Source organism: Meles meles, chromosome 9, assembly GCF_922984935.1.
Source record: "Meles meles chromosome 9, mMelMel3.1 paternal haplotype, whole genome shotgun sequence".
NCBI classification, from domain to species: Eukaryota; Metazoa; Chordata; class Mammalia; order Carnivora; family Mustelidae; genus Meles; species Meles meles.
The window spans coordinates 7,274,830-7,346,918 of NC_060074.1; the positions used below are offsets into that span (position 1 = coordinate 7,274,830).

Below are 72,089 nucleotides of genomic sequence, written 5' to 3' on the forward strand. Positions count from 1 at the left end.
AATCTCCACCCAAACTCTCAAAGGTGTGCATTAATGCTTCATTTTCACACGGGGAAACCCCTACAGATAAAGAGTGCCCGAAGATCTAGGGCAAAGTACAAAACTAGGTTTTTCTTTGTTTCCGTTGTTTACACACAGGGAACAGCAAAGCCCTAAACTAAAGCTAAGATTTCTTTTCAGTATCACTCCTAAAGCAGTGTTTCTCAAACTTGTAACACAAGCAAAGCAAGTGAAGCTACTGCCAAGTTGCTGTGAAAAACGTGTTGGATCACTTCTCTGCCGGCAACGCTGAGCTGGATCTGCTAAGCACTCAGTTTGCACGAAGGTAGCTCTAGAACCTGCCGAATCACGGATAGGTTCCGAGGCCCTTACGCCGGTCCCACACTACTGTGTTTGGACAATACACAAATCAGCCAAAAAGAGGCATAAACGGTAACAAAGAAAAGATAACTTGAAATACAGAATTACACAAATGAGTGGTATGTACTACCCATACCCACAAAACGAGAATGAATAATTGAAATTCAAGTTCATGCCACTGGTGGGTAGAATGTCCAAGTTTATATTACCTGTATGTTCATAAGTGCAAAGAAAGACAACGAATGGTTCCCGACTAAAGAAATAACTGGAACCAGTGTACAATAATTGAATGAGTGAATGGGAAAGTATTTTGGGAACATATATGAAACCATCTGTGTCATCAAGGAGAGATTGAGAGTGATAAATGTTTATACCTGAGTATACCATGTACCATACTTTAGTAATACTGTGTTTCACATAATCCTGAGATTGGTGTGACTCATGTAACATGACCTATAACACATATCCAGGCAAAACTACATGCTAGTCTATTCAAGATTTACATAAAAACAGTTGTACTCGTTTCAAAATGCCTGATATGACCCTCACTCTTTAATCACTTGGAATTGTGTTCCCACTACTGTGGCTTAAGGGCTAGAAATCTCTTCGTCTCATAGACAATGTTCATTCTCTCTGTATATCTTGACTATAGTGACCTATTTCTTCATCATTTGGGTGGTTAAACCTTGATTTATTCAAATACTGCCTATGTCTGCTCTATCTATCCATACGTTCATACGTTGACAGGTATCAAGAGAATCTGTGTTCAGATGTGTCATTCCTAAAGTGGTTAATATTCTTTTTTTTTTAGATTTTTTTAAATTTATTTGACAGACAGAGATCACAAGTAGGCAGAGAGGCAGGCAGAGAGAGAGGGGGAGGCAGACTCCCCGTGGAGCAGAGAGCCTGATGCCCGGCTTGATCCCAGGACCCTGGGATCATGACCTGAGCCGAACGAAGGCAGAGGCTTTAACCCACTGAGCCACCCAGGTGTCCCTAAAGTGGTTAATATTCTAATATCTCACATTAATCTACAAGGGAAAATCACTGCATACTTTATGCACAGATATATTAATACTTAATATGCACAGATATATACATATACATACATTTTACAGAAACAGTACAGATTTACTGTACAGATCCAGATACAAACACACAAATTTATTTTTCATTGAGTATCTTAAGGAGCTTCGGTCTTGGAGAATAAATGTATGTAATGTTGACTGAAGCTTTGAACTCCATTCAGCTCAGTTCCAATTACAATTAACTTTTTTTTTCAAAATGTTAAGACTTTATTTGCAAATCTTCTTTGTTGTACAGAAAGTGAACAGATGGTTCACTCACTAACCCCAGCTCTCCATGCTACTGCAAGAGTCTTACATGAAAACCTAACAATGCAGGGGTGCCAGGGTGGCTCAATGGGTTAAGCCTCCGCCTTCGGCTCAGGTCATGATCTCAGGGTCCTGAGATCAAGCCCTGTGTTGAGCTCTCTGCTCATCAGGGACCCTGTTCACCATCACCCCCCATCTGCCTCTCTGTCTACTTGTGATCTCTCTCTGCCAAATAAATAAAATCTTAAAAAAGAAGAAGAAGAAAAGAAAACCTAACAATGCTTACAATTTTGTTGGGGTGAAGTCCCCAAGTTTGGGTATGGTGGATTTCCAAGAAGGACTAAATGGAGGAAGGTGGAATGTCATAGGATTGATTCTTTGGCTCTTTGGGTGGGTAGGCATTCTGGGGTTTGTATCACAGCTATGTTTTTTTCAAAACAGCTACCAATCCATACAAGCAAGTCCAACCACAACTGAACAGTTCTTTTTTTGCAGATTATTCAGGGTCTTAATCATCTCCTCCTTCATCTTCTCCTTCATCATCTCTCTTCCTTTTTTTGTCCCTCCCACTTTATTCCATCATTTTATCTGCGTATTGGTCCTCACTGTCTTCACCTTCACCGACGTCCTCACATTCAAGTTCTACTTTCTCCGCTCTGACTTCATCTTCATCCTTTTCCCCTTCCACACCTTTGTCTTCGTCTTTATCCTTTTTATCATCAAATTCTTCCTCCTCACCATCCTCATCTTCATCTTCTCCTTCTTCCTCCTCTTTTTCATGCACACCATCCATCTAAGCAAGAGGCTTCCCAATCCTCCTGTCATAGCTGTCCAGGTAGGTCCGCTGGGGCAGGAGTTTGAAGACACTCTCTCAGCCGTCATTCAGCTTTGTAACCTCACAGTTAAACAGATCCAGGATTTTCAGATATTCCAGATTTTTCAAAGGCTCCAACATGATAATCTTTGAGATTATTTCCACTTAAGTTAAGCAGTGCGAGATTTGTAAGTTTTTCTGCTAGCATGTCCAGACCTCCAAAGATTCTACTGTCACTAAGCTCAAGCTTTTTCAATTTAGGTAGTTTGGGGAGATTTGAAACTGAAATCAAGTCTGTATTTATTAAACTAAGGAATTCCAAGTGCACACATTCATCTGTTAAGATCTCAATTTTCCAATCATATGGTTTGCAATTACCCAGGACAAGTTCTCAGACGTCCACCAGGGTCCAGTTCCTCGGCCCCAGCTGGACCTTCCTCTTCGTCTGTGTTTCCTTCTTCCCTTCTCCTCAAACTTACCTTTGCCAGGTCAGGGGCAGAACAGAGAGAGGCTTCCCGGCTTCACAGTAAGGGCCCTTGGAAGGGTCTGCCAGTGGCAGAGGCCAGATGCAGTCACAGGGGGTGTGCGGGCAGGTGAGTGAACCCCGGGAGCCCCAATTCACCTTTTTATGTGGGTTTTCTATTATATAATATTGTGGGAATTACATTGTGGTGATCTAAAAAAAAAGGCATATTTAATTTTTTTTCAAATGTTAACTTTTAATAGAATGGGATATATGTACCTTGTTTCTGAAATTTACCTCTTAAAAAAGGACACAGTAATCTCAATTTCCACTGGGTATTTCTGGTGATCTTTATTTAATGTTTTCTGTTAAATAAATGGATTTGCAACCATAAGGAGTTGAGCACTATCATTTCACAAAATTGGGGACTACTTTAATGATATTATAATGAGTAAATAGATATCATCTGTGCTGTAAAGCAGAAAAATTTCAGTTAACATGCAAAAGCTTGTAGAGTTTCAATCCTTGATACGGCAAATACCTAATCTATTTTCTAACATAATAAGTGTGGGGTTTTGGGGTTTTTTTTTTAAAGATTTTATTTATTTATTTGACAGACAGAGATCACAAGTAGGCAGAGAGGCAGGCAGAGAGAGAGGAAGGGAAACAGGCTCCCCGCTGAGCAGAGAACCCAATGCGGGGCTTGATCCCAGGACCCTGGGATCATGACCTGAGCTGAAGGCAGAGGCTTTAACCCACTGAGCCACCCAGGCACCCCATAATAAATGTTTTTAATATTTAGAAAGAAATGGTGGCAAATCTTTAAGCATTATGCATAAAAATAAAAAGGCAATTTAAGTATGAGAAGGCCATTATCAATAAAAGAAAAAAGTATGTTCAGCTTTATTGTTGGGTTTGATGAAATTCGATTGCGTTTTTGAATTAGACCAGATTCAGTACTATGCCAAATGGATCATTTCAATACAGTTGTAACGAACATTACCGTGTACTGAGTAGTACGGAAACAGAGCTTAGCTTGCCAAACTATCATTCTTAGAAGCTCTGCCAGTGCAAAAATAGCCTCCTTCCCTTGATATAATACTTAAGGGAATTTTAAGAGGTTCTAAAATTCTTCAGAGACTTATTAGAAGTTACTTGATAAAACAAGCAATCCGTTGTGAGTCTGAGACAGCATCACATAGCCAGTTCCCCGTCTAAAACTCCTTCCGCTTCTGGCTGCTGTTTGTAGCTTTGCTCGGCTATCCAGTATTATAAAGGAACTCTTCTGTGACCATCTGCCACTTATCTCTTTGGCCCCAATCTCCTCTTCTGTGATCACTATTGATTTTCCAAATGGACCCACCATAAACTAAATGTAGCAATTATTACATTTAGGTTAGAAACTCCCTTTGCCACTGTAGGTTGTATCTGGATTACTAAAGAATCAGTCAAAAACAACCCACAAAATGAAAGCATTTCCTGGGGCAAAGATTTTTTAAATTGCTACAATTAAGTTAAGTCTATATGATCATCATTAGTCTATATTTTCTATTTTTTAAAACAAATTAGCCACGCAAATTCCCACATTTAAGTCCTAAGCAAATGCGAACACAGCTGGTCCTCCCCAAAGCATTCATCATATAATTTTTTGAACTATGTGCCATTTCTATTCAAAATTGAAATATCCTTCAGGAAAAAGAACCATTTAACATAAAAAGGTATTTGAATTAAAATCTTTTCTTTGGAAAGGCAAACTATTGAGACAATAAAATCATTCGTGGTTTCCAGGGGCTGAGGGTCATAGAGAAGGGACGTACAGATGGAGTATGATGGATTTTTAAAGCAGTGAAATGAGTCTGTATGATAACACAGCGGTAGATACATCATTTTATACATTTGGCAAAATCTCACGATATATATAACACAAAGAGGGAACCCTAATTTAAACAATGAACTCGGTTGGTGGTAATATGCCAATAATAATTCACCAATTGTAACAAAAGTACACCGATGCAAGATGTTAACGACAGAGGAAAGTGGGTGGGGTGGCAGGGTGAGGAGAGGCAGTAAATGAAAACTCCCCCCATATGCCATTTTGTATAAACCTAAAAGTGTTCTAAGAAATAAAGTCTATTTATTTAAAAACAGAACAAAATAAAATCCTCCCTCTCACTTGCCTCTTTATACTTCACTATGATTTTGTGTATCTGTCCTCAAATTAACGTAGAGATATGTGGAGAAGAAAATGTTGAAAGTCTGCTATAAATGAAATAGCCCAAACTAAAATCTCATGAGAAACTCAAGTAGAATTTCTGTCAATGTATATTGTAACCTACATCATGTTGGCCAGTTTGTTTAATTCCACTGGGAGTGAGGCAGGGATGGTAGAGCAGAAATTCCCATTTATAACTCCCGAAGGAAATCAATCAAATGATGATCGGGCAGGTGTTTATAGACTTTATTTTTATTTATTTGACAGACAGAGATCACAAGTAGGCAGAGAGGCAGGCAGAGAGAGAGAGGAGGAAGCAGGCTCCCCGCTGAGCAGAGAGCCCGATGCAGGGCTTGATCCCAGGACCCTGAGATCATAACCTGAGCCGAAGGCAGAGGCTTTAAACCACTGAGCCACACAGGTACCCCCAGAGAGGTGTTTAAAAGCACCTTGCGCTGACTAAAACAGTCGATGTCTAAAGACTACTGGTCCTCCAACATAGTCACAGGATAGGTATGACCGTAGACCCATTATGGATTTGGGGCCTTTTTTTTTTTTTTTTTTTTTTTTTTCGGTAAGAAGAGCGGGTTGCTGTTTAGTTCTTTCATATGTTGAATCTATGTGTTTCAAATTTCAATATATATCATGGTTTGGGCCCTATCTCTTGGGGTTATTAGAATGAAAGGGTAAGTGTCTATCAATGGATGAATGAATAAAGAAGACACGGCGCGCACACACACACACACACACACACACACACACACACAGTGGAATACTATTCAGCCACACACACACAAAAAAAAGAAATGAGATCTTGCCACTGTGGTAACATAGATAGGCCTTGAGGATATTATGCTAAGCAAAGTATGTCAAACATAAAAAGATAAATACCATAGGATCTCACCTGAATGTGGAAGCTAAAACAAAGAAAACAAGCTCACAGATACAGAAAATAATTTACTGGTTGCCAGAGGCAGGGTGGGGGTGGGCACAATGACTAAAGGATGTCAAGAGGTACAAACTTCTAGTTATAAAATAAATAAACATGGAGAGGTAATGTACAGTTTGGGGATTACAGTTAATGTATTACATATTTGAAAGTTGCTAAAAGAGTAAATCTTAAAAGTCTTCACCACAAGATAAAGAAAAAGAAAGAAGGACAGGCGATACAAAAAACAGAGGACAGGAAGAAGTGAAGAGGAAAGGATAGGTGGTACTTCCTAACTCTGGTTAGGCTACTATATTGCTAGTGATAGTGTCTGCATGAGTCCTCATTTACTGTTCCTAAGTAAATGCGTTGATCCAAATATCACTTGTAGTATTTTTTACTGCACATTGAAATCTAAGTTAGTATAATTCAGTTGATGTCATATAATGGAAACAATACATATTTAATAAGATAATTGTAGGTTTACGAGGAACTTTCTTCCACTCTTAAGCACTTAGGTATTTGAAGGAATCTGCTAACAATTTAATTCACTGTGCTCTTATTGATGGGAGCAAGAGAAGGAGGTAAATTAGAAAAAACGTTTAAAAAAATCAAGCCACATCCACTGACACTTCTAGGTCAACATGTACTAAGCTGACATTTGAAAGAGACTCACTTAAAACACATTCATGAGCGATGCAGCTGAACACTGGGAAGGCCAGAAATGTGTCCTGTATGTGTTCTTAACTCAAACCTAAATTCCCCATATTTTGAAGAGCTACTTGAACTCAGGGGTCACACTATTATCTCACTTTCCAAATCTTAACCTTCTCTGATAAAGAATGTCTCAGTTAATTAAGTGGTAGAGAATAATTTAATGTTTCCTTAACCATTCAATTTTCTGAATGAAAGAAAAATACTTTTAGTTTAACCAGGGACATGATGTACAAGTGGGAATGAACAAATCCATTATCTCTAACCCAAGGACATGAAAAAAGATCCTGCTACAGAGTCTCCCACATATTCATTCTCAGGGTGAACTGTGAAACTTGTTAAAGAATAGATATGAAAAGCCTTGCCAATATGTCAGCCACCTTAATACCATCCAAATTTCCTGCAATCGCTGCATTTTCTTCTGTAAGAAATGTCAAGATTTCATCAAAAAGTCTTATAATTTGGAGAGTCTCCATACAGTTGTCTAGCTATTTTCATTCTCTGGTTTGCAATTTCTCTTATACCAGTTGTCATTTCTGTAACCTTTCCAACAGCAACTGTGCAGTCTTGGGACCACGATGCAGAATATCTCACTCAACAATCCTCCCACAAACCATCTGCTTCCAGAGACATCAACAACTGTTGGCATTGGGAGTCTCTATGCAAAATGGGGAAGAAATTGTTCAAAATGATAAAGTGAAACTTTCTCAGAGATCTCAAACCCCTAGCATCATAGGCAAGTAAGTGACATAATAAAAGAACAGTATTATTCAAGTAAAAGGTTTCAGGTCTGGAAAAATAATACACAGAAAGCCAGAGACACTGCAAGTCCCTCACTTACTGTTCCATCACATTTACATAAAGCTGCTCATCAAAACTTTTGATTATAATAATGAATCTCTATAAAATTATGTAATATCCAAATAAGATACCTACCCAAAAAAGTAAAAGCATTCACAAGACATTCACTCACCCAACATGGCCACACACATATATATGCTGTTGTCTCACACACACACTCACACACACACACATTCTTTTGTTATAAAATGACTGATGTCAATCCTTGTGCAAAATCACAAATGGAACTCTATTTTTCTGCATTTGGATTTGAAATCCTACTGTCCCTGAGATATGAATGATCACCAATAATCATTTTTAATTCACTTTTATGGGGAAACGGAACCATTTTGGATAGATTCTTTCTTTTGGGGGATTTATTTATTGATTTTTGAGAGAGAGAGAGGGAGAGCCCACAAGTGGGGGAAGAGGCAGAGGGAGAGGAGGAGAAACAGACTCCCTGCTGAGCGTAGAGCCTCATAGGGTGGAGCCAGGAACCAGAGATCATGATCTGAGCCAAAACCAAGAGCCAGACGCTCTAACAACTGAGCCATCCAAGTGCCCCAGACAGATTCTGTAAGAAACAAATGCCCTGAAAGACGAATTAGTTTCACAGTTGCCAGTGTGATTTCTTATACATTTAATATGATTTCCAAAATAACTTTGTGAAATGTGTAGGACAAATATTATCACCAATTTACAGAAAAGTATTTGGTGAGTCATTTAAAATCATATAACTTAGAAGTAACAGAGATGGAACTTAGAAGGCATTTTCAAAATTCAAAAACTGTTCAAATTCTACTCAACCACTATTGTTTGGAATGAGTTTTTTAAAAATATATATACTTTTGCTCCTCAATTTTCTTATATTCCTTACCATCATATCATCTGGATACATAGACGATAACTGGTTTGAATACAACATATAATTTTAGAAAAGATTTTTAAATATCTAATACAAATACCAAGATCTTAAAAACTGCAGGGTCTTACAGGTTAGGGACACATCTTGTTAGTATTACCTGGAATTTAATAGCAAAATTATATGATAAAATTTAAGTCTTATTTTAAAGACTCTTCCTAGAGATCCAAATTGCCATACAAAATAAATTAATTCTGAAAAATAACTCGTAGCCAAAATACCTTTCAAAATGGACTTCCTTCTTTTTTAATGGATTCTTTTGTTACTTTTTGTTAGCTCCCAGCCTGTTAAATTTCAAGTCATTAATGCCTAATAGTTAATGTTTTGGTCTATTTAAGGCCTAAAGCTTAAATCATTGGAGTTTGATGATTAGCGAGTCTGTAATAGCGTTGTGCCTCTCTTTGGATCTCAGGTCTGTGAACCAGAATCAGAGCATGTTTTATCTTGTATGTATTATTCATCACTCTCATACTCAGAGGGAATTTTCACAGACATGAAAGCACTTTAATTTTTCTTTTTCTGAGGACACATTCATGTCCAATTGGACCAATTACCACAGCCAGTTAACTCTCAATTATGTGGGCAAAACAAATTGTATCATTTAAAAGGTGTGATTGTCACTACAAGTGATCTTTCTGTAAATGGGTGACTGTGTCAGAATTATAGAGTTTCTTTCAAAGGCCTGAGTAATTATAAATCTCCCAGATGTTAGCAAACTTCACCAAAGTGATGTCAAACACAGGCATTCCATTGCAGTTAGATCATTCGTTCTCAGAGGCAATGTTGCCTCTCCTTGTAATACTCAGCAGTGTCCGAAGACGTGTGGATGTCACATTGGGGAACGATAGTTATTTGTGTCAAAATGCCAATAGTGTCGAGGTTGAGAAAACCTAACTAGATGGGATCATACATGCGATGGCTATTAAAAATAAAATCTGACTAATCATAAGCCTGCTCAGTTTGTTTTAAATTGTAAGAACTGAATGAATTAGCTCAAGTTAATATCTCTCTTCCTATAATATCTGATTCTCATTTTAAAATTCTATTTTCCGGGCGCCTGGGTGGCTCAGTGGATTAAGCCGCTGCCTTCGGCTCAGGTCATGATCTCAGGGTCCTGGGATCGAGCCCCGCATCGGGCTCTCTGCTCTGCAGGGAGCCTGCTTCCTCCTCTCTCTCTGCCTGCCTCTCTGCCTACTTGTGATCTCTCTCTCTGTCAAATAAATAAATAAAAATCTTTAAAAAAAAAAAATAAAATAAATAAAATAAAATTCTATTTTCCTATTTATCTCCATATTACCTAAGGTTCTAAACTTTAGCTTGAGTTTCTCTTCTGTGGTTGTCTGTGCATAATGAATTTTAGAAATGACAATTTTTTTTTTTCCACACTGGGAGAGATCCAGAAAGGCCTAGTTTTAGATTTGGGTCATGAGAAATTCAGCAAACTGCTCTACCACTGTTCTCCACTTAAGTTGGTTTACATAACAGAGAGAAAGAGAGAGGTAGAGACAAAGATACATGACAGATATAAGGATGGATGGGTGGGTAGGTAGATAGGTAGACAGACTAGGTAAGAACTTGAACCCTAGAGCCCCTCTCTCTAGGTATGTATCTTGACTTCACTACTTACCAGTTGTGTGTCCTTTGACAAATAATATATTTGGAGTCTAAGATTTTTAGTTCTATAAAATTGGAAGAATATAGTATTACCTACTTTATTAGGCTTATCCATAGGATGATACACACAAAGTCCTTAAATAGTTCCTTGTATATAATAATATCAGTCCTCCATATATTCACTTAGATATTTTTACCACCAATAACAGTGCCTTGGGGCGTCTGGGTGGCTCAGTGGGTTAAAGCCTCTGCCTTCAGCTCAGGTCATGATCCCAGGATCCTGGGATTGAGCCCCGTATCGGGCTCTCTGCTCCTCTCTCTCTGTGCCTGCCTCTCTGCCTAGTTGTGATTTCTCTCTGTCAAATAAATAAAATAAAAAAATAATAATAATAATAGTGCCTTAAAAGTAATAAAGAATTTTATGACTTAACATATTTTACTTTTCCTGAAACACTAGAACTTCTGAAAATTACATGATTGCTTTCAATAGCTTCAAAAGATAAACAGATGTATATAACCCTGCTCCTCTGTAAAACTAATTTAATTCCCAATGTATTTTTGATCATCATTGGAAATGAGGAGTAAAAATGAAATTAGCATATCCCTAGAAAATGAACAGATTTACCAATCCTGCTCTTTCATTTATATTGATTAAAGTACTTTTGATCACTACTTCAAATGTCCAGTGAAGATAAGATGTTTGCATCCTCAGAAGATAACTGGACTGACCGATGCTGCTTTTTCATTTATACCTATTAGCGCTTCCATGCTTCTGACCCGAATTGCCCAGGCTTCGGGAATTTATTTTTCCAGGCTTATAAAGTGCTTTGGGTGTTTTTGATTGAAGTTACTCATTTTTTTTATCACTATCATGGATCAAAGTCTTCCTACGCTTTTCTTTTTCTCCACAGTGACTTACACATGTATCTTTGTCTTCAACTTTCTGCTTTAATCTTTGTTTTCTTAAAATGTCTTATCTCACCATGTTTGTGCTGGTTTGTTCCAAATCACTCTTACCTGAGGACTGCCCTCAGTTATGTACTCCTAAGTGATTAAATTCATCAGGTACAGGGCAATGATACATAGGTATATAGATAGATAGGTAGATGATAGATAGATAATGAGTAGATGAAGATACATTTTATATGTTTATATTTATAAATATATAGCTATAAATATATGACATATATTTATATATGTATTTAGCTGAATTTTAAATATATAGCTATAAATGATGACAGAAATGTTTGGGTCAATCTTTAGGTTTGCCTTATACCAATTCTGATGTTTAATATCACTTCTGATGTTTCACAGAAGGTTATGAAGATCCATGGTGTAGGTTTATACAAAGGAAGATTTGGAGTTTTCCTCCATTTAAACAAGATATCTTCCAACTCATCTTGGTAAATTAGTTCAAGTGTGAAATCCTCAATTCTAGAAATTGCCTTCTAATATCCTCAGCCCTTAAAATGGGATTAACTTTAAATGGGAAGTTGGGGACAAAGGAGTCCTTGGTGACCCAGAGAAGGCATCTGGAGTAGTAAGAAATAGTAGCTCTATCCCATGTGAATTAACAGTCATACAATTAGTTTTTCTGGGCTGCATTATGTCAATTTTTCAACATAATATCTATAAGGAAATAGAACAGTATTTCTTGAATGCTCAGATTTGCCGGGAAATAACCAGACATAAGGGAGATAATATAGCCAATAAGCAAGGGGCTATGAGGCATATTACTATTTTTATATATCAGTACCAAAACAATGTGTTTTTGGAAAGCTTTCTAAGACAGAACTCTCTATACCACATGCTGAGTAAATGAGGAAGTTTCACAAATCTTCCTTGAAATACAAGATGCAATATTTTATGAAATAAGAAGGTTGAGCTTATCAGTGTTTAGTAACATACCTAACTCTAAAGTAATATGATCTTATAATAATATGGGATATAAATTGAGAGCTGAAAAATGTACAAGATATTTTGCTTCATTAGTGTGAACATTTTTTTTCCTGACCACTATCACTTCTGACACATGCCCATGCTCTCGAGCAATGGCTACTCCTAGGATGCTGGGTTAATCTAAACGGTTTAACTACGTGTTTAAAAAAGATCAGCCTGGTGCCTCTAGAAAAAGTGTCATTGGAGCCTGAAATAAAAACTTGCTTGTTTTCTTCATTTTCTTGTCCTACTATTTCCATATGATCAACTCAAGTGTACACATCAGAGGAAACAGATCAAGGTACTGTTTCTTCCTCCAACATTAACACATTAGTTGGTCTTATGTAAGTAAATCACTTACCTGGCTGTTCGTTCTTCTCCTCTCCAAACTGTATATTATTTGGAAAGTAACATTCTTTCTTAGATATAAGTTTTTCAGGATCCATAAATTAGTAATTTTTTAAATACTTAGAGTTTTTTTATTATTTTTTTAGGAGAGTAAATAAACCACACAATTACGAAGCAGAATTCAATGTGACTTAGTCCATGTTTGATTCATGAAGTTTTGCAAGGGAGCATTTAATGCTTTTGTGATGCTTTAATTTGCATCTCTTTTTCCATAGGAGAGCCACTCAGATTCATGACAGCTTCCTTAAAGTTCGTCTTGGTCAAAAATTCCTCGATGATGCAGCAGAGGCTCATAAAATATCTCTGGGAATTCCAGAAAGATCCATCAAAACTTTGGGAATCTTTTAGGGTATTACTACTCTCTCTATTTTTTAGTCACTTATAGAGTCAAAACTTGTAGATGAGAAGAATCTTGTACTTGAAGGCATATACAAAATTTTGACTCTGCAATAAGCAAACCAAGGACTGCTTCTGTTTTCTTTCCTGTGTTTTCAGCAGCAACAACTATAACAAATGCCCAGTGACTCATACAGTTATTTCTGTAAATTACTGAATCAATAACATAATGCTATGAGCAGTATTGTTTGAAAATCCAATTAAATTAATAGCAAATATTCCAAAATTTAAGAACATGGATTAATGTTCATTTAACATATTCTAGGCAAGAGTTGTAGGACATCATGATTTTTGTGAGGCCAACACTGACCAAACTGACAACTATATCAAGAAGCTCAACGTTAACCTTGCTAAGAGATGAATATCATTGCCTTCAAGAAGGGTCGCCTGGTAAAAAAAAAAAAAAAAAAGAAGGGTCGCCTGGTTAGCTCAGTCAGTTAAGCATTGAACTCTTGATTTCAGCTCTGGTCATGATCTTGGGGTGGTAGGATCAAGTCCAACCTTGGGCTCTGTACTCAGCACAGAATCTGCTTGTCCCTCTTCCTCTGCTCCCTACTCTCCTCTCGCTCTCTCTCCTCTCTCAAATAAATAATAAAAATAAATAAAATCTTAAAAAAAAAGTTTCTATTTTTTCCTCCCCCTTTGGTCATTGAGCTCTAACATGATTTTGGTACCTCATGAAATACTCTTAAATACTGAAATATTTAATGTGTATAACAAATTCAAAATTTTTTAAGATTTTATTTATTTAGGGGCACCTGGGTGGCTCAGAGGGTTAAGCCTCTGCCTTCAGCTCAGGTCATGATCTCAGGGTCTTAGGATGGAGCCCTGCATATGGCTCTCTGCTCAGCAGGGAGCCTGGTTCCCCACCCCCCTCTTTCTCTGCCTGCCTCTCTGACTACTTGTGATCTCTCTCTCTCTGTCAAATAAATAAAATCTTTTAAGAAAAGATTTTTTTAAGATTTTTTTTAAAGATTTTTTTTTTCAATTTTTTTTCCCATTTTATTTATTTTTTCAGCGTAACAGTATTCATTCTTTTTGCACAACACCCAGTGCTCCATGCAAAACGTGCCCTCCCCATTACCCACCACCTGTTCCCCCAACCTCCCACCCCTGACCCTTCAAAACCCTCAGGTTGCCCCAACCTCCCACCCCTGACCCTTCAAAACCCTCAGGTTGTTTTTCAGAGTCCATAGTCTCTTATGGTTCGCCTCCCCTCCCCAATGTCCATAGCCCGCTCCCCCTCTCCCAATCCCACCTCCCCCCAGGAACCCCCAGTTTGTTTTGTGAGATTAAGAGTCATTTATGGTTTGTCTCCCTCCCAATCCCATCTTGTTTCATTTATTAAGAAAAGATTTTATTTATTTTTTTGACAGGGAGAGCACAAGCGGGGAGGAGGAGCAGACACAGATGGAGAAGCAGACTCCCTGCTGAGCAGAGAGCCCGATTGCGGGCCTCGATCTCAGGACCCTGAGACCATGACCTGAGCTGAAGGCAGATGCTTAAACAACTGAGCTACCCAGGTGCCCCCAAAATTCAAATTTTCATACAGAATGAATTTTATTTATAAAGAAAGATTTTTTTTTAACTTAACATGGAAAGCTATTATATTATAGGTATTTACCTATACCTTATACATTAAATTTACCTTAATATGAGTACAACTGATTCTACCATGTACAGCTCTTATATATTACCAAGGTGCCAGGAACCTTGTTTCTCACACCTGACTAAATGCTCTATCTTTCCCATCCCTGTCTAATTTTTCTCCATCTACTTTTTTCTTCAGCTCATTCCATATACTTTCCATCACTACTTTTCCAAGTTACATTTAAGGGATACTAAAAATGACATATCTCTTCTCTGTCCATTTCATAAACTATTCAGAAATAAATGTCAACGTGTGATAGAAGGATTTCCAGTTAAAAATCTAGATAATGGTAGAGAAACTTTTCTTAAATTATATTTTTTCCACAAAATCAAGCAACAATAAAATCTGGGCAAAATACAGACCAACAAATATGCAAATTTCTGTTTGAAGCCATCAGAAAGATACTAAGGAAGCCAGGACTTGAGGAGCCAGAATCCTGAAAAGAAAGAAGCTTGTTGAGATGAGCCTAAAACTACTTTTCCATCACAGGATAATTCTTAAGTGGCAAGAGGTAAGAGGCTAAGAAGATAGAGCAGAGAATGGCAGCTGAGGTAGGGTAGTTTAAGTTTAACTTTAGGCAGCCTCAAGGGGCTCAATCTCAACAGAGACTCAATGGAGACTCTGAATATATCCTGTCTCACAGAATATATCATGTTATCCCCTTGTATATCAATATTAATGGCTTACAGAACTTTAGTTGAGTTTTAGTTGAGTTTTTATCCTTTATGCTTGCTGCTGCTAGGGCCATCCATGAACCAATTCTTTTGACTCCCTCCTTCCGACCCACATACACCTGGACACTCTCAAATGAAACCTCAAAGTACTTATAAAATTGAGTAAATGTCAAAACCTTAAGCTTATTTCTCTTAGTTTTCTAATTTATGAGATACAAGAGATGTTTTGCCACACTCTTCTCCACTTGGTTCAGATTACAATAAACTGAAAATAGAAAGAAAATACTGTTCATGTATTCTTGTTTTTATTAATATATTTAATGCAAGAGAATTTACTTTAATGTAAATATAAACCTTTTTCTCATATGAAGATTCTATGTGTTTAAGTCTCCTTCTTAAATACAAAAAGTTTTTCCTATATCTTCCAAGAGAACTCTTTCAAATCTCATCACTGCTAACTGTGGAATTCAGGTCAGTTTAGTATTTATTTATAGTGACTAATTTGTCAACTCATACAGATAATGTCATTCAAAATTACTGAGAAATAGCAAAACTAAGTTCCAGCAGCCAGAAACTATTTATTATAAAGTCTATGCTTCTTACAGGCACATTCTTATATATTATGGCTTTAGCACATTTTCTTGTATTTAACAATTCAATAACAAATGTAACTTTTATAATGGAAGCTTCCACTTAGTTATTATTTTTCAAGTTTTATTTATATAAATAGTACAATTATCTTCCATATTATGAGAAATTTCTCTTAAAATCTAGCTTATATACTACTAGAGGAGCAAATGAAACAGAGAAATAGAGTATTAAAAATTATATTTACATTTATTTTCACCAAAAATGTTAAGTTTAGATTTGCTAATATTTAATATAGAAATTAATATCAGAGTTCTTAGTCAAATATCACATGCCAAATGGAGTAAAACCAAAATATCTGAGAAAGTCATAACTGCTAAAGGACTGCCAGAGACAATAATTACACTTGGAGTTAATTAAAGTTTGAAAAAGACCAAGAATTTAAAATAAATCCAGGTGTAATTTTCAAAAATTTGAGGATTTTTTCTCACTTGATTGGCCTTTGCAAAGACTAGGTTCATAGTTTGAGCATACATACATACATAAATATCTGCATTACAATTTCTGTTTTTAGAATTGGGATGAAACCAGAGAAATCTGTGGAGCGTCTGATTAGTGGTTCACACAATTAATTGGATGGCTAGTAGATTGGAATTTAGTCATTTCAGGAATTAAGTCCTGTGGGGCACAGCTGCCAAAAGTGTCCTATATTTCACAGATTAGACAATGTTTAATTAATAGACTAAAGGTAAGCCAAGCAAATCATAAGCAGTACTCAGATTTATATTTTGACTAGTCAGATATAATGTATAGCAGAAACCTATTATGCTTATTTAACAGGGAATCACTCAATTTCAAGCTAAAAAGCATTTGTTGGCTTTGGTCATAAATCATTCTATTTGAGTCACCATCAATTTGGTTTTATATCCACTATTTATTTAGTTCATTATGTAATACCACTCACGATACATAATAGAGGCCATTATTTTGTGCAAAAGTATTCTGCCATGGGTTTTTTGGAATATTTGTTCAAGAATATTTTCTAAATGAAAATTATAGACGTTTATTTATGGATATTTGACAAGTAACATGTACAATATTATGCCCCTTTCCTGTCTTAGCTAACAGACGATTCCTTTCGGTTCTATGGTTCCATATGCTTGCATCCTATTTACAGGAGAATACTGAGAAGTTCTGAAGATGAAAATTACATTGTAGAAGGAACCATACATTGTATCCCCAGTCTAATGACTGGGAAATGTATCATTGTCAAATCTTGACACTAGTCAAAACTTACTGTACCCCACAATGAGTCATCTCCATTACTGATACTTAAGGATAGTGACCAAACACAGTCTGTAAAAAGCCTTAAAAATGGGAGGTTTAATGGGGTCCCCAGGTGGCTCAGTTGTTGCAGCATCTGCCTTTGGCTCAGGTCATGACCCCAGAGTCCTGGGATTGAGCCCTGCAGTGGGCTCCCTGCTCAGCAGACAGCCTGCTTTTTTCCCTTCCCTCCACTGATCCCTCTGCTTGCTCTCGTTCTCAATCTCTCTATCTCTCTCTCTCTCTGTGTCAAATAAATAAAATCTTTTAAATAAGTAAATATTTTTTTTTAAATGCGAGGTTTAGTGTTAAAGCCACAATCTCAACCAAAACCATACTAATACTCATCATCTTTCTTCTGCACTATCCTTTTTAGATTTCCCTTACCTTCAGCCAATACTCCCACAGGTCTACATCTCTTTCTGGGAGGTGTCATCAAAACTTTATCAGTGATAATGTGAATCCTCATTTACCTTGCCCTTATCAGGATATAGCTGATGTAATAACCCATGTATCTTTATTATCACATTTAGAAGCACCAAGAGTTCCCTGCATGAATCTTTTGAGTTTCAGACACATTCTTCTTGGACTCACTATGTCACAAGAACACTCACTTCTCATGATGATAATGGTCAATTTTCCCCACCCCACTATAGTAACTCCTTTTTTTTTTTTCTTGCTTGTCTATTAGTATGAGGAGCCCAAAATTGCAAGATGAAAACTGTAGCTCTACATTCATCAGAATTTTACTGAGGCCCTGATGAAACTGCACTCCCTTGAAGATGAAAATTTTAATTCTTTAAAGACCAAAATTCTGGAGATAAGAATTACAAAAATAGCAGAGTTCCCAAGTGGGTCACTTAGCTAAACAATAACAAGTTCCATTCCCCTTTCCACCCTTGTTTCCTAGACTCATTTAATAGGTCAGGAACAGAGCACATTCAATATTAGTTCAAAGTATATAAGAATATCTTAAATAATAGGACATCAACCTTGCAAAATATCGTTCTCAAAATAGTGCCTAAGTGTGTTTTTAAAAAGATACTTCCATTCTTTCAGGACAGCAGCTATCAATGATATAATATATGATAGAACCCAAGGATCCCATAATCATGTGTTCATTTTCAAGCTCTCTTTACTTGAAAAGCATCCCTTGGTCCTATACAATTCTAGCAGGAACCCATGTAAGTAAGTAAAAAACTCTGAAAGTCTTAGGATAGAGATGCCAAATAGCACTGAAGGCAGAGGTAACAAACCCACAGCCAGAATCAATCCAGATCTCAGGGCTGATAAATCACTGTTCCCTCCATGGAAGAAGAATTTAGGCAATCAATTTATCACTGAGCGGTACCATATCAAAAGCCCAACATCAAGGTGCCTGAGTCGCTCAGATGATTAAGCATCTGACTTTGGCTTAGATCATGATCCCAGCGTCTTGAGATTGAGTCATGTGTCGGGCTCCCTGCTCAGTGGGGAGTCTGCTTCTCCCTTTCTCTCTCCTCTGCTCATGCTCGCTCGCTCTCCCTCTCTCTCTCTCTCTTTGCCTCTCAAATGAATAAACAAAATCTTAAAAAAAAAAAAAAACAAAACTCAACATCAGTCAGGCAATCAGCAAGGGCAGTACACAAACAAGTCTCAATAAAAGGGGCCCCAAGCTATTGGGCTCATGCCTAGACTATATTTAACTTATGTCACTATGGCTACTCCTTTCATCTGTCCATTGCACAAATACTGGAGTGACTGAGGACAGAGCCTGTCTTATTCACCGAGTCATGAATTGTCTCTATTGACTGACATTGTTTTACTATGAGACCAAAACAAAATGAAACAAACAAAAACAAGCCCTGCACATGTGCTCACTCCTGTGCACCAATATGCTTCTCCAGAGCTCTTAGTCTCTGGCCTTTGTTGCTCCTTCCAGACCTCTGACCAAGAAGCCAACTTGCCACTCAAGATTTTGAGTATAGCTTTACCTCTAGTAACTCCCCTGATGATATGACGGTGATAGAAACATGGATACTATTCACAGTTTAGACTGTTGAGAAGACTCCCCCGCTATCCTTACAGCTACACGAGAATGTAGCTGAGGCTCACTGGCCGTCCATTTTCAGCCTGCATCAACATATTGATCTGTGAACCAGATATCAGTTTTCTTCCAAACTTAGCTCCAAACAGGGAATATTCTCACTTACCCACAAAGATATAGGTATGGACAGAGAATAAGGCTTTGTTGAAACAGAAAATGGTTACCTGTTCATTAAATTAATTGTATCTATGGACTAAAGGGCAATCAGGGTCTGAGTAACTCATTCCCATACTGCATCAGTGCTGCTCCTGCCCAACTTTGTGACTCAGTAGATCTAATAATACCCATCCCCTGATGAGTAGGACCACTCATAGAGCCTGTCCCATGATTCATCACTCAGTCTGTACTAGAGTCTAATGCAAGTTTAGAAGCTACTTGTGGCTCAGTGGGTTGGGCTGCTGCCTTTGGCTCGGGTCATGGTCTCAGGGTCCTGGGATCCAGTCCCGCATCGGGCTCTCTGCTCGGCGGGGAGCCTGCTTCCCTCTCTCTCTCTGCCTGCCTCTCTGCCTACTTGTGATCTCTCTCTCTGTCAAAAAAAAAAAAAAAAGAAGCTACTTTTGACAGTAATTCTCTGCTGCAAAAGACACTGCCTTGCTCTAGAATCTGAAAGGTCTATTATGTCTCTGGGAGTCTAAATAGTCTATATGACTATTTTGTTTAAAGATTCCAAGAGATTCCAAAGCACTGTATCTGCTGGGTCATATGGCTTGAGCAGGAAAGAAACAGGAAGGATACAAAAACTTGATACGCAGAACTGTCTACGGCAGCTGCATGTGAGCTCAGAAGACTGAGCGGATATGGAATGAGTCATCAACAACCAGCATTTATCCATGTATGCATTGTTCTAGCATTTGTCTATGTGTGTATTGATTTATTGTGCAAATGTTTCTTCTCCCTACATAAAACAGAGCCAAATAAAATATCATTTGAATGAAATGTAGACAATAGGGAAAAAGAAAAAAATAGCAGCAGGAGGAGGCCAGCAATGAAATTTTGTGCATAAAAATCACACTGTGAAGTTTGCTGCATTGAAAATCTATAGAGCAACTGAGACAATACTGAGACAACAGAGCACATTTTATGGCTCTCCTCTGTAAAACACAGCTTATCTTCAGTAATACTGGTCTAGTGAAACCTCTCTTACCATTCATTATATGATCAAAAAATAAAAGAAGAAAAGAGGGAAAGGTAGAAATTTAAAGATAATAAAGAGTTATTAGAAGGCTGTGAAAAACAAAAAGAAGAACAAGCACAAAAGCTGATCCTTTGCAAAGACATATGAAATTCACAAAACAGTAGCCAGGTTACCCAAGAAACAGAAAAGAAGACAAAATTGCCAATATCAGAAATGAAAGAGGAGTCGTGACTACTTAGTCCATACACAATTAAGGAATACTCTAAATAACTCTATGACCGCAAATTTTATCATTTACATGAAATGGGCCAATTCCTTGAAAGACAAAACTAGCAAAACTCATAGGAAAAAGTACATAACCTGTTTGCACTATACCTATTAAGGAAATTCAATTAATAATTAATAACCTTCAAAAAAAATAAAGTACCAGGCCTGGATGCTTTCATTGTTGAATTCTACCAAATATCTGAGGGGAAAATAAAATCAATCTCCACAATATTTTCCAGAAAATAGAAGCAAAGAGACCACTTTATAATTCATTCTTTGAGACCAGCATTACCCCTAATACAAACCAGATATGTCTTAAAAATAGACCAAAAAATCCTCAACAAAATATTAGCAAACTGAATCCAACAACATATAAAAGGAATTCTATATCAAGACCAACAAAGATTTATTCCACATACACAAGTCAAGTTCAACATTCAGAAATCAATCAATGTAATCCATCATAGCAACAGAGTAAAAAAGAAAAAAATCATATAACCATATCAATTCGTGCATAAAAATTATTGATAAACCCAATATCCATTCATGATAAAAACCTCTAAGGAAACTAGAAAAAGAGGAATTCCCTCAATTTGATAAAAAAGAAAATCTAGAAAAAACAAATAGTTAACATGATACTTAATGGGCAGAGATTAGATGCTTTCCCACTAAGATCCTTAGAAAGTGGGAAAGTCAAGGATGTCTTATTTTGCCACTCCTATTCAACACTGTACTAGAAGACAAAGCTAAGTGCAATGAGATCGTTTCAAAGTTTCTTACAAAGCTAAACTTAGTCTTACCATATGATCCAGCGATCATGCTCCAAATTGCACACACACATGCCTGTGCAAACACACACACACACAAATATTTACATATTTACTTTCTTAACACAGAAGAGCTAGAAGTAACGGCAGACCAGTGTCAACAACTGTACCTAATATTCTCAATAAAAGGAACCAAAATTCCTTGGGAAAATGCCTCTTTGTAGGACTTTGGCAGGAAACACACAAGATGTTCTTAAAGCATCTTACAGTGCCAGAAAGGAGACAAGTACTAAAACAAACAAATGAACAAACAGAAATACCAAAAGAACAAAAAACAATATTGGAGGCCTATCGAAGGAGTCGACCGAAAGAGCTGCTAATGCCCACCCCTGGAACAAGTTAAGCAACAGAATAAATAAAGCGGCATTGGATTATAACACAAACTATAAAATTATAAATATCCAATATGAATATTGATATGTAATATATATCCATATTAATAAAATTACTTAAAATATGCATAAATAGATCAATATCCTATATAGATAAATTTCAAATAATTTATGCAGACATTCAAGGATGGAAAGAAAAACTCCCCACATCTTGGGTGTGGACTGGTACAGCGACCTCCTTCCAAAGTGTCCGGTACAGAAAGGGGCAGAGGAGAGAGTAACTGTACAGTAGAAACACTTAAGAGCCACAACCTCAGCCAGGTGATGAAGGTCAACATCAATAGCGATAAGCAATGTTGATAGTATATACCCTTGATACGATGTGAGGAGAATAGCAATTCCTGTCTTCCTCCACAAACCTTTAATTATAGCCTAATAAGAAACACATTAGATAAATGCCAGCTGAAGGATGTTCTAAACTATCTCACCAGTACTCAAAACTGTTAAGGTCATCGAAAACAAGCATCTAAGAAAGTGTCACAGCCACGAGGAGCCTAAGGAAACATGACAATTAAATGTAATGTATTATCCCGAATGGACTCTTTGAATAGAAAAAGGATATTAGATAAAAACTAAGGAAATCTGAATAGAGAGTGGATTGTAGTTAATAACAATATATCAATACTAGTTCATTAATTGTGACAAATGTACCATACTAATATGAGCTGTTCATAATAGGGAAAGCAAAGCATGAAATCTATGTAAATCTTTTGTACTAGTTTCACAATCCTCTAAATCCATAACTAGTCTAAAATAGAAAGTGTAAAAAATTAAATATACCAGTTCAAAGATGAAAAGGCCCAATACCAGAATATAAGTAAAATAATTAAAAATCCACTAAAGATAAGCTAATATTTCAGAATAATGAGGGATAAAACAAGACATTAAGAATGAATAAAGAAATAATCGACCTATACGAAATATGAGGTAAAAACTTGAAAATCAAAAGCCACAAGATAAAAATGAAAACATAATAGAAGCTCTGGAAAGACAAGATCTGTGTGGGAAGCTAAGAAATGGTTGCTAAAGCTTAATGAGGTAAAGGCTACACTTAAGGAGAAATAGAAAATGACACAGAGGGTCGGAGGAGTAGAGAGGGAAACAAAAATCTTGTAGAAACAAACCACATTTTCCAGTGACATCAGTTGTTTATAAAAAGACTGCTGTGCATCATGGTCCTGGATATGATATCCATCCTGCCCAAGAACCTTAGAACAAAAGACGTTTTTTATATTTTCTCTCTGCCTTTTCTTATGCCTGTTCTCAAATCTCTAGAAATAGCTACGCTTTCCAAGTCCTTTGCTGCTATGATAACAAGGGGTTGTAAGTATCAAAAGGATACTTTTGATATCCTTTTTGATATTTAAGAGTACATTTGCTTGTACTCTTAAAATTGAAAGTAACCTTTAAAAGGGAAAGGAAATTTTAAAAGAATTTTGAAGTGTGAATATACAGTTAAAGGTTTAGATTAGGGGGTTGCCTGGGTGGCTCAGTCGGTTAAGCTTAGGATTCTTGGGTTGAGCTCAGGACATGATCTCAGGGTCGTGAAATCAAGCCCCATGTCAGGGTCTGCCGAGCACGGAACCTGCTTAAGATTCTCTCTCTCTCCACACACCTGGGTGGTACCGTTGGTTAAGCATCTGACTCTTGGTTCCAGCTCAGGTCGCAATCTGAGTCATGATATAAACCCAGAATTCCGCTCTGTGCTCAGTTCCTGGTCTACTTTCAACTCCTTCTCCTTCCCTCTGCCCCCCCCGGCCCCCACCATTCTCTCTCTCTCTCTCAAATAAATAAATAAAATCTTTAAAAAAATAAATCAAAATTTAAAAAATTTTAAAAAAGTTTAGATTTAGCATTTCTTGAAAACAAGATTGTCTGAAAAATTAGGTGACTATATAATTTTCAATCATCGATGTTATACACGATCTTGGAGAAAATTAATTAGAAACATTAAAGGTATACATATTTTTAGTTGAAAAAATTATTCTAAATGAATATGTATCAGTTCCTACATATTTATGCATGGTCTTCTTTTAATAAAAATATTCAGGGTTGCCTGAATATTAAGTGTCTGCCTTCGGCTAAGGTCATGAACCCAGCGTCCTGGGATTGAGCCCCGCATTGGGCTCCTCTTCAGCAGGAAGCCTGCTTCTCCCTCTCCCACTCCCCATGCTTCTGTGTTCCCTCTCTCGCTGTGTCTCTTTCTGTCAAATAAATAAATAAAATCTCCAAAAAAAAAAAAAAGGAACAACTCAAAACATTGACAACTCCAAATGCTAATGAAGGTGTGGATCAACAGCAATGCTCTTGTGTAAAAAATGTGGTCAGTGAACAAGAAAAAATGCTCATCATCACTAGCCATCAGGGAGATTCAAATTAAAACCACATTGAGATATCACCTCACACCAGTTAGAATGGCCAAAATTAGCAAGACAGGAAACAACGTGTGTTGGAGAGGTTGTGGAGAAAGGGGAACCCTCTTACACTGTTGGTGGGAATGCAAGTTGGTGCAGCTACTTTGGAGAACAGTGTGGAGATTCCTCAAGAAATTAAAAATAGAGCTTCCCTATGACCCTGCAATTGCACTGCTGGGTATTTACCCCAAATACAGATGTAGTGAAAAGAAGAGCCATCTGTACCCCAATGTTTATAGCAGCAATGGCCACGGTCGCCAAACTGTGGAAAGAACCAAGATGCCCTTCAACGGACGAATGGATAAGGAAGATGTGGTCCATATACACAATGGAGTATTATGCTTCCATCAGAAAGGATGAATACCCAACTTTTGTAGCAACATGGACGGAACTGGAAGAGATTATGCTGAGCGAAATAAGTCAAGCAGAGAGAGTCAAGTATCATATGGTCTCACTTATTTGTGGAGCATAACAAAGAACACGGAGGACATGGGGAGATGGAGAGGAGAAGGGAGTTGAGGGAAATTGGAAGGGGAGATGAACCATGAGAGACTATGGACTCTGAAAAACAACCTGAGGGTTTTGAAGGGGCGGGGCTGGAAGGTTGGGGAACCAGGTGGTGGGTAATAGGCAGGGCACGTATTGCATGGAGCACTGGGTGTGGTGCAAAAACAATGAACACTGTTATGCTGAAAATAAATAAATAAATTAATTAATTAATTAATTAATTTGAAAAATGTGATCAGTGAAACTCTTTGTTTAGAGAGAGGAAACTAAATATTTTATGTAAATATGAAAATATTTTAAAATAAATATTTGAAATGTTTGTTATAAAGGAGTTCAATTTTACAGAAATTTCTGAAAGCAAATTATTCATTTGTGCATATTTCAGAAAGCTTATTAATATTGTCATTTGACCAAATTAAATGGCAAATATTTTTCTCATATTCCACTTTTGCATTAATACTACTTTTCACATTTGAAGTAGAACTTATGGCTGAGAATAATTTATTTGGGAAATAAATAAATTCAGATTTGGAAAGAAGTACATTAGACATTTTTTTATTAAAGTTTATAATAATTGACTATCACTAATAATTGGTAAAATTTTGTCTTGAACTGAATGTTTTTTGTTATTGAATACATTTAAAAGAACTGTAATTTTTTTTTTTTTTAAGATTTTCTTTATTTATTTGACAGAGACACAGAGAGAGAGAGGGAACACAAGCAGGGGGAGTGAGAAGAGGGAAAAGCAGGCTCCCCACTGAGCAGGGAGCCCAATGTGGGGCTCCATCCCAGGACCCTGGGATCATTACCTGAGCTGAAGGCAGACACTTAACGACTGAGCCACCGGGGTGCCAAGAACTGTAGTTTTCTACAGACATCTAATAATTTCTTTTACTACCACATACATAGTGAATTTTCTCACTTTTAACCGGATTCTATTTTAATCTGATGGCAGATTAAAGAATGTGTTAAGTCACAAAGTTGTATTATTTTGGACCTGTAAGAAAGACTCCAGTGTTCATATAAATAAATGTATCCTTGTACAGAAAAAAATAAGTCAGTTCAACAAAGATAGCTATTAGCAGAATTAGCAGAATCAGAATCAGACATCTACATGAGTTATCTTTTAATTACATCAAAGGAGATGTATATTTATGTGTCATATGACAGATGAATAATCCAGTTTGCAAAGATGTACACTTCACTAGAATTTTTAAATAACCACAAAAATCCTATTTATGACTTATATTAGAAATACATTGTTATGTTTCTTGATGGTTTTCTAATACATCATACAGAAAGGAAAGACAATTATTGCCTGTTTATCTCACTAGTTGGCACATATCCTAGGTCCTTCAAGCACAAAGAGTAAGAATTTCACTGACCACAATTTTTATACAAAAATTTAAAACATTAAGTAAACACACATACAGACATGCACAAGTACATATAATGTATACAAACTACATTAATATTTTGAAGTACCATTTTTATATAAGTAGATATGAAAGATGCATAGAAAATAACAAAGAAATATGTGGATAAAAATGATTAAATGTTGATTAAAAGACAAGGTGTGGTTTTAAGCTCCTTTCCCTTTTTTCCCTTAAACTCATCTATATTTTCAATTCTTTTACAATAAACATGTTTGCCTAGTGAAACTTTTTAAAAATGAAAATTGAGGGCCACCTGGATGGATCAGTGGTTGTTAAGCCTCTGCCTTCGGCTCAGGTCATGATCTCAGGGTCCTGGGATCGAGCCCCGCATCGGGCTCTCTGCTCAGCAGGGAGCCTACTTCCTCCTGTCTCTCTGCCTGCCTCTCTGCCTACTTGTGATCTCTATCTGTCAAATAAATAAATAAAATCTTTTAAAAAAAAAGAAAATTAATAAAAAATGAAGCCATAAAAAAAGAAGCCATATTTCTAAGCATAAAAATTTTTCTTTATGAAAGCAAATTTAAATCATATGTTTTTTCAAAAGTTAAGTGTTATAGGTAATGGTATATTTTAAATATGTTCAGAATAATAGGGAAAAAACCAAATAATTATTTATAACTAGGTTTCAATTTTTATGTTTAGTTTGTCAACTCTAAAATTACCAATGCATAGTTCATTCCAAAATCCTTATTTAAAATTTCTGTGACATATATATATATATATATATATATATATAAAAACACTTAAACATATATATTTAATTCCAGAGTAGTTAACGTGCAGTGTAATATTAGTTTCAGGTGTACAATACGGTGATTCAACACTTCCTTCCACACCCTGTGCTCATCATGACAGGTGCTCTCCTTTTTCCCATCACCTGTTTCCCCCATCCCTCCACCCACCTCCCTTTTGTTTTTTTTAATATTTTTCTATAATTCTTTTACTAGCAGCTTGATACTTGAAAATCGGAGGAGTTTAAAAGAAAAGAAAAACTATTTCCCAAATGAAAACTTATCACGATTATATTTTCTGTTTATTTGGAACCTTTCCAACTCCAAATGCTTTTAAGATCAGTTTACAAAATTCCTTGAACAAGAAAATACTTTGTCATGTGGCGATAAAGGGTAAGTTACATTTTTCTTGCTGGGATTCTATACTTCTTTTAGTTTTATTCCAAAACAACCACTGCCCACTAATAAAATGACCCAAATTGGGATTTGGAGGAAAAATTAACAAAATTAAACAAAACAAGAAACAATATCAACAACAACAATAACAAAAAGAAAGTGGAGACATGAAGGAGTGGGAAAAAATAAAGAGGACCTCATAGGAGGGTTAAAACATATAGCAAAATGGTACCTACCCAGAGGACATGGAGGGCAAAAATTCAATGATAATCATATAGAAATGGCTATTTACCATTTTCGTGCTCAAATGTCTGTTCAAATAAGCTCCTAATTTGTCACGGCATTAAAATTAAAGGAAAAAATTTTGATCATAATTTTTGGTTTTATTCCACTTGACTTTCATTCTGTTATTGAGCCTGTCTGAGCCACATTTTCCTTCAGTGTAGAATGAGGTACAAAAAAGTAAGTCCATTCTGAAGGCTTGTCACAAGGATCACTTTAATTTAGTATTTGAGACCACTGAGGGCAAGTACTCTGTCCTATTTATGCTGATCTGTTCCTAGTACCTAGCCTGGAACTTGTGCATAGTACATAATTGAGAAATACCCATTTCTTTCTATATAAATAAAGTTTTCCTAAGCAGATCCTTGATTTGCAGGCGTTTTAGAGTGAAAAAATTTTAGTATCCTACAGACAGGAGTTTGAGTTCCAGCTATATACTTTCAAGTTATATAACATTAAGCACATAATTTGATTCTCATTTTCATCATTTATCAGATGAAAATTTTGAAAAAAGAAATAACAAAACAGAGACAAAAGACCTTTCTACCTCACAGTATTATTGGAAATAAGAATGTTAATTGCATGCCTGGCTTTTCTTTTTTACTTGATCAAGTCAGATTTTGCTATGCACACTTTTCAGTGTGATTACCATGCTGACCAGTTTGCAGAGGAAAAGCAGCCCGCTCCCTCCCCTGGCAGAGCACAGGAGGTACTTAAAACAAGGGAACGTGGCTAACACACAACTTACACCTCACAACGTCCTCTCCTGGCTTATGCAACAGGCTGTAGACTCAAAGTCAGAAAAAGCAAAGCCTGTTGTTTAAGGAAAAGTAAAATAGCAACAACAAAACTGTCCATTTCCTCCTACAGGAGCTATATTATGGGCTGTAGCTGTGCTCTCCAACTAAAATTAGTCTCGGTAGAGCTTTTTGCACCTTTAAAAAAATGCACCTCAAAAAAATGGCTTTCTTCCGCCTCCACCCTAAATTCCTTGATGCGGAACAGGAGTTTATAAGTTTAATTTTTTGTCTCTGCTTTCTCCATTGCTTATGACAAATCTGCATCCGTGTTCCAAACAGCCCTCCTAAAATACTGGAAAACAGGGGCTCATTGAGAGTTACTTGGCAATTTTAGTTTAATCAAATCGAAATCTCCTAACATTTTCCTTCTCATTTGACCAAGTCTGTCCTGCTGGGAACAAAGGGAACACTGCGTTCAGGCTTGGGAGTGGCACATATTTAGAAACCTTGGAATGGGTAGCTGGCTACCTGTAAGGGATTGAAAGGTGTATTTACAAATGGGGTTTCCTTTTCCTTTTAATTTTATAGCTTTTCTGCTTTTGCGCATTTGACCTGAAGGGAAGATGCATGCATCCTCCTAATGTCCCTGCCTGGGGAATAAAGCAGAGTGGGGAGGATGGCTGAGTGGTTCCGCAATCCAGGGCAGAGAGAAAACAGAGACAACGTGATAAAGGAAAGGGGTCAGGCACTGAACGCCCTAACCCAAGGGCTTTGTAATTGTTTAGTCCTTTATCTGCATACAAGGATGTGAGATATTTAGAGATATGTATCGAAGAAAGGAGAAAATAAAGCCACAAAACAAGGTGAATTAGTGTAAGAAAAATATGTTAAATGCGTTCTCAGAATAGGAAAGCAAATTAAAATAAATAAGTAAAATAAATGTATATGTAAGAACATGAGATTTTATAAAATTTCAGAGTAAGCGTATTACCAGAAGCATATTAGTAGGCATGATGTTTCCACTCTTGTTATCATGACCACATTATGGCCATAAAGTGAAAGAAAATAGGACTTACTATTATTAACAGGTCCTTCTCGCAATGAATTTATAGTATTACCTTTTTTTAGTGGCCAATCTTTTTCTCCAGATGAGATGAATATTGACGCTTGTCTCCTGTGCTCCAGATAAGAGGAAATGATGGCACTTTCCCTACTAAGTGGCAAAGTTAGCCCTGCCTTTACCGGCTTTCAACCTCAACCTATACAGAACATCCTGACGTAGAAATCCTAACAGTCTTTCATAAGAAACACAGATTTCTTAGGTAAGAAAGAAATTAAGATTAATGAGGCAATAATGTCTGGTTTAGTGTGTAGAAAATAGTTCCCTGTGGGCATTGTCTGTCTCATTTTTATAGTTTATATATGGCCTTATTTTGAGAATAACTATTACTTACCATAGGATCATTTTCAACACAAGCTGTTATTGTCACCTACAGATCACTGGTAGCCTCTTACCATGTTTTCCCTTTTTTACTCAAATAAATGAACCTAATATGTATATGACTCCGCTTTCTTCCTCTGGTTTAGTCTTAAATCAAGAGAAGTAAATACAAATGTACTCAAAGGGAAAAAAAAAAATAGTAGATATATAGGCATTTTAAATTCTGTCCAAACTCAGGTTTAAAATGTTATTTGGAACAATCGCAATTCTGGATAAGATTATGGGAAAATAATATAAGAAACAACGGTTTTCCTAGAATACAGCTATGTAATCATGGCTTGGTCATTCTTAGATGCATTGCTGAAGGTGTTTTGTTTTTAAAAAATTGGAACAAGTGGGGTAAAATGCATTAAATGTTTGTGTGCTGGAGGTAAGAAAGAGAATGGAGGAGACAGTCATTCTCAACAAAAATGTCAAAACAGAATATTTGCAAGGTGGGGATTTTGCTCAAATATGACTCAAATTCACTTCTGTATGTCGCCTGGCCTTACTAAATGAATGGATTCTCAAAATTTCAGGGGAATGATATCATGCTTTCATAAGCTGGCTAAAATTACAGATGTATAAATAAATTTGATACCAGTTTCAGGAATTTTTTCCCCTTAGATATCTGTAGTACATTTGAATGAATCATTTCAGAACTAACTAGCATTATATTAAGAAAGTATCATGAGTACATGATTCAAAGTGATGACTCTTCTTATCCTAAAATATTAAAGAAGAGAGTCCTTAAACTTATAGAGTGGTAGGATGATACAACTTTTCTTGGAAAAGTGAACTACAAGAGTGAAAATGCATTTTTATTGTTCTTTTTTTTATTATTTGTGCAGTGGTAGTAGTAAAAGAGACCACAAGTGACCACCATTTCCTTTTTCAGCCCCTCAAATGTTTATTTATATGTAATTATACAATGTGTGTGCATGTGTGTGTATAAAATTGTCTTGTTGATTTACACCATACCATCCCTTCCAGTCTCTTTCATAGGTATAAAGGGTAATGAATGTCCATGAGCCCGTAGTCTTCCTTTCTTTCTACTTTGGGAAAATCATCTTGTGTGTGTGTGCATGTGTGTGTGTATTTGTATTTTATTAAAATATGTTTAGAAATCAGAGAAATGATCAAGTGCATGTCTTCTACAGAAATATTACCATTCATGTTATTTTCCCCCAGTTCACAATTCAAATGGATTACTAAAGTTTGAGCACAATGTAACCACCATTGTACGTCTAAACTACTACGTCACCTTTTCTCCCTTTACTACCTAAAGTAACTTCTTCCCTTCCCAGGCTAATGTCTCCTCAAAGTTTCACGAAAACCTATGCAGATTTCCTCTTTTGTACATTTTCTACTCTATTTACTATTTAATTCAGGTGCTATCCTTTAGTTCTGGGATAAAAATGTTTATCTTGACTAAAGGAATTCTTAGTTTTAATTAATTTTGATCAATAGGGATGTTAAGCAACTGACTGAGAATTACTAAACTCAAATTAGGGAATGTGAACTAGAATTGTAACAGTGATATTATGAATTCTTGAATGCTATCTTTATTGTCTGTTTAATTTTTTAACTTCTTAAAAAGATTGTACTTACTTGAGAGAGAGTGTGGGAGAGAGCACGAGGGGAGGAAGGGGCAGAGGAGAGAGAGAAGCAGGCTCTGTGCTGAGGGCCCTCTCTTTTGCCTCCTCCAATGTGTGGTCTTGACTCTCTCAAAAAAGGAAAAACTTCATTCTTTAGTGTGTTCAGCAGTTCTATTTTTACTGATTTAAGGAGAATATTAAAATGTTTGGATCAGTTGCTTGGATGTGAACATGGAGACATTTTCACATAAATCTGGATATCGTCTCTCTGGAGCTGCGGATTTGGCTCCACTAAATCCACTTCCTCCAGGTCCCCAAGGAGCTGGAGCTACGGCACGGACACGCCACAGCTCGTGCGTGGCTGCTACCGCCCTTTTCTGACTCCTTTTCCCTCTTTGCTGCTGCTGCCTGGTGCTTGTAGGTACTTGAATGTGTAACCCTTGGACCACACCCTCTTTTCTTTCATCGTTCACTTCACAAAGAGGACCCTCTCCCAAACACAAGCGCTTCGCACACCGCCCTTTGGTGCAGTTTCCCCATTAATCTGCGGCTCAATCCAAGCAAAGCTATAACCTTTTACATTTTTTTTGTTATTTTATTAAATGAAGGTTTAAGGTGGATGATTTGTGTTTTGAATTACAACAATTTAAACATTGCTTTGAGTCTTGATAACAAGACTTTATCTTTTGGAAAAGATAAGTAAACGGCCGCATTATGAAGGTTGTACTGAATACTAGGATGCTTTAACTTAGTAAAGATGACTGTGAGGCAGATTATCCAGCTGGGCAATTAAAATGAACCACTTTAAAAAAACAAAGCTATCAAAAATTTTTTCTGGAGTTAAATTGGTCAAGAAAGAATTAAAAAACAAACAGAAAAACATCGCTGGTTGTTAATAGAAATTTCAGATGGGTAATTTGCCCTAGTGAAATAAAAAATCTAATTTATTTCTTCTGGAAAGAGTTACTTTGAACTTAGTATATATGGTATTCTTATGCTAAAAAGCTGAGTATAAGGATAACTGTGATCCCAATCTTCTCTAAGAATGTGAGATTTACTTGGGGTGCCTGGCTGGCTTAGTCTGTGAAGATTCCAACTCTTGGTTTTGGCTCGGGTCATGATCTTGTGTTTGTGGGAACTGAGTCCCGCCTGGAGCTCTGTGCTCAGTGTGTCTGCTTCAGAGTCTTTCTCCCTTTCCCTCTGCACCTTCCATGCCCTATCTCTTTAAAATGAATAAGTAAAATCTTTTTTAAAAAGTTAGATTTACTTATCTGATTTTGATTTTCAAGCATATTTTAAAATAACCATAAAAACATTTCAGGACAACTAAAGTTCTGGGTAGAGCTGAAAATATTTTTCTTCAGGAAAGCAGAATAGTGATGTGGTTAAAACCGTCAAGAGAAATTGCCTGGATTCAAAATCTGGATCCTCTATTTACAAACCGTGTAACTTTGGGTTACTTACTTCACCTCTCCGTGCTTCAGTTTTCACATCTTTAAAAGGAGGATAAAAATAGTAACAAATTCCTTTGACACAGGATTTGATGAGTAATGCACGCAAAACACTGAGAAGTACTAAATACTTGTTAGCTGACATTATTTGTTTTCAAAAAATTTTATTGAATTTAGACGGAGTCCAAATACTATTGTAGTTATAGATGAGGCCCATAAAATCTCTGCGTAGTTCAAATTTTTAATAATTTTACTTCTGTGTAGTATGTAACTGAACAAAATACAAGAGGAGGAATCCATTCAAAATGTAAATAAAATTGTTAATGATTTATTTGTTCCAATTATGTTTATTTTCCAGCTAACACATTCACCTTATGAAAAACAGCTATATTAAAATGTATCCAAAATTATAACGAACAGTTTAAAGTCTAAATATCTGCAATTAGATGTTGAGTAAAATTTCCTACTCATCTTATCAAAACACAGAAGGCTAGCAATGGCTTCAATCCAGGTAATAAGAGTTGGGAGGAGAAAAGTAAATAAAATTGCATTATGCAGATTAGTCCCTTCTCTTACAGAAATAAATTGTATGAGGATGTTATGGACACACTATGTAACAAAGATATTCTATAATATAATAAATATCAATGCTTTTGTGATAAAGCAATTTTTAAGAATTAGAATAAGAGCTTTTGATAAACTTTCAAAAATTTATTTGATTTACCATTTCATGTAAAGTTGTATTATAGGTTATATATATTAGCATGACTTCAAGACCCTGAAGGTATACATAAAGGGTAGATAATTTATTTTGTTGGTATCATTCTTCCTTATAATTTTTTATTATATGTTGATGTTATACAAATATTTAAATTTCATGATAGCAACTATATTTATAGATAATTGAAGTCTGGACATTATTAATAAAATAAAGATATTAGCACAGGCACTCTGTTAGCAAAAAAACTACTGTTCATTAATTATTTCTTCATTGAAGATTGCCACAAATAAATTCCAAGTAGCCATTAATGATCTAGCATGATAAAGGAGATAAAAAAAAACTATGTTATATTTTACAGCAAAAAATGGGACAATTATTCATGATCAAGTAGTTTTCTAGAGAATGAGCTCATCTCAGTAGTACATAAAAGCAATCCATTCAATATAATACAATAAATAGGCTAAACTCCATTAAAATCTTAGAACTTGTTATCCTCTCCAGAAAATGACACACTTCAGAGAAAATTGGAAACCGAAAATAAGTAATCAGGGATTTCTTCCTAAAAAATGGCTTAATTATTTCATTTGGTCAAAAAGGTGTGAATGTGTCTGTGTGTGGTGTGTGTATGTGTCTCCATGAAGCCAGACACAATTCTAAATGCTGGAAATAGAACAGTGAGTTGGATCCAGTTCCCACCCTCAAGGCACATACACTGGATAAACAAGTAAATATGCTGTTAAGCTTACGTGATAATTGCTGGGTGCATGATTTAGGAAGGGTCGCTGTGAATGCCATGGAAGGGGAAAAAAATGGTCTCAGGACTTCAGGAAAAAGAGTCAGGTAAATGTTGAAGAGAGTTAAAGGATTATACATATTCTATATTTATATGAAAGATGATATATATCATTGACTTAAGAAAAAGATCTTAGAAGTTTCTCACCAGGTTTCTGGTGAGCACAAGGAAAATATGACAGAAATAAGAAACACAAGTTTTAGACATGTCTGTGAAGGGTCGATCTGGCCCAGCTGAGGAGTAACGAAGCTAGGCAGGCATTAAGTGAATAAAGAGGCTCTTACAGTTCTTTCAGTAGGTCCTGTATGACCTGCCTTGGGCCTCTGTTTATGCTGTCAAATAACCCACATCTCTAAGTAAGACATTTTCCAAGTCTAAGAAATGAAGATTCTCTGAGATAGAAAGTAAACTTCTAAAAGCATGGCAGAGTATCACATAGAACTCTGAAATACTTGTCTGGAAACTTCAAGTCAAATCAAGATTCTAATATGATTAATTGCGAAGGTAAGCAAGTTAGGTAATTGCTACGTGCCTCAACTTGCTCATCTAAAAGTGAAAGGATTAAGTTTGATGGTACTTAGTACCTCAACCAAGTCTAACATTCTTTGATAACATGTACCTTTTTGATGAACTCATGAAAGTGGTCATCTTTCCTACTGGAAAAGTTCCTAAGTTCTCACTCATCTATTAAACTGTTTTTCATTCTTTATATTCAATTTGGACCAACAGATGCCTGAGAGAATTCAAAGGAACAGGACTGAACCATATGTGAATTTTAATATCACCTTCTTCTACAGCTCTTTCATTTGTGTTCAATGAGTTTTACTTAGTGTTATTATGGGGAAATTATGAAATATAGATTAATGGTTGCATTTTTATGCTTTTGATGTGTTGTTTAATGAGGTATGTGCTGTTTTATATCTTACATCAAAGAGACATCTGCTAGAAACCTTCTTATCATACACATCAAGTGACTTTTGCACTAATAAGCATAATCATCTGAATAATGGAATACGTATCTCCTTTTTTATACCAATGAACTTACCTTATAAATTTAGTTCCCATTTTGGAACATAGTTTTTAATTTTACAATTTAAATTTTGCTTATTATTGAACATGCCTTTCCTAAAGTAATCGTAAATGGTATGTAAGATTAGAGGAACAATCAAAAGATACAAACAATTAATAGTCCTAAAAGTCATAGAATACAGTGCAGGAAATTTCCATAATGATGTGAACCACATCATTAGTAGCTTCTATAGAAATTATCAATCACGTTGGATTTATGGTGTGCATTTCCAGTCATAGAAAATCATTAATTTGATGAAACAGTCATCATATGCTGAAGTTAAAATGAGACATCAGTCCAAGTTCAATAATAGTTTAAACGAAATCACCGGTTTGATGATCAGACTCCCTGTTCCACATGTCCTCCCAGCACCTTTCAACCTAGGCCTGCGTGGTTTAAAATCAAATTGCCCTTTCAGTGAAATATGAAGTGTGTCAATATTTTCTGCATTGCTAAGACAAATCGGTAAGATGTAAAATGTCTTTGTAAGACATAAAACCATAAAATAAACTATAAAATCAAAGAAACCAGACTAATACTATGCAATTTACCATTCTGGGTTTTTGGGTTTTGTTTTTGTTTTTGTTTTTGTTTTTGCATATAAACATAAAGATTTTACATAAGCCTGTGAAAAACAGACAAGGACCCTGGTGTGCAGATTCATAATATCCTTTAGAAAGCAAGATGGAATGTATTTACTAACAAATTTATTAGAAAATATTAAGGTTGAAATACCAAGTATTAAATAATTTCTCAGGGTAGATGAATGAACTATTACTAGCATGGCAATTACAGACAGCTCCCAGCTTCATGATTTATGTTTTTACTTTACATTGGTGTGAAAGCAATATACATTCAGTAGAGATCCATACTTCAAATTTTGAATTTTGATCTTTTCTGGGCTAGGGATATGTAGTGTGACATTCTCTTGTTAAACTGCATGGCAGTGGCCAGACAATCACAAAGGCAAACAACCAACACACTTAAAACTATTTTGTAACCATATAACCATATTGTTTTCCCTTTCAATACTGTATTTGTTAAATTACATAAGATATTTAACACTCTGAAGCACCTGGGTGGCTCCGTTCATTAAGCTTCCAACTCTTGGTTTCAGCTCAGGTCATGAGCTCAAGGTTATTAGATCAAGCCCTGCCTTGGGCTAAAACTCAACAGAGAGTCCGCTTGAGATTTTTTTCTTCTGCTCCCCCCTCCCCAACACTATGTGCACATGTGCTCTCTCTCTCTCTCTCTCTCTCTAAAATAAAGAGATAATTTAAAAAAAAAAGATATTTAATACTTTCTAAATAGGCTTGTGTAGATGATTGTGTCCCACTGTAGGCTAATGCAAGTGTTCTGAGCACATTTAAGGGGGATGTGGCTAGGCTCTGACAATCCATAGATGCGGCATATTAAATGCATTTTTTAAAATATTTTATTTATTTGACAGAGAGAGATCACAAGTAGGCAGAGAGGCAGGCAGAGAGAGTGAGAGGGAAGCAGGCTCCCTGCCGAGCAGAGAGCCCGACATGGGACTTGATCCCAGGACCCTGAGATCATGACCTGAGCCGAAGGCAGCGGTTTAAACCACTGAGCCACCCAGGCGCCCCTTAAATGCATTTTTGACCTAGGATACTTTCAGTTTACGATGGGTTTATCATGATGTAACTCCGTAGTAAGTCCAGGAAGATCTGTATTGCATTATCCCTGTCACTGCCAAGTGTAAAAATCCAGGTAAAAGTATTTACGGAGCTTTTCACCTTAAAGTGAGAATAAAACATACACTTCTTTTAGTATGTGAAATAAATGCCTCTACTTAAAGGATGAAAAACACAAGGGCACCTGGGTGACTCAGTAGGTTAAAACCTCTGCCTTCAGCTCAAGTCATGATCCCAGGGTCCTGGGATCAAGCCCTGCGTTGGGCTCTCCGCTCAGCAGGGAGCCTGCTTCCTCCTCTCTCTCTGTCTCTCTGCCTACTTGTGATCTCTGTCTGTCAAATAAATAAATAAAAATCTTTAAAAAAAAAAGAATGAAAAGCACAAAAACTGTCCCTTCAAATTTCAGTTTTACAAATATTACAAACTTGGTGTGTTAACTGGTATTTATAAAACTAGACTATACACTAAATAATGGAAATATTATATTAGATTAGAAAAAAAAAGCTTTTCTGGAAAATGAAAATCAACCAGTGACTGAGGAGCTATTAAAACAAACCACCATCGGGCTCTCTGCTCAGCGGGGAGCCTGCTTCCCTCTCTCTCTCTCTCTGCCTGCCTCTCTGTCTACTTGTGATCTCTCTCTGTCAAATAAATAAATAAAATCTTAAAAAAAAAAAATAAAACAAACCACCACCACCACACACACTTATACAATAGCAGTGCTTCATTAAACTTGGGTTCGCGTTTCAAGTTTCCATTCTTCCTGTAACTTGTTTTCTGAACAGGCTGAAATCAAGCTCCCTGGGCTTCATTTTCCTTGTCTTTAAAATGAAAGACATTTAGTGAAAGGAACCTCAGGTCACAGGAAGATCATAAATATTTCATTCTTTAACAATATATTTCACTGTTCATTCACAGCAATTTTTAAAAATTATTTATTTTATTTTTAGAGAGAGAGAATGAGCGCAGGGGTGAGGAAGGACTGAGGGAGAGGGAGAGAGTCTTAAGCAGACTCCCTAGTGAGTGCGGAGCCTGATACAGGGCTGGATCCCAGGACCCTAAGACCACGACCTGAACCAAAACTAAGAGTCAGACGCTTAACCAACTGTGCCACCCTGGCATCCCTAATCACGGTAATTTTAAAGATGTAGTTTCAAAATTATTATTGTAATGTACAAAAGCTCCTAGTTTTCTGTATTTTTAAAATCCTGCAAAGCTGGCTGTGTGTCAGTCACACTTCTAGATAAAACTATATGCTGCAAATAACACACTGGTTTTAATTCTAACTAAGCAAATGCGTTGCTCACCATCAATCCGTACGTGCTGTTCAAGTTCTGAGACAGTTCCACCAACTGTCTGCAGCGTGCTGCGTTACTTTAACTGCGTTGATCTTTTTCTGTGTCTCAGCATTTCAGATAAATTACTACGTCTCAGTTGACATTTGAATTGAAATTTCTCTGTGTCTCATTCCTACACATTTTTGGAAAAGGCTTTGAGAATCCAGGGCATAACCGTTTAATCTTACTTCTGTTTGACCTTGGTCACCTCAGCTCAGAACAATATACAACATGTCATCCATCTCAGTTCCTAAATTTTAAGCCTTTTATCTCATTTTACATGTAATAAATTGCCTTTTATACGTATAGTTCTGAAAAATGACTTGAGAAGAAGAGAAAGATTAGGTTTTAAGACTAAGGATGGGAACAAAAAACTACTTTTAGGCAAAAAATAAATGTCCTCCTAAACGTAAGGGAGTATTCCCGAGATGTTTTTAGCTAAAGCAGAATGTAGAAAGACAATGAAGCAAAAATTTTCAGAACGTTTTAAAATGGAAAATTATAATTGAAAGATGTCACTGGGGTATCAAGTAATATCTGTGTGTGGCTTCATTAAGGAAGATGATTCCCTAAATACGTGTGTGTGTGTGTGTATATATATATATGACTGTGTGTATACATTCTCACATTTTAAAGCAATTCCCTTTTAAATGTTGAGTAAAACACTCATTTGTAAAACCATCTGTAACACTGAAATCCTCATAAAATATTCTTAAAAACAATCAAACTTGAATCAGAAGCTTTCAGTTTTAATTATAAAAAATGCATGGGCAGAGGGACAACTTTTAAAATGTATTACAAGTATGCAATCAAAACAATTGATAACATAGGAAAGTTTATAGGAAAAGGAATTCAGTTCATCAATAAAAAATTAGGAGGATGAGTCAACCAATAGATTAAAATAGAATTAAAGGAGAACTCATCTAAATTCAGTGTGTGAATTTTATATGGAATATGATTCAAATAAACCAACTACAATTTCTCTCTCTCTCTCTCTCTCTCTATATATATATATAAAGGAAACTTGAAAATCTACTAAATATTTACTAATACTGAGGAATTACTGTTGTTTCCTTAAGGGAAGAAATCTGTAAGCCTCATATGTTTCACTGGTCACTAATTCAAGACGGGTCACCTAAGTACTGGTATATCGCCTAATACAGTAGTCACAATAAACTTTTGTTGAATGTCGTTATTGTTGCTTTATTTATTAATATTTTAATATGTGAAATAGGATTAAATAGTTCAAAGTCATAATTTGTAAGTACATAAAATTTTAAAAAATCATATGCAATCTAAGAGTCATGACAAAGAGTTCAGGATACATTAATTTATTCAAGTTTGTATGTTACATCTAAATAGTTTAATTTCTCTCTCAGACCTTGTTCTTTATAGTGAAGGTCAAAGGTTTAAATTTACATGCTCATATCTCTTTTTGGATTCCAACATAGTCCTAATTGAAATTTGACATATATGCCTATTAGTTGAAATTATTCCTTTTCCATGCTTCATTAACAATGCACTTTACTATACTACAACGATAATGCTCATAATAAAAGTCTCCTATGCAATGTGGATTACATTGAAACATGATTGATTATCTCAAATGTAACATGGAATTCGTATTATAAAATTTCATATGGTGAAATTGAGTCTGTGACTAGAATTTAAATATATACTGAAAGAAGCAAAAACAGTTTCCATTGCATAAAAATGAACAAAATTTTGAGAAAAAAATTCTTTTTTTTCCCTCCCCAGTTAGAGATAGGTAACACATTCAGGACTTTAGTCAAGACATTTTATTTTTCCGTATTATTTAGGAAGTGACATCACCAAGATGGCAACATAGGTCATTTACGACTTTGCTCTCTCTCCCAAGAAGAGCCACTAACATCTATTCAAAATTAGGACACCATTAAAAGAATCCTAGAACTTCGGGCTGAGCCTGCAGTACCCCCTCCATCTGAGAGACATGACAGACTTCATTTGAAGGGTAAGAGAATCAACTATACACTGACCACATTCCCCACACCCCAGTCCAGCACCCCACCACCCAACCAGGTCTCCTGAGGCTTCAGATCCTTCCATAGAAAAAGAGAACCCAGGGGACAACCAGCCTCCCCTAGTATTGTGGGTCATAAAGGGGTTCCTTACTCTGACCATGCACCATGGGGACTCCTGGGGAATCTCCAGTTCCCACCCGTTGGGAATCTGACTGGCAGGTAAGGGGGACAAGGGTGGAGGACTTCCAAAAAACCAGCAGTGGGATCTTGGCAGACCAGGTTTCTACCAATAGGGCTCAAGTAGTAATTCCACCAGTGGCTTCCGCCATCAGCAGGACCAAGTTTGGGGCATAAACTGACCAGGGAACTTGGCAGGATGCAGATCTGCCTCATCTGGATTCTCAAATGGAGAGTTTTGTTAGCCCAAGAGTCTGATTTGCCCATATCCAGGCAAGATGCTGAGTCACGGCACCACTTACTGTGGAAAGTGTCTGCTAGCCCCATTTGACCAGAAGAGCTGATGATGACAGCTCCTGAAAGATATGCAGTCCAGTGGCCCTTGAGCCAAGAGGTGGGCAAGCAGAGCTGGTCTGCCCCAAAGCAAAGTCAGTACTTGACATGGAGACTCCTGTGCTATGCACAGACAGGGGGATTAATTCACACCCAAGGCTGAGAGTAGCTCTTAGTCTTTCCCAATAGGAGAGACTCTTTGGAAAAACCAAGAGCAGCCTGGAATGTCTTCTTCCCTTGATTCCTAGGCAAGGGGAGCTGAGATACAGCCCCACCCTCTGCGGTGAAAGTCTTCTGGGCTCATTTGATGAGAAAGCCTGTGACAGCTCCTGAAAGCCGAATAACTCAGCAGCACTTGAGCCTAGTCAGGAAAACAGAGCTGACCATTCCCAGGGAAAAGCCAGTGGCCCTATTCAGACAAAACACCTGAGGTACAGGTTGGCTTGAGTTAAGACAACAACCTAAAAGCTTTACCAGTTTTAGAGCTGCTTCTCCCACTATGCCCAAGCAAAAAATCTAATGTAAACCTCTGCTCATCACAGATTACAGCCTTCAGCTTGTCTGACCAGGGAAGTTAACAAGAGCAAACAGGACACTGCATAGTCAATGCAATAGCCCAATGTACAGTGGCACTTGAACAGAGATCACAGACCATGGCTTCTATTGTCTACAGAGCAAAATCAGGGGCCTCCTGACCAGGGGACTCAGTGCACACTCAGGTCTGATTCAAACTCCCAAATATTGAGCTTGTACAGGCCCTGAGCCCTGACCTGCTATCCTGCAAGGACAGGGAGGCTAATTCATAGCCCCAACTATTTCTGAACACAGTTTTTAGTCCCAACCATCTGTAAGTCTGACCAAGGAATTCAAGAAACTGCAGACCCCATTCTACAGCCTCACTTGGGTAGGAAACAAAGCCAGCAGTCCTAGCTAACTGTTCTCAACCAGTGGCACACTCCCCCTGTCCTCAGAGCTCAAACAGGTGCCTCATGCAAAAATAAACCATAAGGGGTGCCTGGGTGGCTCATTGGGTTAAAGCCTCTGCCTTTCACTCAGGTCATGATCCCAGGGTCCTGGGATCGAGCCCCGCATCGGGCTCTCTGCTTGGCAGGGAGCCTGCTTCCTCCTCTCTCTCTGCCTGCCTCTCTCCCTACTTGTGATCTCTATCTGTCAAATAAATAAATAAAATCTTAAAAAAATAAATAAATAAACCATAATGGCCACCCCCACTTCTGCAAAGACATTACCAGAAGACACACTTGGAAACTGAAACTGAGTTGACTGGTGAAAAACTGTCTCTGCCATAGCAAACCTGTAACATCTGGAAGAGGAGCCAAGTTAGTCAAGTGCATGGATACCAATGTAAGGAATCAAGGATCACTAAAAATCAGGTAAATATGATACAACCCAAAGTAACTAATAGAGAGCTAATAGAACTAAAGAAATGAAAATCTATGAAGTTTCAGGTGAAGAATTTTGAATAATCCTCTTACAGAAGTTTAACAGACGATAAAACAAGATGAACTAACAAAATTAGGAAAACAATGCATGAACAAAACAGATAGTTCAACAAAGAAATAGCAAGAATAAAATTAAAAATCCTGGAGTTGGGGGGTGCCTGGGTGGCTCAGTGGGTTAAAGCCTCTGCCTTCGGCTTGGGTCATGATTCCTGAGTCCTGGGATTGAGCCCCGCATCAGGTTCTCTGCTCAGCAGGGAGCCTGCTTCCTCCTCTCTCTCTGCCTGCCTCTCTACCTACTTGTGATCTCTAGCTCTCTGTCAAATAAATAAATAATATCTTTAAAAAAAATCCTAGAGTTGGAAAATGGAAATTAATACTCTTCTAAACAGCCAATGGATTAAGAGGAAATTAAAGGTGGAAAAAAAAAAAAAAGGTTTCTGCGACTATTGGAACAGGAAACACAACATACCAGAATTTATGGGATGCAAGTAAAGCAGGTCTAGGAGGGAAGTTCATACAATAACATCTACATCAATAAGTAAAAAAGATCCCCCCAAAAAACCTAACTCTATGCCTTAACTAGAGAAAGGATTCAAACCAACAAAGTTAGAAATTAAAAAGGAGACAATGTAACTGACACCAAAGAAATTCAAAGGATCATGAGGTTACTGTAAACAACTACGTGCAAACAAACTGGACAATCAAGAAGAATTGAAAAAAAAAAAAGTCTTAGAAATATACAACTTGCCAAGGCTGAATCAGGAAGAAATAGAAAATCTGAGTATATCAATAATTAATAATTAAAACCTCTTAAAAAAACCAAACCCCAAAACAACATGGCTTCACTGGTGATTTTTACCAAGCATTTAAGGAAGTATTAACACAATCCCACCCAAAGTCTTTTTAGAAACTGAAGAGGAGGGAACACTCCCAAACTCATTTGATGACACTAGCATCATCCTGATACAAAAACCAAATTAGGACACTAGAAAAAGAAGATATAGGCCAATACCCCTGATGAATATAAATGCAAAAATTCTCAACAAAATACTAGCAAACCAAATTCAGCAGCAAATTATAGGGATCATTCACCATAATCAAGTGCGATTAATCCCTGGGATATAAGAATTGTTTCACATATGGAAGTCAACCAATGAGATATATATAGAATTAATAAATTAATAAAATTATAATTAATGCAATAATTCAATAAATTTTAATATAGTAACTTATTAAATTAATAGAATATGATTAATATATATTAATAGAATAAAAGAAAATAATCATATGATCACCTCAATATATGCAGAAAAAGCATTCAGCAAAATTTAACACCCATTCATGATAAGAACTGAACAAACAAGGCATGGAAGAAACATATCTCAAGATAATAAGGCCATATATATGATAAGCCCACAGCTAACATCATATTCAGTTATGAAAGTATGACAGTTTTTTTTCCCTTATGATCGGGAACAAGACAAGAGCACCTATCCTCACCACTGCTACTCACCATAGTAGAGGAAGTCCTAGCTAGAGCAATCAAGCAAGAAAAAGAAATATATGAAAAGTATAAGAATTGGAAAGGTAAAAGTAAAAATTTATCTTTTCATACAACATAATTTTATATATAGAACACCTTAAAGACTCAAACAAAAATCTGCTAGATCTAATCAATGAATTCAGTAAAGTTGTAGGGTACAACATTAATATACAAACGTTAGTAGCATTTCTTTTTTTTTTTTTTAAGATTTTATTTATTTATTTGACAGAGAGAGAGATCACAAGTAGGCAGAGAGGCAGGCAGAGAGAGAGGGGGAAGCAGGCTCCCTGCGGAGCAGAGAGCCCGATGCGGGGCTCGATCCCAGGATCCTGAGATCATGACCTGAGCCGAAGGCAGCGGCTTAATCCACTGAGCCACCCAGGAGCCCCAGTAGCATTTCTATACACTAATGACAAATCTTCTGAAAAAGAAATCAATCTAATTTACAATAGCATTAAAAACAATACTTAAAATTGGGGCCCCTGGGTGGCTCCGTGGGTTAAAGCCTCTGCCTTCAGCTCAGGTCATGATCTCAGGGTCCTGGGGTCAAGCCCGCATGGGGCTCTCTGCTCCACAGGGAGCCTGCTTCCTCTCTCTCTCTCTGCCTCCTCTCTGCCTACTTGTGATCTCTGTCTGTCAAATAAATAACTAAAATCTTTAAAAAAATAAAAATAAAAATAAAAACAATACTTAAATTTAACTGGGGGCTGTTGAAGGGGAGATGGGTGGGGGGATGGGGTAATTGTGTGATGGGCATTAAGAAGGGCACATGATGCGATGAGCACTGGGTGTTATACAAAACTGATGAATTACTGAACACTACATCTGAAACTAATGATGTACTATATGTTGGCTAATTGAATTTTAAAAACAAACGTAAGAAAACAAAACAAATAAATTTAACTGAGGGCTTGAAAGATATCTACTCTAAATATTGTAAGATACTGATAAAAGAAATTGAAGTCACACCAATAAATGGAAAGACATCCCATCTTTGGAATTAGAATAATTAATGTTGTTAAAATAGCAATATTATAAAAGCTATATAGAGACTGAATGCAGTCCTACCAAGATTCCAATGACATATTTTATAGGGATAAAAAAAATTCTGGGGCGCCTGGGTGGCTCAGTGGGTTAAGCCTCTGCCTTCAGCCCAGGTCATGATCTCAGGGTCCTGGGATCGAGCCCCGCATCCGGCTCTCTGCTCAGCAGGGAGCCTGCTTACCCTTTGTCTCTGCCTGCCTCTCTGCCTACTTGTGATCTCTCTCTCTATCAAATAAATAAATAAAATCTTTAAAAAAAAATTCCTAAAATTTATATAAATCCATTAAAGGTGCCAAATAGCCAAAGAAACCCTGAGAAGAAACACAGCACCAAGAGGCACCACACTCTGATTTCAAGCTATTCATATAAAGTTATGGTCATCAAAACAATATGGTATTGTCATAAAAATAGACCAGTGGAACAGAATCAAGAGCCCAGAAAGAAATCCAAACATATGCAGTCAACTAATATTTGAGAAGGGAGCCAAAAAAAACTCAAGGGAGAAAGGATGGTCTTTTCCATACACAGCACTGGGTAATTCAATATTCATATATAAAAGAAAGAAATTGGACCGATATCTTTTACCACTTGACAAAAATGATTAGAAACAGACTACGGAGTTAAATATAAGATTAAAACCATGGATCTCCAGAACAAAATTATAAGAACAAAGCTCCTTCACGTGGGTCTTGGTAATGATTTTTTGATTATGGCACCTGAAGTACAAGCAACAAAATCAAAAGCAAATAAGTGAAACTGCATCAAACTAAAAAGCTTCTGCGCAGCAAAAGAAACCATCAACAAAGGGAGAAGACAATCCATGGACTGGGAAAAAAAATCTTTGTAAACCATATATCCAATAAGCGGTTAATATCTAAAATACATAATGAATTCATATAACTCAGTAGTTTAAAAAATAAAATGACCCAATTAAAAATTAAGCAAAGAACATTAAGAGACATTTCACCAAGGAAGAAATATAAAAGGCCAACAGGTACATGAAAAGATGCTGAACATCGTTTTTCATTAGGGAAACGCAAAATTAGGATTGCGCTATCTCCTCACGCGTGTTAGAACGGCCATAGTCAAAAAGACAAGTGATATGAGTGCTTATACATGGATCCAAAGAAAAGAAATCCTTGTGTGTTGTTAGCTTGTAAACTGGTACAGCCATTATAGAAAATAGCATAAAGAATCTCCAAAAAGTTAAAAATAGAACTAGTGTATGATCCAGCAATTTCTCTTCTGTCCAAATATAATGGAAAACACTAACTCAAAAATAAATATGTTCCATGTTCATAGCAGCATTATTTGCAATAGCCAAGACACAGAAACAACTTAAGTGTCCACCAATGGATGGATAGATAAAGAAGCTGCATGTGTGTATGTGTGCATGTGTGTGTACGTGTGTGTGTGTGCATAGAATGGAACATTGTTCATTCATAACACATGAGGAATTCCTGACATGTGCAACAACATGGATGGCTCTTGAAGGCATTATGCCAAGTAAAATAAATCATACAGATAAAGAAAAATACTATAATACTGTATGATCTCATGTACATGTGAAACCAGAAAAAGAAACCAAAAAACCAACAAAAAACAAAAACAAACAACTCATAGAAAAAAAAAAAAAAAGATCATACTTCTGCTTACCAGATGCCAAGGTTAGGGGAAGAAGGAATTGGAGGAAGGTGGTCAAAAGGTACAAACGTCCAGTCATAAGACAGATAAGTACTAGGGATGTAATGTATAGCATAATGACTATAGCTAACACTGCTGTATGACATATAGAAAAGTTGCTAAGAGTAGAAATCCTGGGGCACCTGGGTGTTTCAGTGGGTTAAGCTTCTGCCTTTGGCTCAGGTCCTGATCTCAGGATCCTGCGATCGAGCCCCGCATCGGGCTCTCTGCTCAGCGGGTAGCCTGTTTCCTCCTCTCTCTCTGTTTGCCTCTCCACCTACTTCTGATCTCTGTCAAATAAATAAATAAAATTTTTAAAAAAAGGAAAAGAGTAGAAATCCTAAGACTTCTTACCACAAGGAGAATTATTTTCCCGTTATTCTTTTCTTCTTTCTTTTGTTTTTATCTTATCTATATTAGAAGATGCATGCTTGCTGAACCCACTGTAGCAATCAGACCTTTCACAATATACATAAATCAAACTATCTTGCTGTACGCCTTAAATTTAAGTAGTGATGCATTTTAATTATTTCCCCAAAAAACTGAAAAAAGATTACTTATTATTACAAACTAAAAACAGTTCCTGTTTGCAATTTTTTTCTAGAGTACACATTTCCATGTTTATGTACCATATTATTTATATTCCATATACATATAGAAAACATTATAATTTTTTCAGTTAACAATTTGAAAATTCAGATTTTTTACATCAGTTTTAACGAGGCCATAGTTTAATTGTGGACTGTGAGGTGATAATTTGGGGACTTCAATCAACTACCGTATTGCTAAAGAATCAAATCTCTGGAAGACACCTCGGGGAGCTCAGTTTGTTAAGCATCTGCCTTCAGCCAGGTCATGATCCTGGGGTCCTGGGATCGAGCCCCACGTGGGGCTCCCTGCTTAGTGAGGAGTCTGCTTGTTCTTCTCCCTCTGCCCGTCCCTGATGTTCATACTCTCTATTTCTCTCTCTCTAATAAATAAATACAATCTAAAAAAAAAAAAAAAGAATATAGATCTCTGGAGAAAGATCCAGAAATGCACATTTTCACAGGCACACTTAGGTAATTCTGGTGTCACCCACCAGATAATGTTTTTAAATTTCTCTTTGCCTCAACATCACCTGAGATCTTTTTAAAAATGCAGATGCTGCCTCTACTCTCTAGCCCCCAAACCCATCCAATGATTCCATTTCAGTGATGGTGTTCAGGTAACAGTTTAGAACCCCAGAAGCACGTTACTGTGCAACCATGGTAGAGCACCATTTCTCCAAGGCAGAGCTTCTCAAACGTGAACACGCAGACAGCTCATCCAGACACCCTGAAAAATTGCAGATTCTAAATCAGTATGTGTGGGGTAGGATCTGAGATGCTGCATTCTTAGCGCTTCCAGGTCGTGTCCAGGCTATTGCTTTACAGACTATATACACTGAGTAGCAATGAACTACACATTTTTAACAGTCAGTCGGGCTTGACAAGGCCAGATATGTCACAAATGAAGTAGATAAGAACCTGTGGCACTAGGAAATATATATATTGTATTAGGGCAGGCATTAAGAGCACAAATCCTGTTAGACATTCTAGGAAAAGTCCAGTCTACCAGCCAAAGATGAAATTGAAGTTTATGACCTACATATGATTTATGGTGTAGTAATATACTCATCACTAGGGGTCAAGAAAAAAAGCAATGCACTGTACTGAAAGGGAATAATAACATTAATTTTATAGTTATTAAGCTTGCAGTAGTAGGAAATGCATAATATTTGAATTTATTTTATAAGACATATACAATGGAACTTGAACAATTTAATGGGTTTTTTTATATCACTAATTTTTTAAAGATTTTATTTATTTATTTATTTGACAGAGATCAAAAGTAGGCAGAGAGGCAGGCAGAGAGAGAGAGGAGGAACCAGAGTCCCTGCTGGGCAGAGAGCCCAATGTGGGGCTCGATTCCAGAACCCTGAGATCATGACCTGAGCTGAAGGCAGAGGCTTAACCCACTGAGCCACCCCTGTATCACTAACTTTATAAAGAACAGGAAAGTCTCTTTTAACGTTATGCATTTAAAAGACAAAGCAGGTATTAGAGAAATTAACATTTAGCTTTTGGAAAATACTGACTTGGTAGCAGGGAGTCTGTTATCCTTGCTGTTACTCTGAACATTTCAATTTCAGAAAGTTGCATGACTTTCGAATCTCCTCCATGTAAGACATTCTACTTGACATAAGGATTTATTTCTGGCTTTCCATCAGTTTCTAATTAATAGCACCACTGTGTGTTACATGATGTGAGAATTGAAAATCTCTAAACAGTACCACAGGAACACCACATTGCACTTCTAGTTGAAAAAACACCTGATCAGTTACCCAGCTGTTTCCTCCAGATGTTGTCTGTAAACTCAAAGGTCATTGTTTCACTAAAACTAAGATTAATTTGACTTTATCTTACTATTAAAAAAACCACAACTATTAAAATCAAGTTTTTAAATAGCCAAGTATAGACAATCAAAACACATAGAATTTACAAAATATATATTTTAAAGTATTTTCCGTCGACTTTATAAACCTAAATGCAAAAAACATATAGTTTATATGATTTATAAATGAAGCGTAGAGTGAATTTTTTTCTGTTTTTCAGAAAAACATTATCTCTCCTCTGAATGAAGTAAAAAAAAAAACAAAACAAAAAATTATCATTATTTGTGCAGATTAATGACAATTTAGTTTAAGATGAAAAACTCAGCAAATGGTGAATGCTTTTGAAATGGAAAATATAGTATCAGTAGATGGTCTTTTTAATGTTTATCTGGACAACACATAATAATATTCAGCCTAAAGGACAGAAAGTATATGTATAGGTGTGTGTGTATGTGTCCGATTTCATAGACTTTTTGTTTAACAATATGATTTTACTACATTGCATAAGACCCTGTAATAACAGGATACTATTAAAGTCTTAAGCATTAAAATTTGTCCTTCAAAAGGGTGTTACAGTATTTAATTAGAAGTGTGCTATTTTATAACAAAATCCAAATCCAAATGTCAATCCTGCACCAACACTGCATTTGACTGACAACCTACACTTGGCAGCCAGAAAGCAGCACACCGAAAGACAGAAAGCAGATACGCTTAAATGCATACAATTATTTTGAGATAATTCTCCAGCCAAAAGACATCTTTAGGATATGTAATTGTTATTTGTCAAGAATAAGTCAATAAAGCTGAAGGAAAAAACAGCTGACTTGATGTAGGCAATAAAACGGCTGGTGAATTGTTTATCAATATAGCCTACAATTTAAAACCAGTTTTATCTGGCCCAAATGAAAATAAATTACAAATATAACAATTAAGATGCTCAGCACCACTAATCATCGGGCATATGCACCTCAAAACCACAGTGAGAGATCACCTCCCACCCGTCAGAACGGCTAGTATCAAAAAGACAAGAAGTAACAAGTGTTGGCAAGGATGTGGAGAAAAGGCAACCATTGTGTACAGTTGGTGGGAAGGTAAATTGGTGTTACTACTATGGAAAATGGTATGGGGTTTTTCCTCAAAAAATTAGAAAGAGAATAACCACATGATCTAGTAATTCCATTACTGGGTATTTACCCACTCCCCCAAATGAAAACAGTAATCAGAAATGATATCTGCACCCCTATGTTCACTGCAGCATTATTTACAATAGCCAAGATACAGAAGTAACCTAAGTGTCCTTGAATACATGAATGGATGAAGAAGATGTGATTGATACACACACACACACACACATATATGGAATATCACTCAGCCATTAAAAAAAATAATAATAATGAGATCTTGCTCTTTGCAGCAACTTGGATGGGCCTAGAAGGTATAATGGTAAGTAAAAGAGAAAAACAAATATCATATGATTTCACTTATATGTTGAATTTAAAAACAAGCAAACAGAACAGACTAGCAGTTGCCAGAGGAAAAGGGGATTGGAGGATGGGCAAAATAAGTAAAAGAGATTAAAAGGTACAAACTTCTTAATATAAAAGAAGTCAGAGAGATGAAAAGTACAGGAGAAGGAATATAGGTAATAATGTAATAGTATTCTGTGGTGACGGAAGGTAACTATGCTTATCGTGGTGAGCACTGGCCAATGTAGAGAATGGTTAAGTCACTATGTCATGCACCTAAAATATATTAATGTATAGAACTATATCCAAATACTAAAACTTTCAAAAATAAATAATACGTAGCCACCTTCTAACACAAAGGAAAACATCTCAAACAGAAACAGAATAAGAAACTCAGAGTGAAGCCACGACATGGGTAGCAAGGCTGTGAAGAAAGGATTCAGACCCTAAAAGGAAGCAGCGAGACACAGAGTTTGTTCCATGTAAAAATGAAACTGGTTACACCTCATGTGCAATGAAGACCTAGAAGCAACTTTTCTATGTGAAGCCCATAATTAGAGTCCTGCTCACCCTCCCATCAACGAGTACCGAAAAACTAAGCAACTAACAACCACCGGTGTGGAACAGTACCTGGGAACCGAAAGTGGATGGCGGCCAACATGGGGTTGAAGGGAACATAGTACAACAGCATCACGGAGGGAGAGTCTGAGCTGACATAACCCTGTCTCTGAAATCTGGTGTCTTTGTACGAGGCAATCATGGAATCACAAAACAGAGAAGGGAGAAAGGGGGTGAGAGAAAATAAACTCTCCCTCAAGACACAATAATGTCTCAAAACCCAATCACATGTGAATAAAGAAACGGATACCAATAAAGTCATTTCATAAATCCGAAAGAGGGAAAATTTCATGCTAACAGAAACAGAAATAAGAAGTCAATCTGTAAGTGCTTTAAAATTAGTTTTAAATTCCCAAATATGTAGCACAGATAAGTGCATCTCTATAGTAAAATCCCAAATCTGGAAGGCAGATCAGGGCTCCTGGCACACGAGATCCAAGTACAGGTAAATGTGGCGAGGAACCAACCGAGCATCCAAACAATGAGAACCGCAGTCCCTGAAATAAGCACCTGAACCACTAAATCAATGGAGATAACTGTAGATTGTATGACTGCAAAGGATGCAGATCTAGATATTAGAGCATGCCTACAGTTTTGAAATAGAAGATTTATCAAGGGAGCTCTAGGGAATGGAGAGCATGTCCCTCACTGCTGAATTCAGAGCAAGTCTGTCAAACTGGGTAAGAAGAGAGTGCAAAATCCTCATCGTATCTCTACAGATTTTTCTGTTCGCTTTGTAAAACTGCTATTAAGGGGTCTGAGATATACCAGTGTGGAAAGAAATGACGACCAACCAAATAGGAACGAGCAAGGGTTATTTATTGAGGCCTTGTTAGAGACATCAGCCACTACCATTGGGATTGTGGTAGAGCCTAAAGGGAGGCAGAAAGGGGGCAAAGCTTTATAGTGGGGGAAAGAAGGCTTCAGGCCTGCCCTCATGGAAGGCTGTTGTACGGAGAAACTGTAGGTGCTCTTTCTAGAAATGGGGCATTTTATGTGATCAGTGAAGGGCACATTTTTGGCTTATTCTAGTCTTAAGTTAGAAGCAGGTACAAGAATTAAGGAAGCTGCCAGTCGGTCACTGAAGTTCTGGCTATTTGAGGCCGATTGTGACAGGGGCCGTTGTCCGGATTTTAGATTGCTGGTAGAGATACCAGCATGACCTTCTCCAAGTCTGACTTTATAGCAGTCTGGCTTCCTGGGTTTGTCACTATAGAAAAGAGGTTAGTTTCCTGGACTGGTGGTGGGTCAGAGTTCTATTTCTACAGATGGTCTGATCATTGCTCCACCTCTCACTAGATAATCTACTCTATTGGTCTGTTCAGTCTCTCGCCAGATTAGTTTTGCAGCAGAATTTGCAAAAGTCTCCTTTTTATTTTGACAAGATACTAAGGCTGAGGTCTTAAGACACTTAAATATGTAGGCTGCCAATTATGAATTCTTGCACTATGTATCATCAACATCATCAAGGGAAAATGTGTAGTTCAGAATTTTTTTTTAATTTTTTTTGTTTTTGCAAAATATCTCTGATTAAAATAGCACTGTTCTCTTCTTTCATACTTTCTCCTCTGCAGAATCAACCAGAAGCTATCAGCTGACGTGCAGGCTTCAGTTCAGTGATGGAATAATTAGTGAGAACCACTTTTTATATAAGAAGATATTTTTAAATTAGCACTTCATAAAGTAGTTACTTAAAAAGTCATAATACACGTCACTCATGTGCCGCCAAGCCTGAAAGAGTTGTGTTTGCTCTCCGGTGGTTCAGATAAACTTTCTGGCAGGAAAATCCACCTGGAATATTTGTGAAAATAAATGTCCTCCAAGGGAAAACACCCCCACTTTCAAGGCCTCAGAACAATACTGTGTCTGAAGGAGAGTAGCCCATGAACTTCCTATCTGGTCAAAATGGAAGACTCTTTCCCCATTTCTTCACAGTGAGTGGAAGATGTGAAGAGAAATTCATCTACTCCCCAGGATCGGAAGGTCCTAATTCTACTCTTTATTTTCTACATCCTTTATCCTAGGATTCCAGCTTCTAACTGCTTGACAAAATACAGCTGCCAACTCCCTCAGTAAGTGCCTTTATGAACACATTTGGCTGCTTGTCTTTAAAACATCCATAATTCCAGCAGGAACACTTTTAAATTTATTCCCAGAGCATTTGCCCTCTGTTTCTCTCCTCTTGACTACTGCCATGTCCTTGGCTCATCACAGAAACCAAGGGCACTAGCAGAGCGCGCTGGGCGACAAATGGTGGCGGGAGTTCTCTCCGCGGTGAGAACACCAATATCCACCAGGTCATGAGGGCGGCCCTCAAACTGTGGAGGCAACTGTAATGAATTCTATGAAGATTTCGTTAGCATATAGAAATAAATGCCAAAGGAACTCAAAATGTGAGCTATCTGGCAAAAGAACTAGAGAGTCATGTGAACAACGCACAAATCTAGAAAAATGCTACTAGCCAGGGGTTTAAGGAGATAGGAAGAGATGGATTCTTCAATATCCCAGTCGGAATTTAGACTCACAACCCAACTTCATTTCAAATAAAACTGTTATATTCCTCATGGTCATTTAGGATGAAATAAACAGCAAACCAACTAAAGTTTGTTTGTTTTGTTTTGTTTTAAGATTTTATTTATTTATTTGACAGACAGAGAGAGATCACAAGTAGGCAGAGAGGCAGGCAGAGAGAGGAGGAAGCAGGCTCCCTGCCGAGCAGAGAGCCCGATGTGGGGCTCGATCCCAGGACCCTAAGATCATGACCTGAGCCGAAGGCAGAGGCTTTAACCCACTGAGCCACCCAGGCGCCCCCCAACTAAAGTTTAAAACTATTTTAATTATGTTTTATTGGTTTTCTCCCCCCGCTCCCCCCCAATAAATCCAGACTCTAATGGGAACCTGTCACAGGTCAGTCTCTAAGTCAAGTCCAAGATTCCCGCCATCACACCAGCAGAAAGAGGACGGCCAACGTTGTTCGGCTCCTAACCAGAGCTTTGTCATCTTACTCGACTCTGCACTTGGAAGAAAGCGAACCATGGAAACAGCCAATACAGAGAGTGGAAGAATGCGGTTCATGTGCACTAGTAAATCAGGAAATTTACTCCAGCTCTAGAGAGATGAATCCTCAATATCACTGTCCAGGAAAAATAGGGGCCGATCAGAGATCACAGTATGTTCTGTTCCCGTTTCTCGTTTCTTCAGTGGGAGTTTTCATAATGGTTACACGGTTTCCCTTTTAACATTAAAATTAGGGCACACTGAGCCATGAGTATTAGACCTTCTACAAGATGAAGGAGAGCCACACCTAAAAATAATTGGGAAATCTATGAGAAACCTAGACTTTGTTCTTTCTCTTGACTGAACGGAAGTTTACAGGAGATACCACTGCATCTTGCTTTGTCAGAGCGTTTCTGCCGTTGCCATGGTTGTCAGAAAAATACGTAAATGCGCAATCAATAAAAAGATGAATCTGTAGGAATAAGACATATTATTCTTTCTGCGGTTTACATAAACTACCACATCCACCTTTTGCTTTACGTTAATTTATGTCTTTTATTTACAGTTGAGAAAGCCATAAATAATGGGGGAGTAAAAGAAACGGGATTCTTGGCAATGAAATTTCGTATGTGACTCCTCGTGGCCTTTTCCTCCTTGTTCCTCCTGATTAATATCCATCTTTCTCGCGACTTTTCTTCTGAGTGGGATCTTTTTATAGTTTCCCCTCCTCGGTTTTTCCTACATGATCATTCTCACAAGGCAGTTGTGCAAAGGAAGCTTTATTGGAAATTTTGCGGTATAGGGATAAGCCTATAAAGCTATAATTTTCCTCTAAACACTACTTAAGCACAAACTACAAATCTGGATATGCTGTGGTGTTGGTTTTATTTACTTTATAATATTTTCTAATTTCCTTGCTTTTATTTGTGGGTTATTTAGAAGAAAGTTGTCTAATTTCCAAATACTTTAATATTTTTCATGACCATTCAGTTATTGCTTTTTACATTCCTTCTATTTTGGCAAACGAATATGCCTTATGTAATTTCAATTATTTTCCATTTGTTAAAAATAATTGCTTTATGAGTCAGAATATCATTTTCGTTTGTGAATATTCCGTATGAATTTTAAGAGAATGTGTATTCCACAGTTATTGGCTAAAAGTATTTTGCTGGTTGTTTATTTAGCCAAAATAATTTTGAAGAAGTAAAAGAAAATTGGAATACTTAATACTACTTGATTTCAAGACTTATTATAAAGCTACAGTACTTAGAAGACCCCCTCACACAAATCTGTGACAAAGATCTCTCAAGACATGGCCAATTGTCTCAACGGGGTACAAAATCAACCCTTAGAACCACTAATCCAGCTACACCAGTTTTTTTTTTTCTTTTCTAGAGCCTATTTGCTGTATCTTATAATATCATTTGATTTTAAACCTTCAATATCCTTATGTTTTAGATATGTACCATTTTATTTTAAATTTTATCTAAATGTACCTGCCCAAACACTGGTGATTTTGTCCTTTTACATTTTCATTCAAATTCATCGTGTTTTTCTGTGATCAAAAACCTCCCAAAAAACAAGAGCCCAGGACCTGATGGGTTCCCTGGGGAATTCTACCAAACTTTCAAAGAAGAAATAATACCTATTCTCCTGAAGCTCTTTCAAAAAATTGAAGCAGAAGGAAAACTTCCAGACTCTTTCTATGAAGCCAGCATTATCCTGATCCCCAAACCAGGCAAAGACCCCACCAAGAAGCAGAATTTCAGACCAAAATCCCTGATGAGTATGAATGCTAAGATTCTCAACAAGATCCTAGCAAACAGGATCCAGCAGCACATTAAAAAGATTATCCACCATGACCGGGTGGGATTCATCCCTGGGTTGCAAGGGTGGTTCAACATTCGCAAATCAATCAATGTGATAGAACACATCAATAAGAGAAGAGAGAAGAACCACATGGTCCTCTCAATTGATGCAGAAAAAGCATCTGACAAGATACAGCATCCGTTCCTGATTTAAACAATTCAAAGTGTAGGGAGAGAGGGAACATTCCTCAACTTCATAAAAACTATCTCTGAAAAACCCACAGTGAATATCATCCTCAAGGGGAAAAAGCTCATAGCCTTCCCACTGAGATAGGAACAGGACAAGGATGCCCCCTCTTACCACTCTTGTTCAACATAGTACTAGAAGTCCTAGCAACAGCACTCGGACAACAAAGAGAAATTACAGGTATTCAATTGGCAGTGAAGAAGTCAAACTCTCTCTCTTCGCAGATGACATGATACTTCCTATATTTTTTTGTATTCTTATTTGTTTCTTATATATTAGATAACTCAATTCTTTATGAAAAAAAAAATCCCTTATTCCTTCCACTGGTTTTCATGACATACACTGCATTTTTAACAGATTTACTTCTCAAGAGAATGGATTCACCAATGATAGAAGTTAATTAATATTCCCTTTTCAAGAAATAGAAGCAAAGACTTCAAAAAAATTTTAGTTCCTATCTTTCCCCATCTTACTTGTGTGGTTTGGGATTTTAATGTCTCCTGCAGTAAATAGAGTAATGCTCTCTCCATCCCCAAATGTGTTCACATCCTAATTCCCAGGACCCATGTATATATTACCTTCCATGGCAAAAGGGATTTTGCAGATGTGATTAAAAATGTTGAGATGGGAAGATGATACTGGATTACCCGGGTGAGCCCAAAGTATCACAGGAGTTCTGACGTGTGAAAGAGGGAGGAGGGGGAGTGAGAGATTTCCACTGAAGAACAGATCCACATGATAAGACTGCTGGAAGGAGGGCAGGAACCAAAAAAAAAAAAAAAAAAAAAACACGTTGGCAGCCTCCAGAAAAAGGAAATGGGAAAGAAACAGATTCTCATCAGGAAGCTCCCGAAGCTTCTGACACCTGGACTTTAGCCCAGGGATGTCCATTTTGGATTTCTGAACTTCAGAACTTTAAGACAATTAATTTGTATTGTTTTAAGCCACTAAATTTGTAGTAAGATGCTACAGCAGCAGTCATAAACGAATAAACCACATTTAGTCTACACCAATCCCCATTCCCATCCTGGCACTCACTATTTTTCCCTTGATCAATTGAAATGTAGCATTCATGCTTACTGACTGATTCTTCACCACCCCTTCTCGCACCATGTTATAGCCTGCCGGGGCAATTTCATTTGTCATAAAGAAAATCCTCATGTAGTTCTCTGGGTGAAGGTCTTTGTGTGGTATATTCCATATAGCCTTTCTTTGGAGGAGACAATTAGTTGTGTAGCTCGTACTTTTGTTCTCCTATAAAATGCTACCTTCTCTGCTTATTAATTAATTAGCTAATTCAACTATTCCTTTTATAGTTAATTAGTTATTAAGAAAACTGAGTCATTCCCTAACATAATTTAAAACAACAACAAACAACAAGTTACTCATAGGGTAGAATCCTACATACTTTTTTTTTTTTTTTAATTCTACTGACAACCATGGCCTCAGGTGCAAGTTTTTTGTTTTTTTACTTTGGGTTTTTCATCTCTCTCTAATTCTGTATTTTTAGCTATAGCATATATTTCTATGTTATTGTTTATTTCCAGGGCCCTTCTAACCTTACTTATTGTAGTTCCCCTAGTATGGTGAAATTTATTTTATTTTCTGTTTGCTTCTATAAGTAAATTTTAAGAGATAAAATACATAACGTATTTTACTTATTTATTAATTTGAATCTTCTTGGATTTTTTTCTTGGTCATTCTGGCTAATGGTTAACAAATTCTTTAATCTCAAAAAACTACATTTTGTTTTCATTGATTTTCTCTATTGTTTTTCACTCTATTTCAGTTATTTTCATATCAGTCATTGTTATTTTTTCTATTTGCTCTGAGTTTAATTTGCTCTTCTTTTCCTATTTTCTCAAGGTAGATGCTGAAACACCAATTTGATACTTTTCATCTTTTTTACTACAGGTGTTTAGTGCTATAAATTTCCCACTAATTACTGCTTAGGGTTTATATATATATATATATATATATATATATATATTTTCCCCCTGTCTTTATCTAACTTTGTGAACATATGGAATACAGTTAATTTAGTTTAAGATGACCTTGGCTACTGAGCCTAATACCTGTGTCAGTACTAAGTCAGTTTCAGTTGACTAATTTTTCTTCTCATGTGGGTTGTATTTTCTTGCTTCTTTGCATGACTCCCAATTTTTTACTGAACATCAGACATTTTGAATTTTACCTCTTTGGGTGCAGAATATTTATGATTCCTTGTAAACCTGAGATTTGCTCTGGGATACAGTTGGAAGCAATTTGAATGGGGGGAGGGAATCTTGTTTTTAAAATTTGTTAGATAAAACTAGAACGTACTCAGGCTAAAGCTCACTCTTCTTCAAGACTTAGACAAGACACTGCTGTGCACTCTCTACAATGCCCTGTTTCCAGGCTGCCTGTGGAAACCAGTTGTCTTCCCCTTTTACGGACACCAGCCATGTTACCTCCAAGCTTGGGTTGATCTTTCCCCGTCTTGAGTAGTTCTTCCATTTGCATAGGTTGCTCAGTAATCAATGGAGTTGTCCAGAGGGACCCTTTGCCCATCTCCAAAATTACAGTCTTATGTACACTGTCCTTTCCAGTACTCTGTGCTGTGAACTGTGGTTGCTTTCGTTTTCCTAGACTCTCAATTCTGTCTCCCAAATTCAGGGATTCCACGAGTTTCTGTCTGGGTTCTCCCTTCTTAAGCCATGGACTCAACATTCTCCCAAGGCCATAGCTGTAGTCTCACAGGAGTCATGTCATTACTCTTGTTATTGTTAGTACTGCTCATTTGTTTTAGGTAGGAGGTTGAATTCAGTCCCTATTATTTCAACTTAGCTGGAAGGAGAAGGTCCCCTTTTAATACATCTTAAATGCTTTACTTGAATCTAAACTTTTATTGAGTTTTCAGTTCAAACGTAAAATATTCTTTGTCCTTTTATCTATAATGCATAAATCTAGTTACATACATATGTATACATATTACTTTATTCCTTTCTTGCATTTTAAATATGTCCTTGGTATTGCAAAGTTCTGAACAAATCTTTTGTCATTCTAAATGACTGAGAAAAGTATACAAGGGAAATCTATTATTTAATAACTGCAATTATACTTTATCCCCTGTACAAATAATCTGCCACTATAAGTTACTGATGAAAGTACTGAGTTAATAGCAGGAGAAAAACAGGAAAAAAAATACAATAAAAAAATTATTCACAATGCAATGACATTAATTCACAAGACTATATTAACATGGCGCACTGATGGTTAAATAAGGTGTTGGCATATATTAAAATTATCTCTCCTTAATTTAATTTAATACACAATACAGGTGCAGAGGCCTATAGGACTTCATATCTCCCCCTTCTCTCATAGAATTCAAATTGCAGCATGATTGATTCTTTGGACGGGTTTTCAAAGATGACGGTTAGGCATGTAAGCTTCAATGAAAGATTAAATTTTGTGTTTGTTAGTTAACATTTAATGGTGATTTAAAGCCTTATGGCAATGAGACAGCAGTTACCAAAGAGTCAAGGAGTTGGTTGTAAATAAATCAAAAGCACCAGAGAGGGCACAAGGGTGGTGAACTGCATTCCTGCCACAGTAACGTGGAATCGGCCTCGTTGCTCTCTTAATTAACTGCTGTACTACAGAACTATTTCAGCTTTTGTCACACGAGCATTATTCACCTTGATGTTTTAAGGTTCAAGGCCACTTTAGCCTCCATACCTCTGTACAAAGGACATTTATCATCAAATTTTACCAGAAGAAGAAAATGATCTGCTAATTTTCTGCCACCTTCCTTTAAGAGGGTCCAGCTATCACTGAGATCATTTGCTTGAGATGGGTTTTGCCTAACATGGAGTATCACACCAACTGTGATGCATTTGGTACTCCCACCCAAATATCTCTTCTGTGGATAATAACACTGAAAGTCCTTTTCTAACTCAACATAGCCAGAAATTAAAGTCAACTTCAATTAAATGAGGGGAAAAAATTTTGTAATTACAAACACAATGTAATTAGTAGCATAAATTTAGAGCAGAAAGTACTGCCTAGGTTAGCTTTTCAATTCCAGCAAAGCATACAATTTCTGGGCACATGTTTTCAGATAATAAAAATAAGAATTCTATTCTTTCTTGAAGCATATGATCAAGTAAGATCTCCACTAAACATATTTCCATAACATTAAATTGGAACAAAATTTCCTTTATTTGGGATCCAGGTATTATTTATTTCCTCTACTTTAGTCATGTCATGTTGGTGTTGCTAACATAAAATATATCTTATCAAGAAATATTGTGAGGTGACTTAGAATGTGCTTTCTTTTTTTTTTTAAGCTAGTATGTCTCATTTTATCTTCTGTATGACATATTCTCCCTACCTAGAATCTCTGAAGAATTACCTTAATATGATGGGCGAAATGGAGAAACCATCAAAGCATATAAAATATTATAGTTAACATTTAAAAATTTAAAAGAACCTCAATCTTCCTTTAATTTAAGGATCAAGTGAATTGATATCTTAACACTTTAAAGTTGAACTCTAATTAATATTAATTGAAATAAAAGAGTGTTGGAGGATGGATGAAAAAGTGGAGTGTGTTGTAAAGGAAGAAAAAGAAAAGCTGTGATCAACGCTTCCTTTCCCCTATTCCCCCACCCCAGGCGGCTTCACCACTACAGCCAAAACTTCCCAGACGTGGCTCTCAAAGTGCCACTAGTAACCAAGAATCTAGCTTGTTACTTCTCCGCCATCTTCATGCTTAGTGAAATAAGTCAATCGGAGAAAGACAACTATCATATGATCTCCCTGATATGAGGATGTGGAGATGCAACATGGGGGTTAGGGGGATAGGAGAAGAATAAATGAAACAAGATGGGATTGGGAGGGAGACAAACCATAAATGACTCTTAATCTCACAAAACAAACTGGGGGTTGCTGGAGGGAGGTGGGGTTGGGAGAAGAGGAGGGGGTTATGGACATTGGGAAGGGTATGTGCTATGGTGAGTGCTGTGAAGTGTGTAAACCTGGTGATTCACAGACCTGTACCCCTGGGGATAAAAATACATTATATGTTTATTTAAAAAAAAAAAAAGAAGGAAAGAAAGAAAAGAAAGGACGAATACCCAACTTTTGTAGCAACATGGATGGGACTGGAAGTGATTATGCTGAGTGAAATAAGTCAAGCAGAGAGAGTCAAGTATCATATGGTCTCACTTATTTGTGGAGCATAACAAAGAACATGGAGGACATGCAGAGATGGAGAGGAGAAGGGAGTTGAGGGAAACTGGAAGGGGAGATGAACCATGAGAGACTATGGACTCTGAAAAACAACCTGAGGGTTGAAGGGGCAGGGGTGGGAGGTGGGGGAACCAGGTGGTGGGTAATAGGGAGGGCACGTATTGCATGGATCACTGGGTGTTGTGCAAAAACAATGAATACTGTTATGCTGAAAAAAAAATAAAAAAAAAGAAAAAAAGAATCTAGCTTGTTGGCATGGGTGCAGAGAAAGGGGAACCCTCTTACACTGTTGGTGGGAATACAAGCTGGTAGAGACACTCTGGAAAACAGTATGGAGGTTCCTTAAGATGTTAAAAATAGAGCTACTCTATGACCCAGAAATTGCACTAGTAACTATTTACCTCAAGGATACAGATGTAGTGAAAAGAAGGGCACGTGCACCCAGTGTTCATAGCAGCAATGGCCACAATAGCCAAACTGTGGAAGGAGCCAAGAGGCCCTTCAGCAGACGAATGGATAAAGAAGATGTGGTTCATATAGAGAGGGCAATATCACTCAGACATCAGAAAGGATGAATACCCACCATTTGCATGGACATGGATGGAGGGGATTATGCTGAGAGAAATAAGTGAAGCAGAGAAAGACAATTATATGGTTTCACTCATATGTGGAGCATAAGGAATAGCATGGAGGACCACAGGGGAAGGGAGGGAAAACTGAAAGGGAAGGATTCAGAGGGGGAGACAAACCATGAGAGACTCTGGATTCTGGAAACAAAACTGAGGGTTACAGAGGGGAGGGGAATGGGGAGACAGGGTGACCAGATGATGAGTATTGAGGAGGGCATGTGTTGTGATGAGCACTGTGTGTTATTCAACAAATGAATCACTGAATGTTACATCAAAAACTAATACTGTACTATATGTTGGCTAATTGAACATAATAAAAGAAAAAGAATCTAGCACCACATTTCTGCTCCTTTTTTAGTCACCTTCATCTCACTCCATGTTCCCTAAGAGTGCAAACATGTCGCAAGTGTCTTTTCATGAATATTAATATAAAAATGCATTGAATGAGTGTGATTTTCTAAATTATCAATTATATAAGCAGTAATGAAAGCCTGTGAGATATATATACATAGATAAACATATTGTGTAGTCAATTTGGCATTCTTATGTAGCAAATAAGTTATACTGTATAAACTATTATGACATATAACTCCTAGTTGCAGTTTACAGAAAGACCAGAGGATACTGCTTATAAAGAATAAATTCTTTCTTCACATCTCTGAATACTCAATAATAAGATGCTAACTTATTCACTCTACAAGAAAAGTTTCCCATAGAGAATTATTTATTGCATACTCCTTTCTAAAAATAAAAATTTTACAAAGTTGGAAAATTCAAACAGCAATCTAAAAATACCATTCTTGCTTTAAGGTGCACTGGAAATTAAATGAAGAGATTTGCATAATTTCCATCCTACATCTACTCTCTGCCTAAAAAAAATGTTGTCTGCTAGATAGCATTATCTATTTACATAATTCCAAATATCATATGTATACTAATTTCATCCGTATCACATTATGAGCTCTGAGATCATTAATGAGTCCTAATGTACACCTGACTCACATGTCTCTTCGGATATTACTTTGATTTGAAATTAGCTTGTCCATTTAAAATTCTTTCAAATTACAGTTTGCTGATTGAAAGTGGTGACAAATACGGGCTCTGGTGTTAGACTGTTTAGGTTCAAAGACTGGATATATCACCTCTACGTGATGATGGCCGAGCTTCTTCACCTCTCTGCCTCAGTTTTCTCATCTGTAAAATAGTTCTAATAATAATAATTAATAATAATAATACTTTTATCATTAATTCCTGTGACTACAATATTCATAAAGTTCTTAGAACAGTGACTGCTTAATTGCTAGCTATTTATCTTACTTATTGATAGCATGTTTCCGATATAAATATAATAGTCACCTGTCTCCTGCATCTGTACAACCAATCAATCCCCAAGCCTTGTCAATTCTGCCTCTATCATCTTTCTCCAGTATATGCTATTAAAAAAAAAAAAATTATTGGGAATGACTGAGTTCCGTTTCTTATGATCTCTTCTCTAGAAATCTACAATAACGCCTTAATAGATCTTCCAATTCTCTAACAGCTATAACATTAACACTTTCAACAGATTTATCTGAATAATAGTCATAATAATCTGAATAATAATCATGAATAATAGTAAGTCACCCCACTGCAGTGGTTCCTCAGTGGCTCTCCATTGTGACCTTCAATGCCTCCATAATCTGACTCAATTCTTTGATATTTAAAATTTCAGTACTTTTCTTCAGCCTCCCGAAATTTTTTGCACATTTCTTCTCATATATTTTTTCTTCAGAATAACCTTTCCAACTTTTAAAACTCACAAAAATTTTTAAGGTCCAGCATAAATGCCACTAACTCAGTAGACTTTCCTGCCTCCCATAGTATACACTAAGCATGACCTCAGTCTAAGTGACACAATTATGTCACTTATTATAGTACTATTTTTGTTCTGAATTGACTGCATATAGCCTGTTCTGGATAGAGTCTAAAATTCTCTGAAAGCAATGTCTTCATCTTCCTCTTTGCTTCTGCACAGTGTTTTACACATGAGGAAAATGAAACTTTCCCTATCTCTAGCTCTTATTTTTGACTCAGTATAAAAATTTCAGGATATATATTGAAATAACATTTTGAGTCATACAAAAGTATATTTTCTGAGTGTCTGAATAATAAAGTATCTTTTTATTAATGTTTGGATACAACTTTCACTCTTAAAATTCATTCTTTATTCATTTCATTTTACCTGATGATTAGCATTACTGAGACACAAGAGTCCAGCTAAGTATTTTTAGTCTTGGGCAAGATTCTTTATAAACTTTTGATTTGTTTTATGTTTTAGTTTTGAAATCCCATCCAAGAAAATCATACACTTCTTATAGTCATTTAATAATCAAATAAAGACAAAATTTGAATAGCTGTGAATCTCTTCTTTGATTTCCTTGCATCCCAAAAGCCCTTTCACTTTTTGTAGTCATCTGTTTCTTTGCTGCAGAAAGTTTTCTTTAACTATTTTTAATTTAAAGTTTTTGTCCAAATCATTCCTATTTCTTTCTCACGAATATCTGTAATTCTAAGGTTTAATCTTCTTCTTAGGTTTAATCTCCACATTCCTCAGATAACATACATCATGCTCATTACTTGCTCCCTTTGGTCAGTATTCTGGGAATGTTATTCAGCTTTTCTCTGCAATACTGATTCAATTTTGATCTATGTCATTTTTGCTGTTAGCCTTTACTGCAGAGATTTCAATTTTACTGATGGGGTTCAGGACATGCTACCCCAAAATACAGCACCTTGGTATATTGAATATTTTAAGCTGAAAGAGTTTGAGAAAATGTCAGAAGCAGAGAGGTCACTCTGACTTCCTCTAAAACAGGTCATAAAATTCTCATGTGAAAGATGCCCTTCCTATAACCACAGGAAAGAGACATCTTTATCTCTGAAAGCAAAGGGACACAAGGAAGAATCTTAACAAGCCAGACTTGCTAATTTTCCCGTAGTTTATTAAAATTACCTCATACTCTTAACCTATCATATTCGTCCATAAGTGTCCACTCTTCAACAAACCTAGCATCATGACACACAACTGTTTCTTTGGGTCTTCATTTCCTTACAAAGGCTCCAATGTTGTGAATATCCTATATTAAGTCAGTGTGTGTGCTTTTTTCCCATTAATCTGTCTTTGCCAGTTTAATTTTCAGAGCCATCCAGGAACCTTAGAGAGTTGAATAAAATGTTTTCCTCCCCTCCACTTCAGGTATCACTAAAGGTTCTTTGCAATTCTTTCTTATCTCAGTTCATCCTTTTTAAAAACTCAGCTTCTTGTCTTTACTACTTATTCTCCTTTTCTTATTCTGCCATCTCCACTGTTCATGTGACATTAACACACATTTTCTGTTATTCTATTAGCTAGGAAGACCATGCATCTCAGTTTGCCCAGTATACATAGTATACAGTATACAGTAGTATACAGTATATATATATACACAGATATATATACACAATATATATACTATATATATATACACAATATACTATATATATATAGAATATATGATATATATATACATATATATGTGTATATATATATAATAGATACAGTAGATTCTGGATGATTCTGTCATATATATATATATATATATATATATATATATACAATAGATTCAGTAGATTCTGGATGTAGTTCTGGTATAATTATTAACAGATAATAAATTATTAACAGTGCCCCTTTTCATACTCAAAAGTGTCCCACCTCATATGATAAACTATATACTTGTCCCAGGAATGTTAATCATGTCCTCTAGATGCCTGGGTGGCTCAGTCAGTTAGGCCTTCAGCTCAGATCATGATCGCACAGTCCTGGGATCGAGTCCCACGACGGCTCCTTGCTCAGTGAGGAGACTGATTTTCCCTCTGTTTGCTGCTCCCCCTTTTTCTTCTCTCTCTCTCTGATGAATAAACAAACAAAATCTTTAAATAGATAAATAAATAAGTAAAGTTTTTTTCATCTTTTGACTAAATGTTGAGTTTTCTGTTTCTCTGAATGTTGAGATGATGTTTCCTTTCTCACTATTCTTTTATCTTGTTCCTCAATATTATTTGAAGGATCTATTTATCCTAATGTTTACTCGTTCATAAACAACAAAAGATCTACAAAAGTATTTGTGCATACTGTGTATTTGATCGTAGCTCTATTTATAGACTTCATTACCTCTTTGTTTTTTAATTATTTCTATACCTATGTGCTACACTCGAATCGTTACAATAGCTGTCCTAAGTTCTAAAAGTACAAGTACATTCTCTAATGTCTTTTTCCAAAATATGCTTCTACCTTTACATAAGTGTGAATATGAATTCTTTCTAGAAAATACCAATAAGAGAATGATTTCTGTTCCAGTGGGAGGGATTCCATCAACATGTCTTTCAGGTGGTGGATATATTTTATAGAGAAAAAAATATATATATATATATCACATATGTGCATGAACATGCTCCCATATTTAGAATCAGATTCTCCTTGCTGGTTATTCCTGTTGATTCTAAATATGAATTGTCTTCCGTTAGACCTCCTGATTTAGCTGTACATTTTAAGGAATTAAGAAAATCATCAAAGGAAAGAAAATATCACTGGAAAAGAGAGAGAAGTACAATGATTTTCTAATGTCTGTTAGCCTCAAACACTTTTTTTGATTATCTGTTCTAATACAATAAAATGCTCGGTAATTTTTAAATCTAAGACTTCTCCTTTTCAAGAGCAAAGAGGGGGCATTCTAAGATAACAAAGAGAAAGGATAAGCACAATAAAATACTTGAAGTTGACATCTGGATTAAGAATCTTAAACAGAGAAAAATTTCCTTTATACTATTATATTCCTAAGATTTTTCCTCCTGAATCATGTCATAGATATTCAGTATTTCTAAGTTGTTTGTACACATCTATGGATGGATCTTTTAGCATTCATCTTTAGCATTCTCTTTTCTCTTGTTTATATCTCAGGAAATGGAATGACAAAGGATCTCTAAGAAAACATTCAAATTTCCTTAAAAATTGGCCATTGTCAAAAAATCCTGAATATGCTTTATATTGGAATTAATGAGATCTCCTATTACATCCCATTCACTATTTTGAAAGCACAGTTATAGAGTAATAAAGCACAAATTAATAAAGTAATAGAGCACAGAGTAACAGAGAAATTTCTTATTGAGACCTAGCTTTAAAATATAAAAGATTTTTATTTTCCTTTGAAGAAATTTTATAATAAAACTTCACTGAAAATGTTGGAGGCCTCGAGGAAGCCCCAACAAATATGAAACCTTTCACCCCCCTGAGTTCTCAACAATTGAGATGAAAGAATTAATATGGAAGCCAATATATTACATTTATTGCTATAGGGGATAAATAAACGTGGCTTTATGTGTTTTGGCAGAGTAGGCCTGATAATACTTACTTGTTTGTTGTTGTTGTTGTTTTAAGAATTTATTTATTTGTCAGAAAGAGAAGGAGAAAGTGAGCACAAGCAGGGGGAGTGACAGGCAGAGGGAGACCTGAGATGAAGGCAGACATTTAACCAATTGAGCCACCCAGGTGTCCCCTGATAATACTCGTGATAGGCAAAAATGGTTCCCCAATGATGTCCACACTCTCATTCTCAGAACTTGTGAGTAAGTTACATTATGTCACAGAAGGGCTGTTACAGGTATGGTTAAGGCTATATATCTGAAAATAGAGAGAGTATTCTGAATTTCCCATGTGGGCTCAATTAAATCCCATGAGTTCATAAAAGCAGAGAACTTTTCCCAACTGGAATTATAAATGAGGCAGAATAAACACCTGGGAAGATTTGAAGCCTGTGAGGACTCTAACCCACTGAGGAGACCCAAATGGAATGCATGAAAAGAGACACAGGCAACTTCTCTGAACAGATTGTCTCTGACTGACAGCAACGAAACGGTGATCTCAGTCCTACAGGAACTACATTCTGCAGGCAACCTCCATGAGTTTAGAAAGAGGATTTTCCCCAGAGGTGCCAGGTAAGAGCCCACTAGCCCAATATCTTCACAGTGGCATTAGGAAATAAGGAGCAGAGAAACCAGCCAAGCCAAACCAGAGAACCTTCGAACCAACAGAAAGTGAAAAAATGTTCTTGGTTTAAGCCACTAAATTTGTAGTTGCTTGTTAGAGCAGCGATAGATAACTAATGTATTAGTGAATGGCACTAGTAAGCAGAGTTTTCACCCACATGCTGGAAATCCTAGAGAAGGTCAAAGTCCTGAAGAGTGGACAAGCCCATTGAAACTGGAACACATTGTATTCAGGCAGTTGCAAAGAAACAGAACAGGCAAAGAAAGCATAGGAAGTCTTGTTTCTCTCTGCAAATTTACCTGTCAGTCAGTGATTATTCTTTCAAGAGGAGGAGAAACCCCAGAGGCCTAGGATAATGTTGACTAATATTTTCCTAGGAAGGAAACATCAGGAGTGGGGAAGAAGTTTTCTCTATTGAAATACAATTTAATTTCAATCTATGTGCATATTTTGAAGTTAAAAAAATTGATCAATTTTTAAAATATACATAGATTATATATCTATCTGAAAAGGACTTTATTACTGATTACAGGTGAAAATAACATTTTGTGTTGAAGCTTGAATTTCTTATTATCATTTATGCTGTATATTTTATTAAAAACCTGGCATTAAAAAAGAACAAGGTTAAAAACTAAGACAAATTATATCATTACATTTGTAATGAAAATATTATTTTCCCTAGAGATTATCAAACTGAATTTTCAGAACTTTATATTTCTATTTATTGAAATATTATAGGAATAAGTTTTATTAACTATTTACTATATAGGTTACCATTCAAAATTTGGAATTTTATGTCAACTCTAAATGAGTGTATATCGCTCATATCAAAGTTACAAATGGATCTAATTAATTTTACAATTAACCTATAATAACATGAAGAAAAATATGTGACCTTCATTAAATTTGTTCATTATTTAGTTCCAGATTATAGAAGAACTCCTTCTAGCTAATAAAGGCTTCAGTCCCAAATGTTGATGGTATAAAATAGTAATTAATTAGCACATGCAAATGAAATGTGTTGACATAATAGCGCAACTCATAACTTATGCTTGCTCTATAGGATTCTATTTCATGTGCAATATATAGGCCAGCATTTTACTATGATTTTCAAACAGACAAGATAAATACTATAATTAAATGCTGAACAATGTTCTAAGCATGCTTTTTTCAGGAAAATACTTTTTTTTCCAGAAAAATGTATTCAGGTTTCTTGTTTTATTCTTTTTAATAGCCATGGGTGAGATAAGAGGAAACGCAGATATGTTAGTACCAGTTCACTTACAAATTTAAATAAAATATTAACAGTTCTTTTTTATGGATGCCACTAATGCCATATAAGAGAGAATGATGTTTCTTACTAATAAAATAAGAGCGAATTTCTATCACTATCACAGATCACTTATTAAGAAAATATTGCATGTAATACACTAGTCTAGATCTCTGATATTCAATATAGTAACATTAGTCCATGTAACTATTTCAATTCAAATTAATAAGAATTAAATAATATTTAAAAATCAGTTTGTCATTCATATTAGCCACATTTCCAGTACATGTGGTTAATAGTTACCGTATTTGACAGCACAGGTGTAGAACATTTTCAGCATTGTTGAAATTGTATTGAGTAATGCCAGCCTGAATGCTGAAGACTCAAAACATGTAAGATAAGAATGCCTGCACTCAAAGATCGTGAAATAGAGTTTCAAATAAATGCTATAGATAGTAAATGCTGATCTGAGATGTCATTTTGAACCAAAATAACAGGGTGGAAGGGTGGTGGGCAGTGAGATTGTTGTGTGAGGCCTGGGTCCCACAGGAAGGGGGTGGGGAGGGAGGGCAGATGTGGGAGGGAGATGTCAGAGACCCACAATTAGGCGGATCCTGCCCAGATGGCCAAGGGGAATTCTAATAGAGAAGCCACAGGATGCACATTAGCATTGTGATTTACCAAACCTTTCCCCTCAAAACTTTTCTTAGGGGATGCTAGGTAATAAGACAAAGCTTTACACAGGCACCCCATGACCTTCCTTCATGGCTAGCTATCAGGAAGGTGAGAAGCCAGACAGGACTCCTCAAGAAGCCTGATCAAACCAGATAGACCCAAGATGGTGGAGGCCATGACAGGAAACCCCTGACCAAATTAGGAAGAAAAGATCCTGCTTCCCACCCCAAGGAATGAATATTACTAGCTAACAAACCCCTGGGATCAATTCTGTTCCATACACTTGAGTCTCTCTCAAGCTGCCCATTCATCCCTCTTGTGAGTGTCCTCGGTACTCTCTGCTTGCTCCTGCTGCCTGGCCTCTTGCCTAAATTCTTTCCTGCAAGAAGACTAAGGACCAATGCTGTACTGCTCCTGGCCATAACAGAAGCATCAACAATATGTGGGATTAAAGAGTCACAAAAATTTTATTTTCATTATATCAATCTGTGGAAAACCTTTCCTGTCTTTTTTTATTATTGTTATGTTCAGTTAGCCATTGCATAGTACATCATTGGATTTTGATGTAGTGCTCAGCAATTCATCAGTTATGCATAACACCCAGTGCTCATCACAACACATGTCCTCCTTAATACCCATTACGCTACTACCTCTTTGCCTCCCCCACCCCCTCCGAAACCCATACTTTGATTCCCAGGGTCCAGAGTCTCTCATGGTTCTTCTCCCTCTTTGGTTTCTTCCCCTTTAGATTTCCCTCCCTTCCCCTATGGTCCTCTGTGCTACTGATTATGTTCCATGTAAGAGTGAAACCATATGTTTATGTTCCACATAAGAGTGAAACCATATGATGACTGTCTTTCTCTGCCTGACTTGCTTCTGTCTTCCTTTTTTTTTTTTTTTTAAGATTTTATTTATTTATTTGACAGATAGAGATCACAAGTAGGGAGAGTGGCAGGCAGAGAGAGAGAGAGGAGGAAGCAGGCTCCCTGCCAAGCAGAGAGCCCAATGCGGGGCTCGATCCCAGGACCCTGAGATCATGACCTGAGCGAAAGGCAGAGGCTTTAACCCACTGAGCCACCCAGGTGCCCCTTCTGTCTTCCTTTTTGACCCTCAGTCACTCTCCTATCTGTGCCCCCTCAGGATACTTAATGTAATCTCTTCAACTACTTTAGGATTGAAAGAAGGAAAGAAGAGGGGGAAAATAGTAAGAAAGAAAGGAGGAAGGAACGAGGGCTGAGAAAGAACTTCATGCAAATTCAGCTTCCATGCTTGCCTCTACAGATGTTCTACAAAACAATGAATGTAGCACTGACATTAATTACCTGCTGAAATAGGGAGAGGGAAAGATACAAGAAGAACTGCAAATAAATATCTCAGTAAATATTTTCCACAAAGAAAAATAAAAGATGCTTCTTTGTTGCACTTATTACCTTCCTTGATTTTCAAGGCCTTCTTAAAGTGAAGAACTTTCTTTACAAAAAGAATGACAATAGTAGCATTTGTATTATTCTTAGTAATTTCCTCATAGAAATAATGACAAAGTACCACAGGAACATCAACAATGAATTAATGTAAATGCAAATCACCACAAATGAGACAGGCTTACAAGCAGAATGTCTTCCAACTGTTTACTCTTAATACTATGGGTGGAAAAAAAAAGCAATTGCAATCACATCTCTAGTGTCTGGTCTAGGTTTTAACATGATTAAAAGATTTCATGCATTGTGTCCTAAAGAGAAGGCAATCAAGAAAATAATTTTGCATACTATATCTGCACAAATGTCACCATATTAATCCTACTAAAGGCACAAACTGCAATTATTTTTTCCTTTTCCAATTCCTCATGCATTTAGTATTTCTTCCTTAATAAAATAAATAATTTTTAAAGAAAACAAAGTAACATAATGATTGAAAATTATCTTTTAGTA

The 72,089-nt window shown here is 36.5% G+C and overlaps 1 pseudogene; it reads right to left on the reverse strand.

The window, feature by feature from the left end:
• Positions 1 to 2,202: 2,202 nt before the first annotated feature.
• Positions 2,203 to 51,384, reverse strand: LOC123950370 (annotated as a pseudogene).
• Between the last annotated feature and the right edge of the window lie 20,705 nt (positions 51,385 to 72,089).